Raw genomic sequence first — 53277 nt, 5'->3', positions numbered from 1 at the left:
GATTAAATTTATGGTTTTGCTTGCGCGTGCTGACTTTCGATCGACCCAAAGGTCTTAGGGAGCGATTTCGTATATAACCCAACTGTTACTTGCGAGTTGGAAATTCGCTCTAGCAGTGGGCGGGACTTGTTTAAAATATTTTAATTGTATGTTTTCTTAAGCGCGGTCATATAACAAGCACAGAAGAGCAAAACAGTCGGATATATTCAGTAAAACGAGGATATTGTTTGTAAAAAAATATATATTCTACGGTAAATAAATGATTACATGTTATGAACTCGATAAAATATTTTATCAAGGTGGCTTTCTTAGGGGGAGCAAATCCTCTGACCAGCAACGACAACTCTGCAAAGCGTTACACACTCTCGGAGGAGTTATCGTCGTTTGTGTCAACGATAAGAGTTATATAACAGAATGAAATCTTCTGTTTGAGCTTCTTTGAAAATGCTGTTTTGTAGATCCCATCTGCGACATGCTGTACAGAAGGTGGACAAATACCGAAATACCTACCGGCTGCGCTCATTGATTGAAATATTATTTCTTCACGAGTCTCAACATTCACAGATTTCACTGCTCTTCTTATAGCTGTTTTACATTTAACTCTTCCTCGTATGGTATTCTTGCTCTGAGTGATCGCTTGAAGGTTTTCAATACTGTTATCAAGTCTGTTCCCGTTAATATGATCAATGACAAGGCCTTTAGGGATCTCTCCGTTAAAAACCTCATAGACGAAACGATGACATAAATACCTCCCTTTCCTAACAGTAAATCTTAAATAACCAGCATTATCAACTGTACCAACTTGTTTCCTCAGCCTGTAGTTTCTCACTATGCCATCTCGGTTTGCCTCATAATTTGGAATAGTTGGATGTCGGACGAATTCTTGATTCATTATACTATAAGCAAATCATTGTCTAATTCATAATTTGTCTGAAAACTTATTTATGTAATCACGCTCGCATTTGAGAGCGTTATCACAGTCTGGATTTTTTTTATCATAATACCGTTTTAGTTCTCGATAGCGTTTTCCACCACACGCTGAACATGATTGCGTTTTTCCTCGTACTCCAATGCCGCATCTGATACACGGTATCGGTCCTAGACTCCCACCGCGGACCTGTTGAGCATGTTGTCCACAGTATTCGCCTCTGCAGGGTTTGCTACACGGCGCTGATGAATTTAGTTTGATCCACTTGCATTGGTTCATCATATAATATATTTGTCTATTTAAATATTTGTCTTAATTATAATAATGGGTTTTGAAAGACTATCCAGAATAAAACCCATATCAGGTTCTAGATTCGATCTTGACCGGTTAACCGCTGATCCACGACGAAAAGAGTTAGCAGAGGTAATTGGTGTTATCAAGAATGCCAAAGAAGAGTTTCGTCGTGATGGTGCCGCACACACGTGGTCTTCGTATAAAATTATCCTCGGAAACGCGAGCATTTCTCGTGACCGTATCATTGATGCTACCATGAACGATACAATCGCGCGTAACATAATTGGGTATCTCGACGATAGAAGATATTTCGTACAGATAAAATTTATTGTTGGAGTCGGCGAGGGAACGTGGATTATCAGAGACAAACTAGACCCTGTTCTTGATGCCAGAGGCGTTCGTGGAAAAACCGTTCTGTTAAGTAAAGACTCAAAACCGGGAGTACTTGTTGGGATTGATATACCATATTATGCCAGAGCGTATCCTGTGACCGCAGTTGTTTATGGAATTTATCCGATGAAGAAACCACGCGTTGATAAACTCAAACCGATGAAGGTGTCGGTGTTGAATTGTGTAGCTGAGCGAGTAATGGAACATTTTAAAAATGCAATGCGAGGAAACGGCCTAACACCGCTAAGACAAACTAAAATAACAGCGTGGGCGACACGAGTAGCGGATAAAGGAGCGTCAATAAATGATGTTGCTGAGCTAGAGCGATTACTAAAATTTCCTATAACGGTTTCATCGTTAACCGGTGAGGTATTGTATGAGTGTAAATACAATTCCCGTGGAACACCAATAACTATTATCGATCATAACAGTCACGCCTGGACTGACTCGGTTAGGATATTTCCGCAAGACCGTGTTGTGAAGTATTATCCGGAATTGCAAAGCAATTCTGGGAGCATGTTTGATTTTATTTATCAGATAAGTAAAACCGATCCAGTGTCTGTGTGGTTATTCAGAAGTAGCGAAGATGGAGAATATGATCAGTTTGTGAGACCCAACGGGGAAATATACAGAACAATGGCGTTACAGCAGGAAATGAAAAAACTCGCAGAAAAATATCATGCTGGCAACACTGATACGTTACTGACACACTGTTTTACTGTCCCGGGTGTTGTCGCGCATGTAGCCCGGGAACGAAATTCATGGAGACCAACTCCGAAAAGTTTTCTTGCTGATATCCAGCAGAGCTGTGTCGAATACGGACACGGCGGTTTGTGGAATACTCAGTATGATCACCGCGGTATGATATCCGTGGACATGACGGCGTGTTATCCAGGAAGTTTCCTTGGGCGTGGAGAATGCAGCGAATATTTTAAACGGTTTGGCCACGCTGGCAATACCATGACAAGAGTAGCTGTCAACGGTGTTTTACCCGATTTTGACTTGACCGGATTTGCTTGTGTGTCGTCGTTTAAATTCGCTAAGGATTTACATCCTGTGTGTTATGTTTGGTTTGGCAGACATTTCGTTGAGAAGCGATGGGCACCGATAGTGTTATTGCGATACATGCTTGACAGTCGAATACTGTTGTCGCTGACGGTCAGCGAAGCGATTATATGTTATTGTCGTCAAACCGAAGTTTGGTTGCCAACTCCAACGCCGGTTACGTTAGAAGAAGTCATCGAAGATTGGTCACGAGAATATCCAGAAACTTCTATCGACGCTATCATCAAGAAAGCTCCTGAAGTACTTAAAAGCAAACTCAGAAATGATGAAAGCACAGCAAAAGATCTAGGACGAAGAATAATAGGGAAATTCACTCAAGGTGGAGCGTATGATCATAAACAACATCACAGTCGATTAATCATGGACAAGACTGAATTGGATCTTATTGTCGCTGATGCAGCCACGAACAACATGTTCTGTAACCGCAAAGATGTGTTTCTGTCAAACGGGGAAAAACTAGGGACTGTTTTTAGTTATATTGACGGAGAATCATCTCAGTACATACATTTGAGATCTTCGATGCTGGCTTATGTATCCATAAATTTGTTGTCGATGATCAATAGATTCCCTGTTGCCGCAGTGAGAGTTGCAACGGATTCATTTTATATTGATAAAAAACACTCAGCGCTGTTGGATAATGTTATATCGGATGATCCATCGTGGGGCTCGTGGAGAATAAAGAATGAAATGTTACACGGATATTGTAAATCGGCTGATGTTGAAATCGAGGATGAGTATCGCAGCGCAGAAATATCTTCGATGGTTTCGTCGGGGGCAATTTCGTTGTTGCCGCCGGTGCACGATCCTGTTACAAGACACAAAACAGTTTATCTGAACGGTCCTGGTGGTTCTGGTAAAACAACTCGAGCGATTGAATTATTTAGAAACTCTGACATGATTGTGCTAACACCCACACACAGACTTGCCAGGGAGATGAGACAACGGGATGTTAACGCGTGCACGTATCACAGTTTTTTCAAATACAGCGGCGGCACGTGGACACCTGAACGAATGGGAACGAAATATATTCCCGAGAAAATCATCTGGGATGAGATAGACACTGTGCCGTTGGATACATTAAAACAGTTTCTGGATTGGCTGCTAAAGAAAAATACCGCAGTGGTGATGTGCGGCGATCATGGTCAACCACCCCCATTTACAGGTGAATCTCCACACGAGTGGCTGAAAACTTTTGTAGATTATTATGAGGAAATAACTAACGATGTTAGAGCACTCGATGAAACGCTGAAAGAGTTTAAGGCACTGATCAGGCTACAAACCAATAAAGTCCAGTGTGAGATAATGCGTGAAATAATTCCAGAGACTTCGCTGAGCGACTTTTGGGAAACGTGGAAACCAGGTGATTTAATTGTGGCAAGTAGAAAGATAGTCAGGGACACACTTCAGCAGCGGTTATTTCAGTTACATCAGAAGAAATTTCCCATGTTGCCAGTGCCGTTGTGTTATAGACCAGCTGATACGCGATTGCAGAATATTGATGTTGATATTCCAGGGCGCCTGACTGCGTCGGGTCCGGAGAAACAGAATTTAGTATTAAATGATATTGTCACAGTTGATGTTGATGCTGTTGAACAGGCACTGAAAATGAGCAAATCCCCGTGGACGCTAGGATACGCTATGACCATCCACAGTTCGCAGGGACTAACTATTTCAGATACAACAGTTTGGATTGTTGATGATCGCATCGAGTGGTCAAATTTAGTTTATTTAGCCGTGTCAAGAGTAAGAAGGATAGGTCAGTTACGAAGAATTGTATTAGATGATGTTGTCAACGACAGCTCAATCGCTGATGACACAATAAGAAAGAAATTAGCCGGTTACAAACAGAGCGACAAAAAAAATGGTAGAGAGTTTGATCCCAAACAAAGTTTGGATGTTGAATTTGTAATACAATTACAACAACAGCAGAATAATCACTGTGCGAGTTGTAATTGTTTATTGCTGTGGCAGTATTCGAAAAACGACCCAAGGCAATTCACCGTAGATAGAATAGATAGCAGTCGCGGTCATACACGTGAAAATGTGATGTTGACCTGTCTTGAGTGTAACCGACGCAGAGGTGTTGCTGCAGTTATTTAAATGATTGAATCACTTCAGTGCGGATCACTTTAGTGATCGGGGTGGTAATTGTGTATCCTCGGGAATCACCTGAAGTTGCTCGCGTTTAAATCCGCGTTGAGGAGCAGTCGAATCTAATCTGTAGATTGCGTTTCTCCCAGTTGATCTGGTTATGCTGGATATCTTATGTGTAGTAACACTCCATGTGGGATCGGTTGCTCTTTTTTTTCCTCCTTCTAGTTCGCCTGGTTCGTATAAATACCTAACGGTGACATTACCCAGCAGTGGGGACGCTAGCGTCCCTGGCTGCGTTGAAACATTTTGTTGCTGTTGTCCGCGTTCACTGACGCGGGGTATATATTTTTTTGTGATTGCATTTACAGGTCTCATGTTTGTTGTTCTGGTAATTTCATTATTCAGTGCGGCTATCACGTTTGGCAGTCTTGCAACCCATTCACGAGATCTCGTATCGTAAATGAATTCCCTCGCGTACTGGTATCCGAATAATCTCTCAGCGAGTGTTCTATTAAATCGCTCAACAATTGCCTGATCCCGATGAATTTCAGTATGTCCTCGTCGTATGGTAACGTTATGCTGCTTTGTCAGTGATGACACCGCGCCCTGAAATTCCTTGCCAGGATCAACTTGTAATAATCGTGGCCAGTTTAGAGGTCCTCGTTGATAAATTCGTTTAAACGCAGAGGCGACTTCGGACGCTGTTTTAGTCGCTAACGGTTCTGCTTCTTTGTATCTACTGGCAACATCAACTACTGTTAGCGCGTATTTGTATATTTTTCTACGGACAGTATCATGAGGCAGGAATAGTATGTCAGCCTGATGAACTTCATTGGGCACACTAACATCAAAATGTGCAAAGTTGATTTGTCGAGGTGGTGGTAAGTAGATTTGCCATATTGCTTGTTTTGATAGCCAATTTTTGGCAACCTCGCGTGTTACTGATGCCGCGTTGGCGAGTTTATTAATTGCTGAGTTACCTCTCCAGTATCCGATTGGGGAATAATAAATCGCTTGCATTTTTATTTAATTATCCAGCGCCTAATACTAATTTAGATTTCATCGCTGATCTTACTAACCAATTAGCGAGTGACTCCTTAAATGATTTATTTTTTATGGCGCTTAGTGCATGAATTAATTTCACATCCGCGATATGCCTGTCTTGTAGATCTTTACTTCGATAAGCAACATCATGTATGTGACACGCTGCGTCGATAGCGTTTATCGGATACTCTCCCGGTTTTGGTTTAGATTGTTCATCAAGTCTGATATCTAGTCGGGTCCCTGGACCGCAGTAATTGTATCCTGGGAGATGTTTTTCTCCGGGATACTTTGCCCAGGGAGTTCCGGGGAGCTTTCCAAGTTTGGCTGCAATGTCACCTCCGCTAAATTCTCGCTTTTTTTTTGAAATCTAAATTTTTTTGTGCCACATCGCGTACACTTACCAGAAAGTGCTTGTCTGTTATTTTTTGTTGTAATGGTTGTTAGATCATTCGTAGGGGTTCGTGCCTTACACTTCACACAATATAGATCCATAATTATTATTCTTTATATACAAATGGAAATTACAGATTTTTCTGCGACAAAAAAGAAAGAGCCAGTTAAGCATAATTCAGTGCTACCAAACTCTATCCGCGCGATTATAATTGGGCCATCCGGTTCAGGTAAAACACAGCTGTTGCTGAACTTGATAATGAAGTGGATGAAATGGGATAAACTGTATTTGATAGCTCCATCTGTAGATGATCAACGATGCTATAACGTTATAAAAGATTTTAATGAGAGTGCAAGCGCGCTGAGTAAAGACGGTGAGGATGTTGTTGAATTTATCACTGATATCGAAGAAGCCCCCAGCGTCGAGGATCTTGATGAATCAATTAACAACCTAGTAGTGTATGATGATGTTATGTTGGACAAGCAAAAAAATCCCGCAAGAATATTTTCCCGGGGACGTCACAAAAACACTGATGTGATTTATGTTACTCAGCGTTATACACAAATTCCTAAAGTAATCAGGGATAATTGTAATCTTCTTGCGATATTCAATGGAGTTGATACACATACACTGAGAAATATTCATCAAACCTGGTGTGGTGGCGATATGGATTTAAATAAATTTAAAAATTTCTTCAGTCATGCTCAAAGAAAACCTCACGGATTTGTGACAATAAATTTACACGATCCCAGAACAAGATACCGTATTGGACTTGATACACTATTTGCAACATAAAAATGTTTTTCCTTGGAAACTCATTTCCCAGAGCAGCAGAGGGGATGGACCCGACCCATGGATTTTTCAATAACGACCCCGCCACGGAAACTGTTTCAGATTTATTGAAGTAACCCAAGTTGTCAGTGCAAACTCAACGAGTTTGTCCCTGGAAACTCTTCGAGTTTTCGGGGGACATTTTTTTTTTGTCCTGTATTCTGAATAGAAGGGTTTATTTCGTCGAAATAAGCCCTCTATCGAGGAATAGTTTCCTGGAGGGGTTTATTGTGCAAAAAGTTTCGGTCTGTACAGCCCCTCTGCTGCTGTCTGCTTATGTATTCTCCTTGAATGGTGAGCCAACATACCTTTATATGTGGGGTTTATAGGGGTTAGTTAGAAATTAGATTACAGGCATTTCCAAGTAAAGAAGCCGCTAGGTTTTGAATTAAAAGTTCATGGAGCTCACAATCAAATGATTTATATTATCGCCGAGCACTTGTTGTCGGCAACCGCGCGACGCCAGTGCCCAAAAGAGTCGAAGTAAAGAAGTGTGACACCCATATCCTGATCGAAAAGAAGATCAATGGGGATGAAATATATTTTATTTAAAAATGATCCTTCTGAGTTATTGTGTGTGTATATATATATATATATATATATATATATATATATATATATATATATATATATATATATATATATATATATATATACATTCCATATGAAAGAAAAAGCGCTTACAAGTCCATAATTTCCTTGAAAAAAAATTTTTTTCGCTCTTATAAAAAGAGTGGCAGATTGGTTCTTTGGTATTGTTTGGAGAAAGGAAAAAAAAACATCTTGGAAGAAAGTAGCGTTAATCAGTCTGGCTTTTGAGTCCTGTCTATATTTACCAGTTTCACAAGAGTATAATCCACTTCAGTCCCTTTCTTTAGAATTATAACTACGGATAGGTATTCTTAGCGGGTCCTCAGAAACATAGATCTTGGGTGTTTGATTCATTTCACCCAAAGTCAAATGGAGAGATATAATCATCCGCCATGCTACAAACCATATAATCAATAATATCACGCATTAAATACTGTAAAAATGAATACTGTTAAAATAGATAAATTGAATGATAACATTTCACACTTGTTTCGATCGTTCGCAATGAGCCCTTTGGCACCCTACGAAGCATCATCAAAGTGATTCGCGTTGTGAACTTGACCGTGGGTGAGTATAATTTATAGACCCAATGTGGTTAACAGATATTATTGCATTCATTTGTCAAAACGATGAACGTTTACTAGTCTCTAATGGACAGAAATGATTCAAAATGATTCATTCAAAATGATGAAATAAATGAGAACTTTAATAACTGAAGCTACTGAGTGCACAATGTACTTGAATTATCACTGTTCTCATATCATACGTCGTCCACAGGGGTGACGGACGTTACATAGTCATTCATGAAAGCCTAATATAATGTCAAAGTGCTTCCAATCGAACCATTGTTAAAAAAAAAATCATAAATGTGTTTAACGGCTTAGTTGGCAATGGACTTAATTTGATAGACACTTTCAGATACATTTTGTTAGCGAGAAATAACGGATTTGAAAATCAGTGAGGGGGATGACTCGAACGATGAATATCAGTTTATTACTATGGAAGTGCAGCAGATGTCCTAAGGGATGTACACTTGATGGTAGTCACGCAGAACGATTGGGATTGGAAAAATGTCATTTTGTTTTAACAGTAAAAGGTTGTTTTTTTTTTCAACCGTCAACCCTCTTACAAACTTACTGAGTGTACAATGTCTCTGCACCAATATCAGCCCAAGGCAACTTTTATACATATTCGAACAACTATAGCTTATGTCGTGAACACGGGTAAACACCAGTGTGACGAAGATTAACATCCCCGAACGATTGTGTCATGTAAAAAATAACGAAAAAAGGAAAAAACGTATGTCCCTATGGAGTTAGATCAATCAAAAAGTTGGAGAAAGTGAAAACAGCAGATATAATAAAGATAACCGAGCCAAACCCTCTAACCTGTGGGAAATTGTTGCAAGTACGTTGATGTGACAGACATGTGTATATCATAAAAAAATTATCATTATTTCCCATCGATGTTTTGAGCAATTTAAAATGTAATAACATTTTCACATCTATCCATGAGGGATGAATGGGTCCGAATTCAATAGGATAGAAAACAATTATTAATGAAATGAACTTGGGAAGTAAACAGGAAGTCCTAAAACCGCATTTCATAAATTCTCATAAATGAGACCTTTAACTGTATGCATGGACGTTAACTCTCTCTCTCTCTCTCTCGACCACATTTGTCAATTAATAAACTTCCAGTAATTTCGGTGTTTATGACTCTGTTGCATCATTTCAGCCATTTGATATAGAATAATTTTGAATGACAATAATTTCAACTCAGAATAGAGTTTTCTCCAATGCTTTCAGTAACCATATCTGGATAAAAAATCAGCTTAGGATATGCATTCCAATCGCCTTTTCATAAAGAAAACGAAAATCATTCTAAGCTGAGATCTAAGCAGAATAACATTATGTTATATTCTTCTTCGTTTTCTTTTTCATCATTTTCTTCTTGTTCTTGTTCTTCTTCTTATTATTATTATTACATAATGATTGGTATGTGAAATTGGTTACTGTTCCACTACAATTCAATTGTTCATTAAATCTTCATCGTTTCATATTTTATGAACTGCATTTTGCATTCAGGAAGACATTAAAACTTATTCATGAATTTGTGTTTTAATTTTTCCTTGTTTAGTACAGTTAAGTTTCTTTTTCAGGCATCAAACCACATATAGGACTTTCAAAATCCCCGTTTAAAAGAATTATTCAAGCTAACATGGTAGGAAACTGGCAGTGGCTTTAAAATAATAGGTTCCCAAACCTTTTTCTTGGTTCGTAGCTTACATTGACTGCTATGGTGAAAAATTATTATCTTTACCTTTTATTTGATATGTACATGACCAACACTATACCAATTTAGTGAGATTAGCTTCTGTTTTAAAACCAAAGACAACAAGAGCAAAACCAAACAAAATACATTCAAAAGCGTGAGCTTGGAAAGGGAGAATGAAGCTTTTATTATGAATATTTATAATGTGTGTTCAATTTTTGTACATGGTTGTAGATTGTAAGATTTGTTTTGTAAACAGCATATTACGTATCTAATCTTTGTTATAAGCGCAGACTAAACTTTAGGATAATATTTGTAAACATGTTTACTTAGACTTTAGTTCTTGACATTGGTTTTTGTCTTTGAAGGTGTGTGTGTGTGTGTGTGTGTGTGTCTTTTGTCTCTAAAGTTCTTTGGTCTACCTGATTTATGACAAGTAAAATGTAAGTAAATATACCTGACTTCACTTATGTATTGGACAGAAATGTCCATTAAATTGATAGTATTTTCACAAAAGAATTATTTCTACATAGGCCTAGTAGGAAAGTATAGAAGGTTGTCTGCATCAAGCTTTTTTATTCCTATTTATCAGCTGTCTTTTTGAATTAATCTTCAGTTATAATTTGGTTATCCTAGTAGAAAAGGAGGAAAAAACTTGGACGAGTGGTTAAGACGTCAGCGGAACACCAGGGATAAACTTAAAGTAAAGTAAAAAAATTGCCCAGTTGTCTATTTCTCGCTTACCCTACTTGCCAATTTAGTGTTAGCCACTTTGGTAATTGGAGTCAGGCCATTAAGTTGTAAATTTTCCTACTTCCGTGACAATTTAGAAATTTTGTGTACAAAGCATTTCTGAGAAAATTCGTCGACATGAAGTCGAGGTAACTTCTTGATATTTTATTAGAGTCATGGCTGTATTCGGAATAATTTTGAGCTGTGTACGAAAAGGATAAGATTCGAGTGATCAATACAGAATTATCAAAGAAGGCAGGCATTAAGGTTTAAAGTACAAAGTACAAGTTTAAATAAATTTATATGTAGGATCAGAAATTGTTCTCGCGCAGACGTGAAGGAAAGCATGTTTTAGCGGTAAATTTAGATTAGTTCTTTTGTGCAGAGTTTTAATTAAATTTGGTCTTGTGTCAATCCGAAAAGGAAAAGCTAGATAGTATTAAGTTGAAGGTAAATTATAGTGAGCTTTTAGTGTCATTACTTGTTTCCTTAAGAATTGAATATGTTTTGAATTTGATTCGAAATAATATTTTGTTATTCTTTTTTTTTAAATATGAACTTGATATGTTTTGGATTTGGTTCAAGCGAAAAATATACAGCACAACTATTGATAAATGCATCTGCATAGTGCAAGCAAGAAAATGGAGGGAGCTCCTTTTAAGGTAATCTCTCCTTAGGGAAGTGGTATACTCCTCTTTCTCCGACGATGATTCTGCTATGAATTTTGTGACATCATTTTCCATTCACATAAACGTAACGTTGGGTCAGAAGTGTTTTTTTCCTTTCACATAAACGTAACGATGGGTCAGAAGTGTTTTTTCCTTTCACATCTATGTAACGTTGGGTCAGAAGTGTTTTCTTCCTTTCACATCTATGTAACGTTGGATCAGAACTGTCTTCTTCCTTTCACATCTATGTAACGTTGGGTCAAAAGTATCTTCTACCTTTCACGTCTAAGTAACGTTGGATCAGAAGTGTCTTCTTCCTTTCACGTCTATGTAACGTTGGATCAGAAGTGTTTCCTTCATGTCACATCTATGTAAAGTTGGATCAGAAGTGTCTTTTTCCTTTCACGTCTATGTAACGTTGGATAAGAAGTGTATTCTTCCTTTCACGTCTATGTAACGTTGGATCAGAAATGTCTTCTTCCCTTCACATCTATGTAACGTTGGATCAGAAGATTTGTCTTCCTTTCACATCTATATAACGTTGGATTAGAAGTGTCTTCTTCCTTTCACGTCTATGTAACGTTGGATCATAAATGTCTTCTTCCTTTCACATCTATGTAACGTTGGATCAGAAGCGTCTTCTTCCTTTCACATCTATGTAATTTTGGGTCAGAAGGGTCCTCTTCCTTTCAGATCTATGTAACGTTGGGTCAGAAGTGTCTTCTTCCTTTCAGATCTATGTAACGTTGGGTCAGAAGGGTCCTCTTCCTTTCACATCTATGTAACTTTGGGTCGGAAGTATCTTCTTCCTTTCATATATATGTAACGTTGGATCAAAAGTGTCTGTTTCCTTTCACATCTATATAACTTTGGGTCAAACGTATCTCCTACCTTTCACATCTATGTAACGTTGGGTCAGAAGTGTCTTCTTCCTAATGGCATGTATTGCATAATCATCTTAATTAGTTTCAATAATTGCATGAACATATTCAGATCTAACTCGGTTTACTTCAGTAGATTCTATTACATCCTCAGCTATATGTTTATTTTTCTTTTAAAGTGTTTCGCTTGACTTTCTTCTCTATCTTTAAAGTGATTTTCTGATTATTCCCTATGTTTCTTTATTTTTTATTTTTCTTTGTTGTTGTTGAAGGTTTTGTTTTTCTTTTCTATATTTGTCTTTTCTTCAAGTAGGTTTCTTTTTCTTATTTTGTTGTGTTCTCTACGTCCTTCTTTTCCTAGTTTTCCTTTCTCTCTTTTTATGATAGCTTTTCTTTCCTTTTACTTCTTTCACATTGTTTTCTGCTTTACCTTTTCCTCTGGTATCTTTTTTGTCTTCTTTTTCTGTTTTATTTCTTTATCTTTGATATCCCAATCATCACAGTCATCGTCAATTTGTTATGTATCCATTTCATCATTGTTTTGTGTGGGTGGTGACGGTTTTTCTTTGCTTCTTCCTCATTTTGTTCTGGATTGGTTGTTTCCATGGTTGTGGTCATCTTTATTGTGTTTAATGTACATTTTTGTCATCTTGTTTAGTTTTGGGAATTTTTCTCATAATTTGTTTCATTTACTTGAGTTTACAGTTACTAGGGTCATGGTCTATGGTTCCACTTTTGAAGCATTTTTCTATTATATATACATTCTTTGTTCCAGGTGGTTAATTTTAATCCGTACATGTAAAAAATGTTTGGTAAATGTTTGGCTTTAACTTTAATTATTTTTCACTTTCTTACAATGTTTGTCTTTAAAACAAAAACTTATGTAGCTTTAAAGATAATTTATTTTTTCTTAATTTCTGCATTAGAACTTCGTTTCGTCACGCAGTTTGTTTCAGAATCATGAAGTTTCAACACTTTCATTTTTCAGAACCAAACCAGTCTGGTTGCATAGTTCTATGACATTTTTGCATTTCATTGGACCATGTGGAGTTTAGAATGCAAGAGAAAATGCTGTCTAACGTTTAGCACCGAGATCTAGATTTATTTTAGTAGGTTGACAGCATATTTTAAGTCATTCCAAATGCTTTCAGCCAGGAGATATTTTTATAAGATATGTACTTTATAGAGGTGTGGGCCTTTTCTACTAGTTCTCAGATTTTTTTCTTTTGGTACATATTGGATAGTGGTCACTAGCAGACTGTGTTGGGATGAATGTCTCGACTACAACTTCAGAGTGGAAAAAATAAATGTTACTGATTAACGAGATCGACTTGTAAGTGGCTCGTGCAGGGGACTGTATCATTGGAGTTAGATTATGTATTTGCACAATATCATTCCATTTACCTTAATGGTAATTGGTTAAAATCAATATTAAAACCACTCATTAACAAAGGTTCTGAGCTAGATGGAGTTGGAAGAGTAGATAACTCATTTCAAAATCTCTCAAACCATGACGAAAGAGAATTTGGAGGAGAGCACAGAATGATGGGCTTAAGCGATAGTTGTTTCAGTTCAATTCAAATCGTTTCTAACTCATATGAGATTATACCCATTTTTCTTTAAAAGTTAATATATTTTTCATAATTTTATATTTTTTTGATTTTTGTAAAATATATTTATGGTTTTTTATTATCTACTTTTTTTTTCAAAATACTTTTATAACTTATTCGAAATATATATTGATTTTAATTTTGGATTCTAATACGTTTATCATCGAATAATTTTACATCACTTCGATGATAGCATAATTTTACATCAATTATATTTTTCATTTATATTTTCATAAATGTATTACAGTACAATTTTAAAACCACTTACAATTTTAAATAATTTTACGATTGTATCATCAATATAAAGTTGTTTTGCAGAGTATATAGTGATAAAAACAATTTGATCTTTTTAATAGTCCACAAACAGAATCTTAGGCACAAGAATGGCACTGTACAAGACAAACATTTAAGATAGAAAAATTAAAACGATTAATCATTTTCATGTTATATAAGGCACTTTAGCAAATTTGAAGCTTGTACTCACTCTACAGTGCCTTTCTATTTTAATATAAAAAATAATAAATTAGTTGCACATTTTTAAATCGAATCCATAAATGAATTTCGTAACCTTACATGTGCTGCGTTGTGGTTATAATCACATCATATCTTTTTAAGATCCGAACTACGATTTGTGCTGCGCAGCACATGAACCTTGTAAAACCACAATTTCACATTAAATTGGGTTGGGACAATCGTTGAATTTAAAGTTTCTTCAGTCCTCTTGTTTATATATTCTTTATCAAATATATGTTTGATTAATATTTTCCCATACTTTATTTTGCATTTTGCAGCTTGATTTTGGTTTTCCTTTTTCTGGAAAATTATTATCACTATGTAAATTCATATAGAAAGTCTGCCCAGTTTTGTTTGTTATTGTTTTGCTAGCCTCAGAAGTTGCCATTGTAATGCTTCTCTGATTTGAGTTATTATATTTATTTATTATTCTTGCTGAACACTTCCGCCTATTTCTAAAAGTTTGATTCAAATGCTAAATAAGAGCTGCTTTGCCTTCGTTAAACGTATCGCACATTTCCATGTTTTTATTAACTGGACATTGTTTAAATTTTACATTATAAAATTCGGTTCTGTGTCCAGTCCAAAGCTTTTCGGTTATCTTGTTTTTATACTTTTGTTATATTTATTATTTTACAACGGTACAGTCAATGCATAAATGCTAATTACCGCCAACAAATACTTATATCCTTTATTATCCTTTTATTACATGGCTTTGAATGAACATTATTATTTTTTAGGTCTATGCGATTCTATAACTGTTTTCTGTAGTCCACCTACTCTTTAAGTTTCTTTGGAAAATTACCTAATCCAAACTTAAAGATTTTTTTCATCATTGGTTTAACAATAAACTGCTTTGAAAACTTTTTCCCAATTTTTCTCCGATGTGAACCTCTATTTTTGGAGAATTTCTTCTTCATTTTTTGAGACCGATTTAGCTCCACTGCTATAACAGCAATACATTTTTTTTCTCACATATGGCATATAACTTATTACTTGGAGAACCAACATCTAATGTAATTCCTGGTCCACAATATTTATAACCCAGATGGAACATTAATCCTGTTGGGGGTAATAAGGGACCATGTATATTAATGTCACCAAGTTTTTCAACAATAGAACAAATGTTGTTCTCCTTGTCTTACATACTGAACATATACCTATCACATACCTAACATATACCTATCATATATCTTCTAGTATATGTCTAATAAACACATTATTTGTATCAGTTTCTTTCTTGCACTTTAAAATTATGATTTATGTATCATACTATTATGCTATATTGTATCAGAGTTTCACTTAGTTGATGATAAAAAGTTTGTTTTCCTTGTTCTACATATTAAACATGTTTCCTTCATGATCTTGAATTCTTTGTTTTACTAACAATCTCATTACTTGTATTAGTTTTTTGCACTTTATTAATCACTATGGTACGAATTTATGGATGTTTTGTTAGTCATCTGGAATAAGGATTGCAAAGGGTAGATGTGGGGATGATAACGGTATTGTAAACTTTACATGCACGCAAAATAACTCTGCTACAGTCATATAATATTTATGTTTTGATCAATCAATATTTGCCTGTATAACTACCTTCAGGATTGGTAATAAGACTGAATTTATTCATCAACCAATAATATTTCACTTGTTTCTATCTGATCCCATTATCCTCCCAGGTGAAAAACTTCAAGAAATTTCTCTTGGTTACAATGTCAGCAAAATCAACTCGATAATGCTTTAAATTCTTTCATAGAGAGTATTTGTGAATCAGCACATACAATAAAGTAGATCAAAATGATATTATTAATAGAAGTGAATGCATTTAGGTCAACCATCAAACCTGGTATGGTGCCGATTGTAAAGCACCAAAACATTGCACTCATGATGCACTTAGAAACTTCAGAAATAATATGACAGATAAGTTGGCTTTATTCAAGCGCCATAGAAATATGCACCAAAACATAATCTGGCATAAAGACAACCAATACCAAACAAAGGGAAAGGCAGGTCTTAAAAAATACTTTCAGAGAAAGATTCTAAATACTTCTTGACACTTTTACAATGTCTAAATGGATTTGGATCACAATTATTTTTCCTATACATTCTCTACATTTGTTTTCCATTACTGAACATTCCACTGTCTAAATCCTAATAAAGCATATGTTATCAAATATATGTTAACCTAAAATAATTTGAAAGATGAACTCACACTGAAGTTCTTCTCATACTTTATGCAGCATTTACTTGGAGGGGCTTGAGTGTAAACTAAGCAATGTAAAATGGATCACAGATTTTACTTTTACTTCTGGATCAGCAACAATGCCTCATAACTCATTGTGCACTTTCTCCAAAATACATACAGACAACCAAACCATAAGGCTCATATTCTACAAAATAAATAATTACCTTTAAATTAATACTAAGTATGCCTCAGTCAAACACTTGCATCACAACCACAGTGAGATTGGAAAAATGCTCTTAAAAAAGACTGGAACTACACTCATGGGTACTGAACCAGAAGTAATAATTGTGACCTGAATCCAAATAACATTATTATTACCCTCTGATAAAAAAAGGGACCAAAAAGTAACAAGGTTTGTAAAATTCAATAAATAATTAATTACCCTAGAATACAAAGTGAAAATTTAAAAAGAACTTACAGCATTGTAAATTAAATTCCAAAGTTCTATTACAATTCTAAATGTATGAAGTTCCAATTGAATTCCAGTGGCAGTCCCAAAATATTCCAAAAATTGAATGTTTTGATGTGTCTGTAGTCTCTAATATGCTAATGTGCCAATGGCCTGGAATGTGCCAATGTGTTAACAGTCTTTTGATGTATCAAAATAATATAATCCAAATGTTCTTGTCTGAATTCACTATAATTCCTAATTAATGTTATAGTCCAAGAATACTATTGAGCACTTTTTAATTCCAGTGAATTATCATTTGAATAAATAAATCCACCCAAATGAAAAACAGAACACAAAAATAAGACTGATTCTGTTTCAGATGCTAAGGCAAACATTAGTGATTTCTGAAGTAAACAACATCAATTAAAAAGCTAAGAGGCAATAATAGTGCCTGGTTGTAGGTCAGTCGCCGCTATAAAACATTCAAAGTTTTTAAAAAGTTCAGGATTTTTCAAGTGAAAATCTGCTGCCCTAGACCCAGGCACAAATAAGCATAATTAACTCCTTTGATAATGATCTAAATATTTAATCCACGCTGTTAGAGAAATAATAGCTATGTATTATGTTGTTTACAAAATAAATATTACTGGATAAGTACACAATGACCTTACTTTGGAGAAAATCAAGTACCATATAAAGATGTACATAACGTATAATCATTAAGAAAAGCCAACAAAAACTACAAATTAAATATACATAATAATATGCTTCAATTGATAACACATTACAAAATTATCATATTATAGGGAGCAATTCACACCAGCAGCCAAATATTTGGTAATGTTATTAATTTTGATGTTGAAAAGAGTAACAGATAAAATTCTGTCCTGGGGTATATTCATCTCTTGCTTGTAAATAAGAGAAAGAGTGGAGCCCACTCATACAATGAATTCCCTATTTGAAAGAAAGTTTGATATATGTAAGTGGGTAGGCGGCCTTTTAGACCTAGACCATGCATGTCATTCCACACTTTCACACTGTATCATAGGACTTTTCCATATTGAAAACAGCTATCAAAAGTTCTTTCTTGATAAAACCATTGGGAATGAATGTTTAAAGTCTGACCAAATGATGATTGGTACTACAGTCATATTAAAAGCAATTTTGGAATGGAGATATTAAATTTTTACTCTCCAGATAGTTTTATTATTTTATCTTGCGTCTGCAAATTAATTTTAAAATATTCTTAAAGCAGCTCATTCCCTAGGTACTATAGTAAATTTTAAAGTTTATTTTATGGAGAAATATTTTTTATTAACACTGACAAATTGACCATAAACTGTACAGAATATCTTAAGCTAGATTTTGCTTATGCGAATCGTCTCTTAAAAACATAAGATTACATAGGATCTAGAAATAGATGCTTACATATGTGTTGACAATCATTAAAAATAATCTTAGTAATAAGACTAGATGGTTCCCTTGGATTAATTTGTCACTGGTTGATGGGATTTGGAAATTTCTATAAGTATTCAGTAAACTTCCCATTGGTTGGGCAAAGTCACATGAATAGGCAAGTTTGACACAAAACGAGTAGTTATCTGTCATTTTGGGTATATTGTGAAATAAATCATAATACAAGGTGTATATAATGAAAGAGCAATCAAATTCGTTCCAATTTTGGAGTCATCCTTTTTTCTTGTGTTCCTGTTGTAAATATGCAGGCATGTTTTGTTGTACTTAGATATTGTAAAAGATGAAGAAGAAAAAAACATTTGTTTGGACTGTTCAGTGAAGAAAGAAAGTGCTAATTGAACTGTTGTGGATTATTTGAAGGAGTTCTGATGCCACCATCTTGAAATTGTCATGATTCTTGGTGGACCAGTATATTTCCAGTTTTGAAATTTATACAGAACTTTTCATCTATTGAGGACTTTGACAGAACATTATCAGGATTATATATCTGTGGGTGGTGGCTGTGTGTGTGTGATTTCTTAGCAAGACAAAATCTGTACTTAACATCTGATGGTTACTGCCCCAGGAAAACCATCTTCAATTAACTCTACATATTGAATCTTTGCATAACTTTAACATTGGGTGTAACATAAACTCAGCATTGGCTGCATCATAATTTTAGTATTAGGTGTAATATAACTTTATTAGTGCGTGACTTGACCTGGGTGCGATATGCCCATGGTCCAAATCAGCCAATATTTGTATGTTTCTGAAAGTTTCAAAAGTGAAAAAAAGTTGGTTATAACTTTTATTTAATCTAAATTTTAAAATGTATCTTCCCTTTTTTCTGACCTTCAGCTTTCAAAATTCTGTTGAAAAATTGGATGATGATTTTAAGAAAAACTATCAGCAAGTACATTTACTATGTCATGTTTGGAGTTTTAAGTTTTATGTTGTTTAATTTTAGATGTCAGAAAGGTTTATTTTTCCCTGCATAATTTGTGGATCATGTTCCATGCTTTCTTTTTAAAGGAACAATGAGCTTAGAGTAGAAACATACTTTCACAAGTCAGAGAAATCTCAAGAATTTGTTTCAAGCCTGGACCCAACTGACTAAAACTATCGCTGATAGACAGAAAAAAGTCAGTATTTTAACTACTTGATGCTCTGTGAAACATTTCAGTAAAATACATGACAATTCGGTCCTTATGAGAAAAAGGAGACCACCTGAGGTACCTGCTGATGACAAGTGGTCAGAGAGCTATAAAATTGTAGTACCCAAGTAAAATAGACAGGATATTCTTAAGTCAGCCCATGTGACACCCTTGGCTGATCCTTTTGGAGTCAATAAAACCCATCACAAGATCTTACATCATTTTTAAAGGCCAAAAATTCAGAGTGATGAGGTCAAATAATGTAGATCTTGTCAAATAGTTGGAAATACCTAAACAAAAGATGCCCAAAGCTCATTTACAAGCAATTCCTGCATTTTGCTGACCCATTTAGTAGAATAATGGTAAACACTGTAGTTTTAAGATCAAGTCAGGCAACCAATATTTGTTGACCATAATGTGTGCAATGACAAGGTTTCCTGAGGCAATTCCTTTACGGAGTATTAAGATAAAAGCCATAGTCAAAGCCTTAGTAAAGTTCTTCCCTTTTTGGCCTTCCCAAGTCCATACAATATGATTAAGATTTTAATTTAATGTTTTATGTATGAATTCAGTATTCAATAGTTCAAGTCCTCTATGTATCAACCTGAAAGCCAGAGAGCATTGGAAAGATTTTATCAGACTTTAATGAACATGATAAGGTCATATTGCTTTTATACCAGAAAAGATTTTGATGAAGGTGTTCATTTATTATTGCTTGCCTTTAGGGAGTCAGTTCAAGAGTCCCTTCAATTTAGTTATTTTCAACTGTTTTTGGACATGCTGTTAGTAGACCATTACAGTTGTTGAAAGAAAAACTTTCAACAGAAGAATCAGAGATTAATTTGCTTGACCATGACTCTGATTTTAAGAACAAATACAAAAATCTTGTAAAATGGCAAGAAATAATCTTCAGTCTACCCAATCACAAATGAAATTAAGGTATGACAAAACTACAAGAAAGAAGTTCTGGCTCTCTTGCCCATACCTCAAAGTCCTCTTCAGGCTAGGTATTATGGTCCTCTATATTATCGACAGTTAAAAAGAAAGTGAGTTAAATTATATAATGGACACTCCTGGAAGAAACAGTAACAACTCTGCCATATCAATAAATAAGTATGTTGGTCAAGATATCTCTGTTAATCATTTGATAAATTTAGTTGTTCCTGTCCCACAAAGTGAAAGTTTAAATGATGAAGAACAACCAGATTGTAGTGACTTTGGGTCAAATAGTCTTCAAAATTCTGAAATAATAAAGAATCTGGACAACAAACTTTCAGAGCTACAGCTACAAGAAAAGAAGGAGTTAAAGCAGCTAATATGTGAATATGAGCACTTTTCTCAGATGTTCCCACTTGAATAAACAAAATCTGCCATGATGTTGAAATTGAAGATCCCAAACTTGTGAAACAGCATTCTTACTGGAATCCTGTCAAGCAGGAAAGTTTGAAGAAGGAAATTGAATATTTGTTTGAGAATGACTTTACTGAACCAAGCAAAAGAAACTGGAGTGTGTATATTATTGTGCCAAAACCAGATAATTCTTGCTGTATGTGTAATGACTACTTAAAAGTGAAAAGTGTCAAGAAAAAAGACCCATTTCCAATACCAAGAATTGATTGCTGTATTGACATAATTAGAAATGCAAAATATGTCACCAAGTTTTACCTATTAAAAGGATTCTGGCAGATTCCACTTATGGATAGAGCAAAAGAAATTTTGGCCTTTGCAATTCCAGATTGACTCTACCAATACAAAGTAATGCTTTTTGGTATGAAAAATTCTCCCTCTACATTCCAGCACTTAATGAATATGATACAGATGGATGTGATGCAAACACTGACAATTTATTATTTACAGCGATTCTTGGAATCAATTGAAAACTATCCCAAAATTCTTTGTTGCTTGAGTGAAGCAAATTTGACAATTAATTTAGGTAAAATTGAGTCTTGCTGAGCTTGTGTCACTTGTTTAGTACAGACTGTGGGACATGGTAAAGTTATGCCTGTAAAAGCTAAGGTTAAAGCTATCTCTGAATTCCCTGTGGCTATCAGGAAAACGCAGCTGATCTGCATTGATTAATATTCCTAGGAAGATGATTATATAACCTCCCTAGGAAATACATCTGACAAAATCAGTGTTATAGTACATGGAGATTCCTAGACGAAGCCAACCAAGAGGTGTTATCCAGTATAATATGGACTGAATTTCACATGTTACAATGTCCCAATACCACATATATGAAAACATGTATAATACTCCCTGCAGTAGTAATGTGGAGACCTGATGTCTTTTCTTTAACCAGTTTAGTATCCAGGTACCATCGTAAAGTACAAAGTGATTGATACATTTTGTCTGAAATTTTTTGAATGACAACTAAGATGAAGAACACTCAATAATCAGGACTGTATAAACTTTGTAAAGCTACCTGAGTTTTCAATTTTAGAATAACAATTAAAATTTTATTTAAGGTTTAAAAAGATACATGATAATGCTGATGTACTCTTTAGAAAATGAAAAAAAAAATCAGAGTCTTTATGTAATTTTCACAAATTAAGAGTACAATTAGAATAGTTTTGCTTTTCTTTCTGTTGACATGGATTTGCAAACATAGGAAATGGCTTTAGATCAATCCTAGATAAACCAGATATTCTGAGAAATAACTTTTTTGCTCGTATCAAAGTTTTGGTGTCATTCGAACATTTGTGCATGTCTTTACTTCATCAAAAACTGATTCAGGCTCTGCCACAATTATATACATGAAGGCAAATACTGCAAACAGCAAATCAAGCTGATTCCAAAAACATGGAATAAATTTTCCATACATTTTTGTACTTGTATAATTAAATCAATTTATTTAGACAATAGAACAGGAAGAAACAAGATGATTTTGGGCATTTCTGACACCAATGGCTTCTAATCTGAAGTATAAAAAAAAAAAGTGCAAATGGTGCTATGGCCAAATTGTGAAACTATTTTTGTCGCAGTAAGATATAAGTTACATATTAAGTTAGATCACTCCAAGAAACTCACCCGACTGCAAAGGTTAATACTAATCATTGGAATGTGAACTATAGGTCATAGTGACTTGGTTTTCACTGAAAGGTGTACTACTCATGAAAGAATCAACATAGCAACTTACATGACTCTGAAGTAATACTAAGAAAAGAGCTAAACACAAAGGTTAATGCATATTATAGGAGCATGAAATAACGGTGACAGTGACCACATTTTGCAGTTTTGTGATGTATAAAAGAATCCAAAACTTGTGTTCATTAGAAATTCATTTTTTATGAAACTCTTAGTGATGCAGCATATTATTCTCTGAATGATACAATATATTACTCACTGAATGATACAGTATATCATTCTCTGAATGATACAATATATCACTCACTGAATGATACAGTATATTATTCTCTGAATGATACAATAAATTTATTCACTGAATGATACAATATATTATCCACTTAATGATACAGTATATTATTCACTGAATGATACAACAAATGTATTCACTGAATGATACAAAATATTACTCACTCAATGATACAGTATATTATTCTATGAATGAAACAATAAATGTATTCACTGAATGATACAGTATATTATTCTCTGAATGATACAATAAATGCATTAACTGAATGATACGGTATATTATTCACTGAATGAAACATTATTCACTGAATGATACAATATATTATTTCACTGAAAGCTGGAAGGAGTCTTTAACATCATCTGATCAATTTTGTATCTGAACAAAACTTTTGTAAGACCTTCTCAGAATCTGTGCACAATAACATATCAATCAGAAGCTTAATCCAGTCTGTCCTTAACAAAGCTAAAATGGTTTAAATTAAGGACAGAGAAAACAAGTCAACTATCAATTTGACTGATATATTTTGTTTTCAAATTTATTATATATATTGCACTGGGTCCCAAATGGCAGTCTGCTTGCAAGGTCCATTATTCCTCCTTTTCACACATCATTGGGGAATTCATAATTAGCTATCTCTGTATAGTACGAAGTTGATCATGGATATCATCAATTGTGGACATACTGAAAAAGCACAAAGAAATACTGTAAGTAAGCTGTCTTGGGTCCCATCACAGTCATGATTTTGAATAATGTATGAGTTCCCTTCTTTTGATGCACCTAATACTAAATATGGGGGGTAAAGATATTGCTGTCTGTAAACCATATATCCCCCAGTATGTAGCATGTGTGGATATAGATATCACTGTCTGTAAACCTTATATCACCCAGTATGTAACATGTGTGGATATAGATATCACTGTCTGTAAACCTTATATCCCCCAGTATGCAACATGTGTGGATATAGATATCACTGTCTGTAAACCTTATATACCCCAGTATGTAACATGTGTGGATATAGATATCACTGTCAGTAAACCTTATATCACCTAGTATGTAACATGTGTTGATAGATATCACTATCCATCTGTCTATCAGTTCATCATAAACACTTTTTTCTAGAGCATAACTGTCAACCCATTCAAGGCATTTCAATTACAAATTTTTATACATTAAGTTGTAGAGTGGATCTTTTTATTTCAACAAAGCTCATTATATATTAAGCAAGTTTGTACAGAGGAGCAATTTATTTAAACGAAAACTTGTTAAACATCAAGCAAGTTGTACAGAGTAGCTATTTATTTAAACAAAAACTTGTTATAAATCAAACAAGTTGTACAGATTAGCTATTTATTTAAACGAAAACTTGTTATAAATCAAGCAAGTTGTACAGAGTAGCTATTTATTTAAACGAAAACTTGATATACATCAAGCAAGTTGTACAGAGTAACTATTTATTTAAATGAAAACATGTTATAAATCAAGCAAGTTGTACAAAGTAGCTTTTTATTTAAACCAAAACTTGTTATATATAAAGCAAGTTTGTAAAGAGGAGCAATTTATTTAAACCAAAATTTGTTCTATATCAAGCAAGTTGTACAGAGTAGCTTTTTATTTAAATCAAAACTTGTTATACATCAAGCAAGTTTGTAAAGAGGAGCAATTTATTTAAACCAAAATTTGTTATACATCAAGCAAGTTGTACAGAGTAGCTTTTATTTAACGCAAAACTTGTTTTAAATCAACAAGTTGTACAGAGTAGCTATTTATTTAAACCAAAACTTGTTATAAATCAATCAAGTTGTACAGAGTGGCTATTTATTTAAGCCAAAACTTGCTATACATCAATCAAGTTGTACAGAGTAACTATTTATTTAAACAAAAACTTGTTATACATTAAGCAAGTTGTACAGAGGATCTGTTTCATACATAAAATATTCTGCATTTAAATATTTTTTATATTACCACGGAAATAAGTGTGGCATTTGGAGTATAAGATGCACATACACTGACACTAGGCCCATAGAGTAATATCATAAGTAGTGTACAGTTTGAGACTACAGCACCATAGGCTAATATCATATGTTGTGCATAATTTGAATCAGCTGGACATCAGGGTATTATCATGAATCATTACCAATCTGAAACTTCTTGACCATAGGCTAGTATCATCTGCAGTGTGCAATTTGAAATTACTGGATCATAGGGTATTATCAAAAGTTGATGTACGATCTGAGACAATTGAACTATTGGATATTATCATATGTGGTGTACAATTTGCAACTACTAGACCATAGACTAATATCATAAGTAGTGTACAATTTGAGACAATAGGACCATAGGGTAATTTAAGTAGGAGTCTTTACATGATTAAAATACTGATTAAACAGCATTGAAACTTTATAAAAACATTAAAACTGTTCTTAATTTGCTTCACCACAGCTGTTGTACAACATAGTTACTATAAAAAAGTTAATATTGAAAATATGTTACAGACGAAAATCAACAATTGTTTCTACAGCTGAAGTCCTGATTTTATATATTTCATAGAAAATCAACAACTGGTTCCCAATTACAAGTCTTCTTTTTATTCTGTTATAGGATGATTTAGTGGAAAATAGTTTTAATTTATTCATTTATAGGATGATATAGAGGAAAATACTTTTAATTTATTCATTTACAGGATGATATAGTTGAAATTATTTTTAATTTTATTCATTTATAGGATGATATAGAGGAAAATAGTTTTAATTTTATTCAGTTATAGGATGATTTAGTGGAAAATAGTTTTAATTTATTCATTTATAGGATGATATAGTTGAAATTATTTTTAATTTTATTCATTTATAGGGTGATATAATGGAAATATTTTTACTTTTATTCATTTATAGATTGATACAGTGGAAAATAATTTTAATTTTATTCATTTCTAGGATGATATAGTGTAAAATATTTTTTTATTTTATTCGTGTGCCAGAATACACCTGCAAATCTATAGTTTTGTTTGTAATGGTCAAACAAAATTTCAATTTGCAAGTGGTTGATATTAATGCAATTTCTGGCATTTTTATGATGGTCAAACAATCAACAAAATCCACAACAGAGCATAAAACTTATTTTTTCTAACTTTTCATCAACATCTTTGATATGAAAACTGACCCTTAAGTCAATGTTTGACTTCAATTATGAACACATTGCAATGAAACAAAACAGGGTTGAAGAGTAACATGAAATCCAGACAAAATGAAGTGAACTTCATCTTTTGGGCATGTTTAGATGAAATGACTGAATGGCTACAATCATACATAAAATAACCACTAGTCTGGACCCTCAAAATGCAGGAACTTCTGGCAAATGGAAGAAAGTTCTTACCTTCTTTCAATAGCAGACTGTCTGCAATAAAAAAGAAAGAGCTGATAATACTATGCTCAGGAAATATATTGTTCAATGTAATAAATTCTAGTGTTGGGAATCATTCTAAATTAAAAGGTCTATATCACCTTATTTGAACTAATCAGTCATTGCTTATAATCAGTCATGATATTTTACAATTACTTTTAAAATTAATTTATGGTGTCCCAACAAATATGGTGTCCCAACATATATGGTAAATATGGTACTTGTGTGTCCCTGGATTTGCAAATTTGTAACAGTCATCTGGTTATGTAAGAAATATTCCAGATGTTTGGTACTACTGATTTACAAGCAATAGATTATATTAAAGTTAACACGGCTTTCATAACTGTTCATAGCTTTTAGTTCAGTTTCATTCCCATAAGTCTGCACATTAGAATGAACAGCCACAAAGTCATATCAGAAACAAGATCAACCATATCAACTCAGCTGGACACTGTCCAGTCTTTCTAAATGCTGCCCCGTCCCATTGAGTCCATTCTGAGCTGGAGTGACCAAGAATGTGGCCATATAGAGAGATATTGGACACTGCAGATGCAAACATATGGCAAGTTTTGGATAAAATGAACCAAAGGTCCTAACATGCTCAGTTTAACATACTGAGAGTTGTTTCCAAAAGTGCTCTGTTCAACATATTGTGAATTAGTTTCTTTCCTGTCAGTTTGCTCAGCATATGTGTGTGTGTGTGTGTGTGTGCATGTTCTTTATTGTTTAGATGAAAAAATTGCTTTAGTGGATGAAATCTAGGGAACTTTTTTATTTTCCCAGTGTGTTGGTATGGATATATCTTCGTATCAGCGATATATTTAACTGTTATCCACTGACTCATCACTGATTCATTCATATTACTTGTGGTCAAAACTCTATTGGCACATTCATATTATATTGTATTTTCTTTGAATATAACATTACTAGCAATAATGTTTTTCAGTTATACAGCTGAAGCCTTCATTAGATTAACAAAGAAATGTTTCAGAACTAGTTACTATGATGAAATGCACATCTGTTCCTTATAAATTCTCGATTACTTAAAATTACCTGCAAGATATTGATCCAGGACAATGAATGATTCATACACAGTGTTTATGCAAAGCTGGTCAAAGAAATTGTTTACACTTCTGGTGAAAATCTAGACATGTTCAGAGGAAAGGGATGATGATACCAACAAGGTATCATAATAATAATATATATAAAAACTTGGCTCAAGGTGAAAACAGAAAGTTTCAAACCAAAAAGGGACACAATTCTTACAATTACCAACAAAAAGTGAAATTTCAATTGAGCTAAACTGATATTAATATCAATATCAAAATCTAATAAATCCTTTCACATTTATTTAAGCAGAATTTATCACGAACTGGATGTATCTGAATGTATGGATGGATGTATAATGGATAGACATGGATAATACTCAATATTTCAATAGATGTTCAATGGATAGACATGGAAAACACTCAATATATGGATAGATATTCATGGATAGACATAGATAACACTAAACATATGGATGGATGTATAATGGAAAGACATGGATAATACTAAATGCAACCTGCATAAAAAATGCTGGAGAGAGTGAAACATACCCTAAATACCTTTTAAAATGAAAGCTTGAAATTTAACTTATTTATGAAGAAAAAAAGACATGTTATTGATTCAAACTGTAATGCACACTAAGTTTATTCAAAATAAGTTAACTAATGTGTTTTACAAGAAAAATTTAAATTATTGCTTGTTTCAGAGAAAAGATAGAATGCTAGGAAATCCACAATAAGCTGCACAAAAGAAAAGGTGTTATGTAGGATCAATAACAAAATTAAACCAAATTTATAAACAAGACTCTAAGTATTAGAAATTACCAATGTACAGGTGTTGAAAGTGGATGACTTTTGATTTGTATATACACTGTACATGATTTGGTACCATGTCAATAAGAAAACAACCAACTTTGTGCATCTTTTCATTGCTGATGAGTGAAAATATCAAAGCACTGGCAAGGATAGATGGCTCCATTATAGATAAATCCAGTAAGCCAGGACATATGGTACTGTTATAATTGTAATACTGTCCAGAAATGCAATACCTATGGAACTGCTATAATTGTAGTAATGTAATTATCTGAATAAATGTTATCCATCAAGCCAGGACCCTTGATACTGTTATAATTGTAATACTGTAATTATCTGAATGATTGCTATCCAGAAATGCAGTACCTATGGTACTGCTATAACTGTAGTAATGTAATTATCTGAAAAAATGTTATCCATCAAGCCAGGACTCTTGGTACTGTTATAATTGTAATACTTTAATGATATGAATAACTGTTATCCAGCATCCCAGGACCATTGGAGATTTGTGTAACTGTAACACTGCACTGATCTAAATAAATGTTCTCCAGCAAGTCAGTACCCTTGGTACTGTTATAATTTTAATATTTCAATGATCTGAAGAATCGCCATCAACATATTGATAGTGACAAATTGTGACACTACTTACTGATATTCAAACTGGGTTTTGATAAGGTCCATTTTCTTCAGTGTCTAAAATAAAATTATTGAATAAATTAGGACACAAAACTCTTTATATGCATTCAAAACATTACCATATAACAGTCACCTGTATATAATAATCACCTGCTTTCTGTGGTCAGTGGCCAGGCATTAATTACCCAAATAATGGTTTCTCCCTGCTTTATAGCAGTCAGTGGAACATGTCAACAGCGACTGTTCTATAATGGAAATTAATTTTCTGTTTGACGAGGAAGGCATTGTTTATAAAAATGAACAGCACAAAAAAAATCTATGTACAAAGTATATTCCAATCCAGTCACATTGTCAATGTAACTCAAATATCATATTAAAAAATGAGGTCATATTTATAATTTGAGAGAAAGAAAGATAAACAATTAAAACAGTTTCATTACTGTTAGGGGTCATAAAGGCTGGCTAAGTTTTGGTTCATGTGTTACTAACAATAGCCACATAAAGCTTCTTTTCATTCATTATTCATCATAAGTCTCTCACATAAGGTGACTCTTTTCATTCATCATAAGTCTCTCACATTAGCAGACTTTTTTCATTCATCATAAGTCTCTCACATAAGCTGACTCTTTTCATTCATCATAAGTCTCTCACATAAGCTGACTCTTTTCATTCATAAGTCTCTCACATAATAATAATAATAATAATAATAATTGAATCTGGTGCATGCAATTTGTTCAAAACCCAAGTGTTAAAGGTGAACCTGTATACCGATGTCACATGTGTACATGGGCCAGTTTTTCTCTTTCCCATGGGTGACTACTACTAACAGGTTTGACTGTATTAAATTTCATAATATTAGTCCATATTTTCTTAATCTGGCCAAAAACGTTGCATTTATTCATTATGTCAGGACATCAGGCATTATACAAGAGGTGATGCTACCAGACAAAGTGGACAACTGTATGTAAATCACCTACAAAATGTAAACTTTGGCTACTTTAAGGAAAAATGACTTTGTACTGTGATTTTTTTTTATATGTACAGTCAGTGAGAGTTGTTTATGGACTTTAAATGTCCAATGAGTAGTGACAGTTCTGTAGACCATGTTGAAATGTTTTGCATCTTTCCATGTGTCAATATGAAACAAGAAGCTTGTGCAAATTCACAGGTGTATGTTTTAATAGCTGATTATTACATTAAGAGCTCAAAGACACTGGCAAAGACACGCACAAAGCAGTTATTGATTTATGTACTGTAAGTATGAATCAGGAGCAGCTTTACCAGAAATCAAGATCTGTGTTTTAGTCATCTTTCTTTAGATCTCTGAATCTTTGTATTTTTATTTTTAGTGATTAAGTTGCAAAAATAATCTATTCATACAGACACTGATGTTAACTACCCAATCAAATACGATCTGAAGTTTGTCATGCATATCAGTGAGTATACGCAGAGTGAAGTGAAAACTTGGATCTGTGTAAAATTTAATGTGTTGTGACTAGTATCACTTTAATTCAAACTAAGTCACTCTGTTTTTAACATTTTTGGACTTAATCTTAAAAGCTTGTTATCCTTATCTTCATACATCCATCTTCTATCCAGCCAACAAGTATATAAATCTCCATCCAAATATACAAACTTTCAAGTATACATACATTGCATATGAATATAATACATTTATACACTTACCAAAACAATATTCATACAACAGAGAATTTTCTACTGTAAGATAACGTATTACTAAAATCCAATGTAAATGTTCATCATGTGAACTAGAGAGTACAGGAGAAATAAGATGACCCTAAGTGGACACACAGTCTCATATATATATATATATATATATATATATATATATATATATATATATATATATATAAGACCTAACTCCACAGGAATCAGCAGTTTCACACAAAATATATCAAAACATATTAGCACAATAACTTGCTAGCATGCCAACAGTCAATTATTCAATTTTTGATGAAATTATGGCACCATGCAAAGTGAAACATTTCTTTCAAGATTCTATTGTCACTATTAGTGATTTTATTTCTAAATGAGCACACTCTCTTTCAAAGCAAATCACATAGGCTGTTAACATCATTATTCACATTCCCAATGCACTATGGCGCCTATTGTAACCCATTAAAAATCTAAATCAATAATTGTAATAGGTGTTTAACTGCATCATTGTAGAATATGAAAAAAAATTCAGTGAGGACCACAATACAAATTCATAAGGTAACCATAGAATTTGAAAAGTAATATTTTAACATCTATAGAAAGTGTTTCAAAAGACCCTAAATGGTGAGGGGGCCATATAAGACAGGCACTAAATGTATCACTATCATCTAACAAATCAGAATGAATGACATCTCCTTGCTACACATGCTCATTGATAAAATGGTGTGAGTTTGGATTTTTAACAAAGCTTTAACAATGTGAATAACAGTGCTTCATTGTCAGCAGAGTGGCAGTTTATAGTGATGTCTACAACTTGGCCATCATGTCCCACCCAGTCACACTGTCCTGACACCACAGCAGCTTTCCTCTTTAAAGTCTGACCTCAGGTATGCTCACATTTTTGGTGGGATTTTGTGGTTTGAAACACATACAAACTGTTTTGAGCCTTATTTCACATCTTCAAAGCAATCAATCTTATTAATAAAACTTATTAATAAATCAACTATTCAAAGAATGATACAAACACTTACAATGCCTAAACTTTTCTTTCATATAATATCCTTTGTAAAAGAGTAAAAGAAATGGTACCTCCATGGAATTCTGAATTGCCGTCTCTTGTGAAGAAAAGTTTTTTGCTGCTTGGGCTAATAGCTGAAACAAAATGAATGGGTAAAACCATAAAAACTAATGAAAGGATTGAACAGAAATTACAAAGTACCACATATAATAGGATGGATTTCATCCAAGTTAATATTCATATAACACAGAAATATTTTTCACATTAAATTACTATTGGAATGCCATATTATTGGACATCTTTGGCTGTGTGTACAGTCTACTGTCAGGTGCTAGTATTGGTTCAAAAACAGCTGTGAAATGCATTTCAGACACTAACAGCTCATAATATTACTCATCATATATGTTCATGTGCTACTGTGAAAAAAAGACATTTTTGACATAAAACCTGTTAATTTTTAATTTCCTATGTTATTTTAAAAAACATTATATTCCAGACAGATCAAAATGGGACATTATTCATCTATATAAACAAAATTAAAATAGTTTTTTTATTATAGCAAGTACATAAAACTATGGATGTTTGGTACAAACTTGTGTATCCTGATTTCTAACCTATAGAAATTGTCTTGCTGGTTGGAAAAATAATGTTAAAAAATTTAATTTTTATCACCCCTCTGTTACACGTAATGTGCCTGTCCAATAGGTTACATGATGTTCAATGGCTTGCCCTGTCATAATACTTTCAGCATATTAACAAGTAAGATGAGCATTGTGGGGCCATTTTATATTGTGTTTGAATAAAGAAAACTTAAATATTTTAAATATTCAACATTTGATAATTTACAGATAAACCATCTGTGTCCATCCACTTTCACTACTACGCGAATAAAATTTTGGGTTCTATTGTTCCTAAAATCCCAAACATTTTCACACAACATTCTGTTTGCACATGACACACTTGCTGTCCCATTGTCTAAAAACATTATGGAGCCAATCCGATGATGTTTATAATTTTTCAGGATGCTTGCTGAGGATGTCCACAAGGATGTTACAAGATTGTTATGTGAACTGGCAAGTTACATATGTGACAAAATAAGAGAATTGTTTAAATGCATTGTAAACAGACTTAAAATAAATTGCTTATCTTTACTTAAAAAAACATGTAGACCACTGAAATGAAAGAACTCAGCAAGGAAACACCAGTATTTTCTTGGCACTCTCAAGATAGTTGTTTATGACTGACATCGAAACCAGCCACATGTAACGTTTACAGACCAGCAGTGCTTGTCCATGTTATATTGTTGGCATAAACAGCTGTAATGTTAATAAACATAACTGAAATTCTATACCAATGTATCTTACTGACATGCCTGAAAGTAGCCTTAATATTGACATTTGATCTTGTTGCAGTACCATCAAAATTTTTATTTTCTGACCAACCTGTATGCAAATCATGTAACAATGACGGAACAAAACTGGCAGTCATAAAACTTGATTACTCTTTAGTGATTCTTGTGTATTGTTCTTTTAAGAGGAAAGCACTCACATGCACCTAATTAAACTGAAATAAATACAGAATTTCCAATTAATGATCGTGTATAATTTGATTACTTCTAATTAATACATCTGCACCTCTGTAACATTTATGGAATGGAATTAGCAGTCAAAGTAACCCGATTTTTGTCTTGTCTAGGAAACTTGCACAGTATAACACTGCTTTGCTTAAAATCTGATTTTGAAAGAATTTACATTGAGTACTGTCGCAAGACTTCATAGCAACAGCAGAATTTACATTGAGTACTGTCGCAAGACTTGATAGCAACAGCAGAATTTACATTGAGTACTGTCGCAAGACTTTATAGCAACAGCAGAATTTACATTGAGTACTGTCGCAAGACTTTATAGCAACAGCAGCATTAGGTTAACAATAAGGACCAAAAAGTTTCCTTTGACATCAAATGCTTAGTCCAGAAGTCACTCTAAGCAAGTTGGCATGCCACTGAGCATACATAAAAGCCAAGAAATACAAAAAGAATCAATACTGTATATTGCAATATAATATATATTGCAAAATAATGCAACAAAATATAAATAGTGGACTTTATCAATATTTGAAATTACATACATGTCTAATACATTACAGACCCAACATACTAAATGATTGATACCTATTACATAAATATTTCTACTTTCAGATTGCATAAGAATTACCACTGCTGACAAGTTTTGAAGACAGTGGGCAACTTAAGCTGCACTGAAGAAGCTGAATACAAAATATTATCAACAGATGTGGTGTAGCTACTTCCAGCGCCAAACCTGTAAATTGCTGGCTCAAAAGTATTTTATGAATTTTAAATAAAGAAATCAAATTTTGTTTGTCCATCCTTGTTACGCAAGTTACATTTTCTACCCTAATAAAGTTTTAGTACCAATCTAATGGAACATAACACAATGACGTATCTTTTATTGTTTTGTGCTAATTGCAAATATCATTAATATCCTAAAAATGTACTAAGAAAATGTTTCACATGGGAATATTTGTAAATTCCTAGTCTAATGTTTGAAGTTGTTATTTGATGGAGTGGATGATAAATGGACACATCTTATAATCTTAACCACACAGATGATGATGCTGCTTTTATTCATTATGTAATAGATTTATTGTCCCTCAGTTTAATACCTAGTTTGTCTGTCCTAATTTGTCCAACCACAAGCAAATGACTGCAATGATCTAAAAAGCAATATTTTGAAAGGAAAACTGACAGTTATCTTCCAACTGTTATTTTACTGAAGATAGGATTCAAGATCATTGATCCATAACTAATTTGATGTGAAAATAAAACATTTAAAATGTAGGGTAATTTGTCCCACAGGATTGGCTGAAGAACATATTTTATGCCCTTTGCAAATTTAATTATTCCATTTAATAGAGACATATGATACTGATGTGTGATATCATGATATGGTACCTAACTAAATCATAAATTGTACAGGACCTCACATTTTAGCATAAAAGTTGTATTTACTACTATTAGTATATAGTACAACACAGTATAAAGATAAATTCTACATAAATCTAATAAACCTTCCTTAAGCTGTATGTGTAGACAAAAATAATGTAAAGCATTAACAAACTCAGAACAATATAAAACATACATTAAAAACAACAAAATAACACTGCTTTTAAAGTGTTGGTAGAAAGCAATTTGATACAACAATACTCTTGGTATATCAAATTTGATCCACCCATAGTGCATTAATACCCATATATAAATACTGTTTCAACATTAGGTTATATTTCAGCAGTAGACTACTGCTTCCATATTCTCTCAATATGTGATGAATTTCCACTGATTACTCATCAGTGTTGTAATAAAGTAACAAAACAGATAATAATCCACATCTTTTAAATGAATTAAACATGGTCCCAAATTTCTTTGATGTCCTCTCTGCTTTTGTTTTTCTTTCTCTCATACATAAGGGTGATAATACAGAGGTGTGGAGTGAAAGCAAAAAAGAAAACTGAACTTGCATCAAGTAACCAATAAAAAACTGGGACTTCATAAAGGTTCCATGAGATTTTAGTACTGGGTTCACAATACCAATGAAACAAAGTTGCAATAACCAGTCAAGATTTGTACAGTATATTTATATGTAAGGAGGAATACACACAGTGTAATCTGTTGAAAGCTTTATTTTTATTTCTTCCTTCCTGTTTATAAAACCTATTAAGAATGGTCTTAAAACATATTATTTAATATTAAAATGTCTGAAGGCCATTCTACCCTCCATCAAGCATTCTCATTGTGTAGGTTGGTAAGACAGCATACTAATTGACCAATAAATAAACATGGGGATGGGCAATGAATAAATGCCTTATGGTAAGTCACTCCAACACCACCAACACATTTCATATGTATTTCATTTATCAATACAGACAACACATTCCTTTCATTACAAAAATAAAGTATTGCATAAAGCCTGTTTTCATATTTTGTTGTTTTTTTTTCTTTGTCAGTATTCGTAATTTTATTAGTTTTAAAAACAATAAATTATTAAAATACATTAAATTATTTAAATGTTGCACCAAGCTGAACGTGCTGCTTGAAGAAAATATTTTACTACTAAATTGCCGATTCAAGATAAACACTCTTGGTGATTTAATTATGTTTCTTGTATTAACCCCATTATCAAGCGTACTATCGGGGTTTTGATGCCTTAGATGCATATTTGAACTGCTCAACGTAACTTGGGAAATATCGTATTTAATACAAACTGAAATGTCAAATTTAAGCCAGGAAATTTGGTCCGAATCTGACCGTTACCAGGGAGGCAACCCAACGTGTGGCATAACGATACCAACACGGAGGAAAACTATCTCAGATACACCAAGAAAATAATCTTAATATAAATATGGAATAATCACATCATTTGATTTGGATCCTTTCACAATCTGCCTGACAAGGGAACCCATGTCATTCATACTGCCCAGCACTTTTTCGTTTAACCGCATTTTCGTTTCCTGGTTCCAATTTCCTGCATTCATTGTGCCCCTTTTGACCTTCACATTTTGCAACATAATTTATATCAATACAGCATGATATATTCATACAAATGTTAGTTTATGGATCGTAAACATTAAATATCTTCCATTTATTACACACTGAAATAATTACCAATAAATGTTTTTAAATAATTGTATGTTGCAGAATGAATTAAAAACTACGCGTATTCGATATCCGGTAGTGTTAATGTCAGGTTCCGCTCTTTGGTGCGGATCTTCTAACGATATTACGTACTTCTAACAAGTGGCACGTGAAGTTGTTTGCATTTGCAACATGCAAAAGTGGCAATTATACTACTTTCAAGAGCCGTGGCTGAAATTCCTTTACATATTGTGTTTGTGCATGTTGTAAATGAAGTAAGAACAACTGATTAAAACGGATGTTCCCATCTGCTCAAAAATCAGTCTGAACTAATCCAAAGTACACTGACTTTAGAAGTTATTAAGTTAGGGGAAACGAACTTTACCAGGTTCTGAAATTGCAATAAATGAATTACAAAATAGTGACAAAAAGTAAGAAAAGTATATATTTGGTATTGTTAAGATAACTTTTAAGTCCCTTTATTTTGGTGCATGAGTAATGGTTGTAATTTAGTTTATTGAACGCTTGGACTAACTTTAGATTTGCATATCGAAAAAAAACTTCTAGCTCCTTTTCAACATTTTCCCTTTCTAGAATTTGAAGGTAAATTTGAATAACAAATAACCGATAGCTTCTTTATTTTTACTACTCTTTTCATATTTTAAAATTAATATATTGCTCTTTCAGACACTAATAATATAGTGGGGCCCTATAGCGACAATGGAAATCCCAGTCAAAAGGGTCATGGGTGCGTATGGCGACAAGGGGAATTTAACATGGGGAATACTGTGCCTGTATATCAACAAGGGAAGGTGGGATTGTTGTATAGGGACAATGGGAATGAAACGGTAACAATGTACCAAGGGGCTGACCTCAATCGGACGAAACAGTGGCGGGGGGTGGGGGGACTAGAGCGGTTGGCGGGACATAGACATTTATAGCACATACAACACACAGACATAGACTGATGAACATCATTCTATAATACGTTAACTATAAAATTGACTTTAAAAAAATTTAGTCAAGAAAGCAAATTTTTTCGAGGCATTTGAGTGACCCTGATAAGGGCCTTTGGTTTTTATGTTAACATCATTCCGTTAACATAGAGGGCATCACATGTCTTCTTCTCTTCTTCAAACTTCTTCTCACTTCTGGACCATAGATGAGGAGTCTCTTCAAACAGCATTTTCTCTCCACATAAATTCTTCGTTTCCAAACGCTCGTATGGGTGATCCGGATAATTGTCCATGATGATTTCACATACATGGGTAAATCCGAACTGAACAGCATCGACGATACGAGAGTAGATAATTCAACAGTAGCCCAAATCTTGTGACGAGAATAGGCGAAGGGAATGAAATGAACTGCGGCTGTTTATAGTGGAAGAGTGGATCGAAGCGGAATAAGTTTTTTTTTTTTTTTTTTTTTTTTTTTTTTTTTTTTTTTAACCAATCCTAACACGCGTTACAAAATTCAGTCACAGTGTGGAGTCTGCATTCCAGTCTCAAGAGAGCTCACTGTGACGTCACATTCCCCATATAGATGTGCTAGCGTCTGTGCGCAGTGAATTCATGCGACAAAGTTTTTAAACATGTCGGAAACTAAGAAGACGATGAATTGTGGTGCACTGAAAGTGGAGACGAGAAGCGATGGTATAGCAGTGGCTACAAAATCCAACACAGAAGAAACTGATTTAAATTGGAATTTAGCCAATTTTCTTTCTTCTTCGCAAGAATTTGTTCCGGTACCAGTACCTTCGCCACCTTTCCTTCTTTACCATACGTCGAGGATTTTAAACAAAGACAGAAAGAAGAATTTGGATAAATTTTTAAGACAGCAGAAAGAAGCAGAACAAGCTCGTCTCCTTCAACAGCAACAGCGAGAAAAAGAAGGGGCAAAAAGGAAACGACATGAAGAAGCAGCAAAGAAGAAACAGAGTCTAAGAAAGATGGAGGACAGTAAAATAATCTTACGGTGACAGTACTCTTAGATAATTTGGCAGAGTTAAGTAGTCTGAAACAAATGTATCAGACTTCCTTACTACGACCCAAGAGAAAAAGACCTTCCCGAGCCAAACAGCCCAACCCTGTTGCGACACATGAGATACCACCACTAGTAATTTCTACCAAATCATTGACAGGAACAAATCCAGAAGTAGGCCTTGGTCGTGGCAAAGGCTTAAGGCAATTAAAGCTGATGACGTTCCGTTCCTGAGTTATATATATATATATATATATATATATATATATATATATATATATATATATATATATATATATATATATATATGGTCCTTTTCAGGGCCACCCACTTCTCTGGACAAGAGATAGCATTCATTTTGTCAAAATCAATTAAAACTCAAAATCCCTTTTTATTGCCCCATAATGTACGTGTGTGAATGCGTGAGTGATGGTCCAGATTCTTAAAAAAACAAAACCAAGAGCCACTTACGTTTTCTGTCTTGTACTATCCAATACACAACTCAACACTTAAAAATGTTCATAGATTTATGTCTTTCTTCACTCTCTTTATTTAATTTCTTCACTTTCACAGGTTTTTCCTCCTCTTCTTCCTCACTTTCTCCTCGTCTTCTTTTCGTCTCTTTCTGGACGTGTTTCGGTTCTTTCTTTTGAGAGAATACCTCTTCTTCCTGTTCAGAACCAATGTCTTCCTCTTGCTCATGTTGCTTTTAGGGCATTCTGAAAAACAATGTCTGTTCTCTTGAAAATGTGACATGTATCTTGACTTTTCCCTCTTCTGACACCTGTCTTGCTTTATTGATGGTCTGGAAACTCTATAGGCCAATGCCCTTTCTTCTTACAGATATAGCGAGGATCTTGACTTTTATCTCGAAAAGAGGTGGAGTAGTCCATCGGCTTGTCTGAAGAAAACTTTCGTATGACACCTCGCAAAGCTCTGATCAGAAGTTCGATCTGTGAGGGATCTTCCATCGTTTTGGTCGGTTTGAGAGTGAAAGGACTACTGGGAGAGAAGACACTGACCCTTTATATAGGAACGACCCTGGTTTGACATGGATATAGGGACCCGTGGCGTTTAAAATGTAGTCATTTGACCTTTTGCAGTCAGGATGAAACGATCGTATCATTTCGTGAAGAAAGCAAAAGAAAGTAAGAGGTAGAAACGTGATTTATCGCCTCGCACAGTAGCTGAAGTCTTGGCTCAAATTCATGTAAGCGATTTTGAAGAAGACATGAGTGAGCCCGAATCCAGACCCAGAGAATCTACAACCAACTGAAGTTCACCAGTAAACCCTGAAAAGTATTATCACATTCGAGAGACGGAAAATCGCTCCTCTAGAAAATGTAAAACTACGGCTTACACGTACACGGTGAAGTTTAAAGATTTCAAGCCCGAAGTACCATTGGAGAAAGCAGAGGGGGTCATCACCAAGGTGTAGGATTCTTTACTAGGCAAACTGAAACGACAATGTGAAGCCAAAGAAGACGATCGCATGAGACTTTCCATTCATCACGGCAGTTTGAAGTCCCCCCCCCCCCCCGTTTGGATTGAGTTTAACGGCATAGCAGAATTGACACCTTCTAAAGTCATCGACAAGATTCAACACGTGCAACAATCCAACGACAAGTTTCACATCACCGATGGAAAAACTACACTGTTCATGACCCGAGTGTCTCTTCCTCAAGGGACAGGATGCAGAAAGGTGTAATTGCAAGACACCTTCATAGCATCAAGCGTAGCCTTGTCCAAATTAACAACCCTTAAGACCAGATGTGTTTAGCCGGTGCCATCGTGGTGGGACGAACGTATGTCGACAAGAACGACAAGGCAGAATGGAAAAAGCCTGGAAAACTATTCAAAAATCGAACCGAGCCAAACAACGAAGTGGAGCAGATCTCTTGCTACAACAAGCGGGGTTATCCAAAGACACACCGTGTGGCATTCCTGGAATGCAAAATTTGCAAGACGTCTTGGCTCCACGCTGCACCTTGATAGTGCACCCTCATGAAGTGCGTGGACCTCTGTTGTTTCGAGCCAAAGATTTCAAAGACGGAAAATACATTCACGTCTATCATCACAATGAACATTTCGATGCCATTACCAGTATCACCACATTCTTAGGATACAGTTATTACTGTGAGAAATGTGACTATGGCTATAACAATCGAGAGGAATACAAGCATTGTGGATCGAAATGTGAGGGATGTTTGACCTCTCAACCCTGTCTGAACGAAAGACAAGAACGGGTGCATTGCCCTGCTTGTCAGCGCACTTTTGTCAGCCCTGCCTGTTACCAACAACATCTAAAGTCGCAACGTTCAAAGAAGTAAAGTGCTTGTCAACTCCTGAGATTGTGCCCTACTTGTGGACAAGGTATACGTACCAATATTGCAAATGCACACGTATGTTCAGGGAAAAAAAGATGCCGCATTTGTCGCCAAGTCGTAGACTTGGAACGCGAATGTTACATTCACAAATACTATTCCAAACATCAAGAGCAAGACGATGATCAGAATAAAGGCAATTATATCTTCTCCGATTTAAAATGCATGCAAGAGACCGGTATTCATATTCCTAATCTCTATGTGGCTCATCCAGCTTGCGAGAAGTGCATCCAAGAGCCTATATTTAGTCATTGCCCTAACTGTAGCAAGATTCCTGGAGGAATCGAAAAATTCTTTTGGGAACCAAACGCACTAGCTGATGCCGCTCAATGGATCTTAGACCCTATCGACGAGACGTGGAGCCAAGAGGACATCGAACGTTACGGAGCTTGTCATCGCCATGACACGGTGATCGCTCATAATTTCTGGGTATGCGATGGGAAATTTCTTCTCGGGTACTATACGGAACAAAGTACCGAACGTCCTAAAGTTAATTTGAATGGAGCCAAAATCATTTCCATGCAAGTGGATCAAGTGCAGTTTAAAGATTCAGTGAGTTACTTGGCCATGCCATTGAGCCAAATGCCTAAAACGTTTGGAATGATTGAAATGACCAAAGGTTATTTTCCGCACTTTTTTCAATACAGAAGCCAATCAATATGCCGTTCTACTCCATTTGCCTGAGGCTCGCGACTACCACACCGACAACATGCGTACCAAACAACGGAAAGGTTTCTATCAAGCCCACGCCTCGGACCCCTTCGATTTTCAAGAAGAAATGTTAATGTATTGTCGTTCCCACGTGCACATTTTATGGCGTTGCTGTGGAAAATTTCGAGAACTTAAACGCATGGTGGAAAGTTACAAGCTGGTGGACCAACTGAAACCGAGGGACAGTTTGTACGGAGGACGGACAAATGCTACATGTTTGATGTACCAAGCCGACGAGGAGAAAGGAGAATAAATCAAATACTTGGACGTGTATTCGCTGTATCCTTATGCGTGTAAATATTGTCCCGTTTCCGCAGGGTACACGAAATTGATGACAGAAAACATCGACGTGGACAACATTCGACAGTACGTAGGATTGAATAAATGTAATGTCTTGCCTCCTACGGACTTGTACCATCCCATTTTACCTCATCTTTGCCAAGGAAAACTGATATTTCCCTTGTACCGTACTTGTGCCGAAACGTGCAACCAAGACCAACCTTGTCAGCACACCCAGGAATAATGCGCATTGACGGGAACGTGGGTCAGTATGGAATTGAGCAACGCTCCGGACCTGGGATACCAATTGTTAGAAATGTGCGAAATTTACCACTTTCCCAAGATAGAATAGTACAAAAGGGCGACGAGACAGAGAAGGCATTTTCGCAAACTACATGGATGCCTTTTTGAAACTTCAGCAAGAAGCCAGCGGCTATCCTTCCTGGTGCCACACTCCCGAAGGCCAAAAGAAATTCAAAGAGAGCTACTGGGATCAGGAAGGCTTCACCTTAGACCACGTGGAGAAAAAGGAAGGAAGGTGATCGTTTGGCCAAATGATGTTAAATTCCTTGTGAAGTAAAATAGCACAATGACCGTGTTTACCCATGACGGAGTATTTGACAGAACCTTCCCGCTACTTCCAGATGATTCACGACAAAACCAAATACATGAAATACGGGGACGTCTTTCGTGAGGACTTGATCTTAATCAATTGCGAAGAAGAACTGGACTTTTTCTGATCCGACGAATTTGTGTATTTGTCATCTTTGCGGCTTACGTGACAGCCCATGCTCTGTTAAAATTATACGAAGCTTTAGAACTGTTAGTAGGTCGCGTCCTGTACTTTGACACGGACAGTTGCATCTACATCGATCGCCTGGATCAACGTAACTCTGACATTATGGGAGACCGTTTAGGAGCCTGGACGGACGAGCACCCACCTCGACGGCAAGATTCTTGCTAGTGGCGGTCCCAAACATTACGGCTACGGATACCGGGACAAACAAAGATAAGTGCACACGGAGTGTAAAGTGAAAGGATTGACTCTCACTTATCGCACCAGTCGAGTGGTGAATTTTTAGCATACTGAAAGAAGCCTTGCAGTCAAGACAGGATGGAAATTTTAATGTAACCACATACGAACCGCACAAGAGTGTACGTTTAACCACACACCAAAGTGTCAGTCGGCCTTTAGAAAAAGTGTATCAAATCGTGTACCACAAGCGATTACGGCCTCCTAGTTACTTCACTTTGCCGTACGGACATGTCGATATTAGTCAGCATATTTAAAGGGACAACGTCCAAGACTGATAGTTCATTGTAACTACCAAGATCAAGGAAGAAAGATAAATAGTTTTAAACAGACATCATTCAAGTTCGGTGATTCTCAAGTGGAGTGCGATGCTGTGCCTTGCGATGAGAGTGATGTCGTACGCTGTGTCCTCAACAATTCAGTACCACATCATGGGAACTTTGCTTTGACTACTACTACCACTATACCTACCATGGAAATTAATGATGTGCGTGTCAAACCTGACGGATGCGAAAGCCATGCCAATCGTTACATAACAGCTTATCACTTTACTGGTTTTCACTGTCAATATCATCCTCTACGTGAAACCATGCAGCTACCACTCTACGGATGTCATCCAACCCTAAGTAAGCTCCTGCGGATTTCACCGTATCCTTGTCGAAATGTGTCTGTGAAAGACTAACATTCTCTCCCTGTGCGTGTGCCTGAATACTGCGACTTTGAAAGTCGATTCCAAGCCATCAACGAAAAATGGCCTAAATATATGGGAGGACCTACCCCCGAAGAATTTGCCAGAGCCGGATGTTATGATTTGCTAAATAACACAAAACATGGTTTGGTCTAACTATTTAATGGCTAGGTTTAACTGACTCCAAACGGAGAATACCCACGCACAATAGTTTCTCACGTTAATGTTATCATATGGCACATTTGGTTACACCTGAATTCGAGCCTGCAGCTGACCTTAGGTGACCTGTAACTGTCAGACCATTTGTAACAACAGAATGTTAATACCGTATATTACCAGAACTTCCCCTAAAAATGAGTTTTGTGCTTTTCTTTTAAATTCACATATTCATTTCTCCTTTTCTTTTTAATAAATTTGTATACATATTACTTGACAAAGTTCTATTTTGCACACGATATATATATATATATATATATATATATATATATATATATATATATATATATATATATATATATATATATATATAGAGAGAGAGAGAGAGAGAGAGAGAGAGAGAGAGAGAGAGAGAGAGATATTTCAAGAGTTTCTGGCGAGTTGTAAAAGTTCTACTAATTGTAGTTAAAATTAAGTTCTAGCCCTATGACACTCAATCATTCTTACACTCAGGAAAACAAATACATGGTGATATATTGGCATTGTCACTTAAATCTATAGTCCTAATAGTTTGTTCTTCAATCCAGATGTTATCACTGCATATAAACTAATGTGATATAACAGATGTATTATTATGTTCTTAAACACTTGCAGTTTCTAATATTTACCAGACACAATTTTTGTAAATGAGAAAAATTACCGAGTCCATGTAACAAAATCTCTTTATCTTGCAGGCATTTTTATTAGACGTTCACTCCTTGTTCGAATCCCTCCTGTCTGGTTTGGCTCATTGATGACCAATGGCGTCTTGTCATTCAGTTAAATGACCTCCTTCTTAATATCTTCATATGTATCATATAGCTCTGGTAATGTCGCTTTTGTTTGTAACATATGTCTTCGGTTTCTAATGTATATAGTACCATCCTGTGTTTTCACATTATACGACCTTGGAGTGCTACTTTTTCTGACGACTACAGTTTGTTCCCAAAGATCTTGTCTTCTGATTCTAACTTGGTCTCTAGAAGTCAGATTTGAAAGCCCTTTAGCTGTTTGGTCGTACTGTTTCTCTTGCTGATTTTTTCTTTTCACCCAGTTTCCACCTTAGGTTTCTTTCTTTGATAACTTGTGGATGTAGCTGTATGATGGTAGTAGGTAAAATCGATCGAAGTCTTCGACTCATCAGTATTTGTGCCGAAGATCCTATATCGTCAATTGGTGTATTTCGATACTCCAATATCGATAAATATGGATCTTTTCCATCTCTCTTTGCCTTATTGAGAAATCCTTTGACAGTTTGAATGACTCTTTCTGCTAAACCATTAGACTGTGGATACTTGGGACTTCACGCAGCGTGTTTGAATCCCAGGTTTTTGCAAACTTACTATGTTCTTTTGAGGAAAACTTTAGTCAATAGTAGTGAATGGGGATACTAGAGCCTCAATGGGAATTAGCATTACAGACCCCCCCGGGAACATATAGCCTCAATGGAAATTTAACATGGAGAAAAATCGTGGGAACATATAGCCTCAAGGGAATTTAACATGGAGAAAAATCGTGGGACGATATAGCCTCAAGAGGAATTGAACATAGGAATAGGGGACTGTATAGCGTCAAAGGAATTTAAACAGGGTGGGACTGTATAGCGTCAAGGGAAATTGAACATGGGATTTTTTTTTTAAATTTAAAAAAAAATAAAAAATGAAAAAAGGGGTAGGCAATTGAAAGTCATTCTCTTTTCGAGAAATGTGAGTGGCCCTGAAAAGGGCCTTTGGGTTTATGTTAATATTAATATTAACATAGATGGCATCTGTCACATCTTCTTCTTCTTCTTAAACTCCTTCTAACTGCAGGTCCATACACAAGTACCCTCTTGAGACATCCTTGTCTTTCTATGTAAACTCTTCTCATCCATAGACTAGTATCTGTCCTATCAACAACAGTCCACTTGGACCGGATATACATGAGCATGTCCGTCCTAAACATCATTGAAGACACAAGGGTGGATGATTCAACTGTGGTCCACATCTTGAGGCGACGAGAACAGGTGAATCAATGCAGTGAACTGCGCTTATTTATAGGTAGAGGAAGGATTGAAACGGATTGAGTTCATTCAAAAATCCGAACACGCGTTACAAAATTCAGTAAGCCCGCATCCAATCCGAAGAGAGCAGTCTGTGACGTCACGTGGTCTATATAGATTGTTAGCGCTTGTGTGCAGTCAATCTATGCGACAGTGATTCAACATGACGGAAACTCAGAAAACGATCCATTGGGGTGCACCAGCAGTGGAGACCGCCCAAGGGAACCCGGACTTACTTTCAGAAGAGGTGAATTGGGATTTTGTGGATTTTCTTACCTCGCAAGAATTTGTTCCGGAACCTTCGTTACCTTCTTCATTACCGCAAGTGGAGAATTTTAGACAGAGACAGAAAGAAGAATTGGAGAAATTTATACAACGACAAAAGGAAGCGGAACAAGCTTTTCTCCTGCAGCAACAGCAACAGCAACAAGAAGAAGAGATAAGAAAAAACAACAAGAAGAAGAAGTAGCAGCAGCAGCAAAGAAACAAGAGGGTGAAAATCAAACGGTCACGGTACTGTTGGACATTTTAGCGGAGTTAAGAAGTCTGAAACAAATGTATCAGACTTCTTTATTACGACCGAAGAGAATACGACCTTCCCGAGCTAAACACGTTAACCCTGTGACTAAGCCTACCGTACCACCCTTAGTGATTTCAACCCAATCATCATCATCAACATTACGCAGTCCAGAAGTAGGCCTTGGCCGAGGCAAATGCTTAAGGCAGTTAAAGTTGATTGCTTAAACTCACCCCTACACCATAAAGAAAAAAGGCCCTTTTCAGGGCCACCCACATTTCTCGAAAAGAGATAGCCTTTCAATTTGCCAATAACTCAAAAAAATCAACAAAAAAAAAAACATTTTACCCCCTATAGTACGTGTCTTTGTATGAGTGCGTGAGTGTACGTTCTTATTTCAAAATCAAAACTCAAAGACGCTTACCTTATATAATTAATTTATTCTTTAATCCATTGTTACAATCCAATTCACAATTCACATCAGAACACTTTAAAAAAAAGTTCATTGACTTCTTCTTTCTCCTTGTTTAGTCTCTCTGTTTTTTTAATTTCTTCACCGTCACAGGCTTTTCCTCTTCTTCCTCCTCACTTTCTTCCCTTCTTCTTTTCTTCTCCTGTTTCTTTTTCTTCACCTGTCTGCTTTCTTCCTCTGCAGAATCCCTCCCTTCTTCCCAATAATCCCTCTCTTCTTCTCAAGAATCCCTCTTTTCTTCTGACTCCTCTTGTTTCCTTTTTGGGCAATCTGGAGACCAATGTCCTTTTTCTTGACAATAATAACAGGTATCTTGACTTCTGTCTTTTTTAGCCCCTTTTTTTCTTTTTTGACGGTCTGGACACTCTGAAGACCAATGCCCTTTCTTCTGACAGATATAGCAAGTATCTTGACTTTTATCTCGAAAGGAAGGAGAGTAGTCCGTCGGCTGGTCTGAAGAGAATTTTCTAATGACCCCTCGCAAAGCTCTGAAGAAACGTTCGATTTGGCTAGTCTCTTCCATCGTTGTGCTCGGTTTGAAAGTGAAATGAATAGTGAAAGGACAAGACACACACCCTTTTATATACGCTGGTCTGCCATGACTATAAATTAGTCCATGGTGTTTAAACTTGAGTCATTTGACGTTTTGCTATCAAGATGAAACGATCCTATTCATTCGAGAAGAAAGAAGAAGAAAGTAAGAGGCAGAAACGTGATCTATCGCCTCGTACCAGGGCTGAAATCTTGGCACAAATTCATGCCAGTGAGTTTGAAGAGGACATGAGTGAACCAGAATCCGAACCCTCTAAACCAAGTTCGTCACCCTTAGTCAACCCTGAAAAATACTATTCCATTCGAGAGACGGAAAAGCGCTCCTCTAGAAAATTTAGAACCACGGCTTACAAATACACAGTGAAGTTTAAAGATTTCAAGGCTGAAGTGCCGTTAGAGAAAGCAGAAGTGTTCATCACTGGGGTGTGGGATTCTTTGCTCACCACACTCAAGCGACAATGTCAACCCAAAGAAGACGATCGCTTGAGACTTTCCATACAACATGACGGTTTGAAATCCCCTGTTTGGATCGAGTTTAGCACCCCTGCAGAATTGACCGCTTCCAAAGTCATGGACAAGATTCAACACGTGCAACAATCTAATGACCAGTTTGACATCACCGATGGAAAAGCCACATTGGACATGACCCACGTCTCTCCTCCTCAAGGGACAGGACGCAAAAAGATGTTATTGGTGAACGAGCTTCGCAGCATTAAGCGTAGCCTCGTCCAAATTCACAACCCTCAAGACCAGATGTGTTTAGCTCGAGCCATCGTGGTGGGACGAACCTATGCCAACAAGAACGACACGACAGAATGGAAAAGAGCCTGGAAAACTTTTCGACAATCGGACCGAGCCAAACAACGAAACGAAGCAGAACTCCTGTTGCAACAAGCTGACCTATCCAAAGACACACCCTGTGGCATTCCTGAGATGCAAAAATTGCAAGATGCCCTAGCTCCACGATACACCTTGAAAGTGCACCCTCAAGAAGTGCGCGGACCTCTGTTGTTTCGAGGCCAAGACTTTAAGGACGGAAAATACATTCATGTCTATTATCACGATGACCATTTCGATACCATTACCAGTATCACCGGATTCCTGGGATACGGTTATTACTGTGAGAAATGTGACCATGGTTATAATAATCGAGAGCAACACAAACATTGCGGATCGAAATGCTCAGGATGTTTGGCCTCTGCACCCTGTCTGAGCGAAGGACCAGTGCCTTGTTCAACTTGTCTGCGCACGTTTGTCAGCCCTACCTGTTACCAACAACATCTGAAGACGCAAGGTTCACAGCAGAAATGTGCTTGTCAACTCCTGAGATTGTGCCCTACGTGTAGACAAGGCATACGCACCAATAGTACCAAGGCACACGTATGCTCAGGAAAAAAAATGTCACATTTGTCATCACATCGTGGACTTGAAACACCAATGCTACGTGCAAAAGTACCAACTTCCACCAGAGAAAGAGGACGGTCACAAGAAGAAAGGCAATTTCATCTTTTTCGATTTCGAATGCATGCAAGAGACCGGCATTCACATTCCTAATTTCTTCGTGGCTCATCGAGCGTGCAAAAAGTGCATTCAAGAACCTATCTTCAGTCATTGCCCTCACTGCAGCAAGATTCCTGGAGGACGTGAAAAAATCTTTCGGGGACCAAACACGTTAGCCGATTTTGCCCAATGGGTCTTAGACCCCATCGACAAGACGTGGAGCCAAGAGGACATCGAACGTTACGGAGATTGTCATCGTCATGCCACGGTGATGGCTCACAATTTCTCCGGATACGATGGACAGTTTCTTCTCAGATACTATACGGAACAAGACACCGAACGTCCTAAAGTCACTTTGAACAGAGCCAAAATCATTTTCATGCAAGTGGGACAAGTACAGTTTAAAGATTCGATGAGTTACATGGCCATGCCTTTGAGCCGAATGCCTAAAACGTTTGGAATGACAGAAATGGCTAAAGGGTACTTTCCACACTTTTTCAATACGGAAGCCAATCAACACGCCGTTCTACCCCATTTACCTGAGGCTCACTATTACGACCCCGACAACATGCGTACCGAACAACGAGAAGCTTTCTACGCTTGGTACCAGGCTCACGCCTCGGACTCTTTCGACTTTCAGGAAGAAATGCTAAAGTATTGTCGTTCCGACGTGGCCATTTTACGACGATGCTTTGGAAAATTTCTAGAACTGTTCATGGAACACGGAGGGGTCGATCCTTTGAAAGAAGCTTGCACCATTGCCAAAGCGTGCTCCTTAGTGTATCGACAACGATTCATGCCTGAAAACACCGTGGCTGTCATCAGCCCTCAAACGACCCACTATGTCAAACGTCAATACTCGGTCAAAGCCCTACGTTGGTTACATTACTTGTGCGACAAGGAAGACAAGTGGATTCAGCATGCCCGCAACGGAGGGGGTGAAAAGACCATCGGAACGTATTCGGTAGATGGCTGGGACTTAGAAAACCCAAAGATCGTGAACGAGTTTAACGGTTGCTTATTTCACGGATGTCCCGTCTGTTACCCTGACCGTGGCACTAAAACTCAGTTTTTACAACGAACCATGGAAGACTTGTACCAGGACACTTGTCAGCGACGCCTAAAGTTGGAACAGGAAGGATATCAAGTGGTGGAAATGTGGGAACACGAGTACGATCACCGTATGAAAACCGATCCCGAGTTTAAACGCATCGTGGAAAGTTACCAGTTCATGGATCCGCTGAACCCGAGGGATAGTTTGTACGGAGGAAGGACCAATGCCACCTGTTTGCTGTACCAAGCCGACGAAGAGAAAGGAGAAGAAATCAAATACTTGGACGTGTGTTCGCTGTATCCCTACGTGTGCAAATATTGTCGCTTTCCTGTAGGGCACCCGCAATTGTTCACGGAACACATCGACCTGAAAAACATTCGACAATACGAAGGCTTGATCAAGTGTAAAGTTTTGCCTCCCACGAACCTATACCATCCCGTCTTACCTCACCATTGTCAAGGCAAACTGATGTTTCCATTGTGCCGTACTTGTGCCGAAACGTGCAACCAAGACCATTCTTGTCAGCACACCCAGGAAGAATGTGCCTTGACGGGAACCTGGGTCAGCGTAGAATTGTTCAAAGCTCTGGACATGGGATACCAACTGTTAGAAGTGTACGAAATTTGCCACTTTCCCAAGACGCAACAATACCACAAGGGTGACCCCAGTCAAAAAGGCATTTTCACCGACTACGTGGATGCCTTTTTGAAACTGAAGCAAGAAGCCAGCGGCTATCCGTCCTCGTGTCACACTCCCGAAGACCAAATACAATTCAAAGAGAAATACTATGAACAAGAAGGCATCACTTTAGACCACATCGAGAAAAACGAAGGCAGGCGATCGTTTGCCAAAGTGATGTTAAATTGCTTGTGGGGTAAAATGGCACAACGACCGTGTTTACCCAAGACGGAATATTTGACAGAACCTTCCCGCTACTTCCAGATGATTCACGACAAAACCAAATACATGAAACACGTGGACGTCGTTCGCGAGGATTTGATCTTGATCAATTACGAAGAAGATCTGGACTTTGTACAAGACGACCCTTTTGGAAATGTCATCATTGCGGCTTACGGGACAGCTCATGCTCGCTTAAAATTGTACGAAGCTTTAGAACTGTTAGGGGAACGCGTCCTGTACTTTGACACGGACAGTTGCATTTACATCCATCACCCGAGTCAACAGCACCCTGACATCGAAGGAGACCGTTTAGCAGCCAGGACAGACGAGCATCCCGATGACAAGATTCTAAGTTTCGTCAGTGGCGGTCCCAACAATTACGGCTACGAATACCGGGACCCACAAGGAGAAGTGCACACGACGTGCAAAGTGAAAGGACTAACTCTGAATTATCGTACCAGTCGTGTGGTCAACTTTGGGGTATTGAAAGAAGCCTTGAAATCGGGAGAGGATGAACACTTTAAAGTGACCACCTATCAATCGAACAAGATTGTACGTTTACCCACTCACCACATCGTCAGTCGACCCTTGGAAAAAGTCTATCAAATCGTGTACCAGAAGCGAGTGAGACTTCCCAATCATTTCACCTTACCGTATGGACACGTCGGTATTGGTCTGTATATAAAAAGGAACTCTAGGCAAGATCGATTGTTCATTGTGACTAACAAGACCAAGCGAACAAGATGAATACTTTCAGAGAAACACAGAACAAGTTCAGACAGGCACAATTCAAGTGTGGGGCTTCGGAAGTGGAATGCGATTGTGAGCCTTGCGATGGGTACGATGTTGTACGTTGTGACCTTAGCGATGCCGTAAAGCATCATGGGAACTTTAGTGTCACTACCCCTATCATGGAAAGTGATGCTGTGCGTGTCAAACCTGAGGGATGCGAAAGCGATGCCGCTCGTCCTCTTGGACATTTTACTGGGTTTCGTTTTAAAGGGGAATGTTCACCTTCACGTCTACCCCCCTACGGATGTCATCCAGCCCTGAGCAAACTCCTGTTCATGTCACTCAACCCTCATCGAAACGAACCTGTGAAAGACGAATATTCGTTTCCTGTGCGTTTGTCGGAATACTGCGACTTTGAAAATCGTCTTCAAACGTTCAAAGGAAAATGGCCTAAGTATCTGGGAGGCCCGACCCCCGAAGAATTAGCCAGAGCCGGATTTTTCTACTTGGGCGAAGGAGATAAAGTCAAGTGCTTCAGTTGCGGTGTGTCACTTCACCACTGGGAACCGCAAGATTCGGCCTACGTAGAACATGCTCGATGGTCACCGAATTGTCATTACTTACCCTTAGTGGGACCGAGACATTAAAGTAACTTACCATGTCGTTGACGAAAAGAAACCAGTTTGGCTAGGAGTCAAATGTTGGACATCAACGAGACCAGTATTTAAACTTCATTTCAAAAACGATATTGAATCATTACCTAAAGAACTGCAAGAGAAGATTTACAAGGAAGTTTGGCAGGGACTTGCCAGAGTGAAATCTCAATGGGTGACTGTAGAACTTTTGTGCCGAGAAATTCATAAGAGGAAAGTGAAAAAGTCAACCAGTGTGTTAGATTTCTTTGTGTCAAGTGTGCATTCGTCCTATTATATTACTCTAGACCGTTTACATCAAAAGAGTTCAGTGACATTCTTGGACGTTACCCTGCATGGCAGTGGCCAGAAATTACTCACTATGTGGATTACTTTTGCTCTAGGAGAAGATTGTGAATTGTACGGACTGACCTATTCATGGATACTTTACAAGAGAACATTCGTGCTTTGCCTGTGGAGTTGAGAGAACGCATTTACCGAGAACTGGTCAAAATACAAGTCAAACGTAAGGAACAATTGCATCCGTTACGTCACCAGATCTTTAACCACTGGTACCTGAATGGTATAAGAGAACTGATTCGTCAGAAATTGTTTCAGTGGTCAGACCTTGTTAGTGAGTTAGTGAATGAACGAAATGTTCATCATTTTGGTTACTTCGAGATTCACCTAGAGCAACGCATTGAGGAAGACGAGTTAAAGGATTACCAACATATGTTACGTGGAATCTGCTTAGTAGAAGAGAAAACTTCTAATCGAAGTTTGAACTGTAGGTTACAGTATTCTAGATTTCCTACTGGAGAACGAAGATGTCTGGGTAGAATGTACGTGTATTACTTCCGAGAAAAAGAGAGCATCAAAACAGGAATCCATGCCACGGCTTATGTCACAAGTGATTGAACAGATTCCGTGGAAGGAACTCAATGACCATATTCAAACCGTGGATCATTACCATCGATTATTACAAGAACTGTATCCATTAAATTTGGGTCGACAAGTGGTGCGTCTCTTAGTGACTTGTTTTCTGGGATTTCGTTTACCAGCCGATTCTTTGTGGACTCTTTACGATCAGTACTTACCACCTCAATGGCCTTAAATGGTCACGAAAAACTCCTTTTGCTCAAAGCCTTGCGGTTTCATCTGGATACTTCTCGACCTCTACGGGAAAAAAAGATTCGTCAACTTTTAGCTACCCAAGACGTGTATGACGATGTGTGTGTAGCTTGTGACTTACATCCCCATTGGATAGATGTCCGTGCCTGGAAAGAATGGGATTTTGAGGCTTGGACCCAAGAAGTGGCCCAGTATGCACGAGAGTTGTTCAAGGAAAAAAGTTACTTTTCAACCCGTGTTAGTGACGGTGCCAGAAGAACCCGTCACCCAGGACAGGGCTGTCGTGGACAGGCCTGAAAGACCCTTTCAGGAGGA

The 53277-nt window shown here is 36.4% G+C and overlaps 1 protein-coding gene across 1 annotated transcript; it reads right to left on the bottom strand.

The window, feature by feature from the left end:
• Nucleotides 1-16220: 16220 nt before the first annotated feature.
• Nucleotides 16221-36185, bottom strand: LOC149794909 (BLOC-1-related complex subunit 7-like). The gene is made up of 5 exons (XM_089964550.1): nt 35942-36185; nt 31585-31647; nt 28832-28875; nt 26297-26317; nt 16221-23608 (listed from the first exon to the last, which is right to left on the bottom strand). Exons 1-5 carry the CDS (start codon nt 36092-36094, stop codon nt 23557-23559), a joined length of 333 nt encoding a protein of 110 aa, XP_089820676.1. The 5' UTR covers nt 36095-36185; the 3' UTR covers nt 16221-23556.
• Between the last annotated feature and the right edge of the window lie 17092 nt (nt 36186-53277).

Source organism: Sinohyriopsis cumingii, chromosome 7, assembly GCF_028554795.1.
Source record: "Sinohyriopsis cumingii isolate HCF-2022 chromosome 7, ASM2855479v2, whole genome shotgun sequence".
Classification (NCBI taxonomy): Eukaryota; Metazoa; Mollusca; class Bivalvia; order Unionida; family Unionidae; genus Sinohyriopsis; species Sinohyriopsis cumingii.
Note: the sequence above shows the minus strand (reverse complement) of the source record. Positions and strands in the feature narration are given on the sequence as shown.

Coding starts and splice junctions, on each gene's coding strand:
- LOC149794909 (XM_089964550.1), bottom strand. CDS start 36,094: ATGTTGCAAAATGTGAAGGTCAAAAGGGGCACAATGAATGCAGGAAAT. Junction 28,876..31,584: donor CAATTCAGAATTCCATGGAG/GTACCATTTCTT, acceptor ATTTTATTTTAG/ACACTGAAGAAAATGGACCT. Junction 26,318..28,831: donor AAAACCCAGTTTGAATATCA/GTAAGTAGTGTC, acceptor TTTTTATTGCAG/ACAGTCTGCTATTGAAAGAA.